Raw genomic sequence first — 72,089 nt, forward strand, 5'->3', positions numbered from 1 at the left:
GGTGTTGATTGGCGCTAAACTTTGTAAGGATAACCACGGTTCGATCCTCCAACACCGCGATTAGGAGGGAGCTAGAATCACTTGATGTCAGAACTGACCGAACCAAATTAGGTGATCAAGTGGAGCGGATAGTGGTGGCAAAAAAAAAAGTGTTTACTTAAAAAGAAATATTTTCGGTTAAAATCCCTTAGAAATGTAACTTTGACACTAAGAGTTAAAATTATCTTCATTTGTTAAAAAATATTGAGAATGCAATTTAGAGATAAAGACACACAAAAATAGATTGTATATCAATTATGTTGTGGCAAGTGTGAGTTGTTAAGTCCCACATTGCTTAGAAAAGTGGAGGTTGAACACTTTATAAGTGAGAGGACCCATAAACCTAACACCTTAAGGTTTTGGGTTAAAGTGTGGTGTCTAACACACTTGTAGAGTTGTTCTTGAACCTAATGTGGATGATCCCCGGCTGCCCCCTTGTGATGACCCAACTGTGGTATCAGAGTCGATGGTTCGACGAAGGGTTGAACTGACTCCTTGTATCGAAAGTCTTCCTGACAAAGGTGGTCAGACGGCGAGTCCCGTGCAGCAGTGTGGCTTACGACGGTACAAGTATATGGATGAAGAAAGTTTCCGTTTGAGGGGGAGCATATCCTAGAGTGGATGAACTCACACTTGAGGGGGAGATTGTTATGGCAAGTGTGAGTGGTTAAGTCTCACACTACTTAGAAAAATGGAAGTTGAACACTTTATAAGTGAGAAGATCCATAAACCTAACACATTAAGGTTTTGGGTTAAAGTGTGGTGTCTAACACACTTGTAGAGTTGTTTTTGAACCCTATGTGGATAATCCCCCGGCTGCCCCCTTGTGATGACCCAACAAATTATTTTTATCATATTTTTGTTTTTTTTTTTTTGTTGAAGAAGCTAAAAAATTGAATTAAAACATCCTAGACCAAGATGTGCTTAGAATGACAAGGATACAAGTTCAAACACAATAGGAAACCAAAAGCTATACAAACAAAACAACTAACAAGTCAAGGTGTAAACCCAATACAAAACATCAGATGAGTCCACCACATATTAACATTATAATTGAACCCCGGTTTCTTAGTTTTGAGCCACCACTAAACCGTAATCTTAACTTTGTCCAACAATTGAGGTTGAGATACCAACTGATTATTGAAGATGCGAACATTTCTTTCTTTCCAAATAATCCAACAGCAAGCCAGCCAAATCAATTGAATACATTGTTTAATCTCTTTTCGATATGAACACCCCCAAACCGAAGAGCATGCTCTTTAGGATTAATCGGTAGAGCACAATAAATACCCAGTCATTTTAACACTTCAACCCAAAGCTGGCCAAAAAACTTACAATCAAAAAACAAATGAGTAGCATTCTCCTCTTTCCCGCAAGCGCCAGAGCACATCAAAGAATTAGGATCTATACTTCCACGTTTAGCCAAATTTTCTTTTGAATAATTCTTTGTATATTTTCTCTTTAAATAAAATCTTCATTCTCTTTCAAAATAAGGATAGGATTCCAACTCTTTTTCTTGTTATAATGATTCAAACTCTTCTTAGTTAATAATTTGAGATGTATTTTAATGAAAATCTTTAAAATCTTGTTGTTAATTAATTTTTAATTATTCAAAGTATTAAGGGTGTGTTTGATCTGCAAAAGGATGATTACTAGACAAAACAGTACTGGACAAGTGTCTAAGTTACAAGACAACTTTTTGTACTGCACTCTGTTTGATGATCACTGCACATGACAAACAATTTTGTACCGTACCTTGTTTGATCTGTTAAGCACCGAACAAAATAATATAAAATTTACCGGAATATCATTTTTATGTGCAATGATTAAACAATTAAATGGATGGATATCCTTTTTCAGAGTTACTTATTCTTTTCCAATCAAAGATTTTTCATAGATAAGTTGATAATCGAATTTCTAACCACTTATTTAAATGCCTTAAAATTCTTACTTTGAACCAATTTCAGAGTATACTTTTATTATGAAACACTTGATGAAGTGATCCATATTAAAATTTACCTACTTTATTAAGTAGATTTTTTGAAAGGATATATTGAGTAGATTTTATTCCTTAAATTTCTAATAATATGCTAATGTTAAGGTTATCTACACGGCGGATTTTAGGGTGGGTAAGCCAAATAGGTCTCCCACCGTGCGAGAGTGGCAGGAACTGTTGGATCGAAGATGTTATGATGCACCGTCAGTATCATATACTCTCTCCGGACACAAATATAAACAAAAAAAAAACACTTCAAATTTTGGTCACTATTATAAGCAAAAGTTAACTACTTTTAAACTAATTAATACTACTATTCCTAATATACCCTTATTTAATTATATATATTTTTTAGACATTTATTTCAATTTTACACTTTTCAAAATGGATAATATATTAAACTTACCTCATATCTTGCATTAAATTAAGAAAATTAACTACACTTAACTAAATTTTTTAAACACCGCGTAAACAGTTTTTTTTTTCTTGTATTTGTGTCATGAGGGAGTAATTGTTTTCTCTCTCTTCCCACTCCCATCATCTCTTTCGCTGCATCACAATCTTCTTTCATCTTTCCATTCAATTTTTTTTTATAACCAAAACTTAATTTTTTTATCATCAAAATTAAATCACACTACATTGCTCTTTTGAACAAAACTTCAACATACTCAGTTTAATCAAAAAGAATGAAAGTTTGAAAATCATATCATCATTAGATTCATCTTTTTCCTCCACCTTCTCCTCTTTCTTTAGCCTCAACAGCTGCAAGAACAGCACCAACCACCACTTGCAGGTGCGGCGGCAACAACACCACCACCACTAGAAGGTACTGATGCCAACTTTTCCTTACGAGATGCAACAACCTCAACTAAATATTTGCCCTTAATTTCAAACAAAAACAACTCAATCCTAGCATCTTTTGCCTCTGCTCCAACTGATCCATGGATGTTCTTGATGGTTTTGGTGGAGGTGGTAGTTTCCTAATTTAAGAAGAAAAAAACTAAGTTTGGTTATAAAAAAAACAATTGACCGGAAAGATGAAAGAAGATTTTGGTGCAGCGATTGAGATGATGGGAGCGGGAAGAGAGAGAAAAAAATTATATGATACTGACGGTGCATCATAACATCTTCGATCCAACGGTTCTTGCCACTCTCCCACGGTGGGAAATCTATTTGGCTTACCCACCCTAGAATCCGCCTATCTACATTTGTTCGTGTGGGAATGGGAATCACAGGTTGCATCGTGTCTTTTTTGCTCTTCCACCAAGTCATAGGAAAATGCTTGATTGCACGACGCGTTTTATCGTCTAAACGCACGACTTGATACTGCAGCGTTATTTTTTTTATCTACTTGCCAACCATTTATCTACTTACCAATCAAAAAGACCATACATCCAACCATTTTTTTTTATATAAAGTTTGTTAAATTTGTGAGACTAAAATCTTGATGATAATGGTACATATAGTAAAATTTATTTAAAATTAGTTAAAATAAATTAATATAAAAAAATATTACTAATCTCAAGATTTCATTATTCAAGATACAACTGATCTCAAGACTTCCTTGCTCAAAATACCACTGATCCCAAAAATAACTAAACATATTGTAATCAAAATGTAATATTTTAAATCTTCATTGACCAACATTATTGTTTTGACACATCTTTAATATTTGTAAATGTGTTTAATATGTGTCTAAAGAAATTATATAAGCAAAGAAAAAAGTGTAGTGTCGGACAACGACCCAAAGAGTGTCGGAGTAAAGAAAAAAAATGATTTTTTACACATGTCTAAACTATCTGACATGTGTCGTACAAGTGTCATAAAAGTGTCGGACACCGCATCACAGCTAATCATAGAGGTGTCCGTGCATCATAGGACTTTTTTTTTTGTTATATTGGATTTAATAAAGATCAAACTTAAGACTTTATGTATACTACTTAAACTCATCACCATTAGACCAAACTTAATGACCTAATTGTAAAATGTTGTTGTAACTTTTTTTTTTATAAAATAGTCTAGTGGCTAAAAAATCTAGTTTAAAGGTGAATAAGTAGAGTGTCCGGATTCAAACCCCGACTCTACATATAAAGTATGATGTTCATGCCAACCGAGCTAAGCTCACCGGACAAACAACAAAGTACAAAAATATAATTTAACCTTATGAATTATTTAGTTTTATTTTATTTTATTATAATTAATTCAAAAGAGGCATGAAGGGCCTTAATTAAGTAAGGAGGCTTGCAAATCAGAAAACTTAAGTGGCGCGCTCGTGCATTTAGACAAACAAACTAGTCGTGCTATATAGCACTGCTGCAGGTCATATCGTGTTGATATGCGAGACTTATTTTGTTGGGCTCAAATAAAATGTGTATTGATTGAAACAATAGCCCATTTAAAGTATAGCATAAATTATCCAGGTCCAATTTTCAATTTAGTCCCAATTAAAACGTTACCAGATGTGTACTCCAAAATTGTTAAATTAAATTAACATTAGAGGATTTGGATTTAAGGCAGTTGTATTTTTTTATTGGAATTAACGATTTTTTGATTTGTAGTAGAAGTGACAAACACATCTAAAGTTCTAACATAGACCTTTGATGTTCGAGTTCAAATAAAAATATTCAATCTAATAATATTAACAGTTTTAGTTGAACTAAACCTCATGGACGGACTTAATAATATTGACATTTGGGATGTTCGGATTCGAATAAATGGGGTTTTACTTCACGCTTTTGTGATAGCCTCCATTTGTCATGTATTATCCATGTAAAAAGTTTGAGGTTTTACTATGACTTTGACTTGTATATAATCACAATTCGTTCATTAAATAATCCAATTCAATAATCAATATATGGATTGGATTTCACCCATCTAATTTTGTTTTTACATCAAATAATTTAGGAAACCGTAACCACATACGCTTGTGGATCCTAGTTCACACGGATTACCCTTTCTTGCCTTATGTTCTGAAATTTTCTCATCCCACCACTCACTTTCTCGTCTACTCCCCTAACGCGCAAAAAAATTCGGAAAATACGTTTCGAACTGTTTTTCTAGTGTAAAATTTACACTATAAAAAAATCGGAAAACGTTTTCCGAATTTCTCCTCTGCTAGATTTCAGCCCACCCTTGTTCAATGTTAGACATATGTCAAGTTGGTACAAACTAGGGTTGAGTCGTGGTTGCATGAAATTGAGTGAGCTAACTATCATTGAAATTATTAATAAATAAATTTATTTTATAACATAATGTAAATTTATTTTAATATAATTTAAGAATGGATATCCATCCATTGAAAATATGATAATGGCAGGATTTGATGGTTTTATGTTTATGTCAATTCTTTTTTATTTTTGGTCAATTCTATTGTTCAAATGTGGTATAAGTCTTGCATATATCATGTATGTTTCTACTAATGGATCAATTAATATCACCGTTTGTAAAATGAGATATGTAGTTTTTTATCCAATGATAAAAAACAGGGCCGGCTCCGAGATTTTGGAGGTCCAGGGCAATAATAAAAATGGACTCTTAATAAAAAATGCAATTTTTTTTTTTATAAAAAGAACATCATTTATTTAAATTGTAAATAATGTTAACAACATAAAAAATAGTTATTTATATGTCATATTCCGCAACATTGAAATTGAAATGATAAATAAAAGATTAAGAGATAATTAATAAATAAAATTATCATTTACACAACAAATAAAATAAATAACAAAATTGATAGTGTTTTGATGATCTAAAAAAAAAAATTGATAGTGTTTTTTCATAAAAATTACAATTTAATTTTATAAATTAATTCTTTATTTTCAAAGAAATAACAAAATTTGGTTTTTTTTTTATATAGTAAAGTTATTTATGAGTTTTAAAGTGATTTTATTTATAGAAAAAATATCATTTAGTAAAAAGAAATAATTTTGAATTAGTTTGATTTATAATTTTTATGGTGTGGTATTGATTGTCATTTGTTGAAACTTGATCTATTTAAATAAAACAACCAAAAACCTGTCACAGCTGGGAATTGAACCCACTCCAAGTGGATACAAAAAATACATGATAGCCACACGCTAACCAACCGAGCCAATGTCAACCCATGTTATAGAACTCTCTGCACAAATACTTAATCAATTAATCTTAACATGATGGGCCAAAAAAAATTGTGGCCCCAGTTTTTTGGAGGCCCTGGGCTCGGGCCCTGCATGCCCTGGCCCAAAACCGGGCCTGATAAAAAAATACACTGGTGCATGTTGAAAGATTATTTTACTTGTGCACATTAGATAAAACATTATGTTTAATGTGTCATGTAAATGGATTAATGATTATTTTTATTTATAAAGCTTGATTAATGAATTATTTATTTCCATTTCCATCCATTACAATCTAAATCCATCTAAATTTTTTAAAAAAAATTAAATCATCTAAATTGATCTAGTTCATCCATTTTTCCATCCCTAATTAGAACGTTGGACGAAAAGTGGTTTACTTTAATTATTACTCAAATTCTCTTCTTATTGTCTGAATTGTTCAAAATTATTTCTTTTGAATATTCACCATCATCAATGTGACTGCTTCTATTCAGCATATGTTGTTGGAGTGGGAGTGCAAGCTAGCTCACACTCTTTGAGATGGAAGCAAAGATTTTCCTTTCTATGCGTATTAATTGTGGCGACAAGTTGCTTGTGTTACAAGAAGCTCCTCTTAGATTCTCAAATTATATTGTTCTAGATCATGATTCCTTGGAAGTGTCTTACCCAAGGCCGTAGTCTTTTCTTTTATTTTGTTTTTCTTTTTCGTTTTTTCTCAACAAACCGAGTAACACACATGAGAATATAACTCCTGTTTTTTTTTTTTGGTTTACAATTAGCTGAGAATCGAACTCATCACCTATAGCGTACTATCCAAATCTCTCACCACTAGAGAATATAACTCCTATTTAAAAACAAAAATATACCGTAAAAATGCAAATAATCCATTTTAGATTGGACGGCACACAATCCACCATTGCGCTATAGGAAACTTTGACTGCGTACGATTGCGATCCATGTGATATGTGAAAGATAATGCATGTCGTTTGAAATTTGAATGGTTAGCATATTCTTTTGGGTCACATTATATGTCATGTTATGTTACTATCTCAAAATGTACATACCCCAAACAAACTTAAAAAACTTTCGGTGTCTTGGCGTTATTCTTTGGATTCCCATAGTGATATAAATCTCAAGGGCCATTGGTGGGGTTGGTTATTTGGAGGGAAAATCATAATGGGTACTCCATGTTGCATTGAAACAGTACAATTAATGGACCCACTATATTGTGAGTAGCAATCGTGCAATAATCAATTATAGTAGTGTTGCTTTCTTTGTGCGCAATGGTGTCTCACACTTATAGGTAGTGCCATTCAATACTATGGTTTCCAATCTCCATCACCAATCCCTCAACACTAGAAGATGATCTAAATTCAATTCACTTGGGTTTTTTCTTATGCATCTCAAGTCGTAGAAAATAATGTATTTGTAATCAAGTGGTTTATTTCAAGTGGTTGATAAACTTTAATTATGGACTAATTGTTTGCGAGAATATGAATTCAAATATTAACGGAACAATACTTAGTCACATATTTTTATTTTCCAGAACTAAAGACTCAATACAAACGGCCCAATTACCACAAGTTTAGTCTCATTTCATGCCACTCCGACGAAAAGGTCCAAGATCACTTATGTAGTACACTGCAAGTCTTGTGATTCTGCCACAACGAATCCATGCTTCCCCACTATCCAAGACCGTTAGATTTGATCTCAACGGCCCTCCACATTCTACCGCGGTTATCACACTGACGGCTATAATGGTTCCCTCTATATAAACATGAAGGCTTTCGCGCCAATGTAAAATTTAATCACTTTTCACTTTCACTCTATCTTGATCATATATTGTCTTGAGGGTTGGAGTGTTAACATGCTTTGCATGTACATTTGCCACCATAACCTCAAACCTTACCGTCAGAATCAACCAATTCTGTTCCGGATGAAAGAATTATTATTATTATTATAAATGAGGGGCCTAGTGGCTCACATGGAGGGAAAAGGATGGAAACCTGCTATCCACCTACATAAAACATCCACGCATCCAACCACTAGGTTGTAGCAATGGGGACAATACTTGATCAGATTTATCTTCCGGTAGATTTCCAAATTATCATACCTACCTAGTTCCTTTGAGAATCAGAAGGTTGAGAAAGAAAAAAAAAATAGAGTACTGGCTATAACCAAAGAAAAGTTTAGATTATCAGAATTTGTAGAAAGGAAATATATCACAACATGCATTTTTATTAGCACAATTTCACGGTTAGGATTCAGGATGCACCAACAATGAAAAATCATATTGCAAAATAACAACAATGAAACCTAAAAGGCCAAAAAACCAATATTTTCCAGCAGTTCTTATCTCCTATAACAATTATAGGAACCATGGAAGTTAAGTATTAACACACAACAATACTTTTTTATTTTCATTCCTAATCATGAAGTTCATATTTATTAGCATATACATGGACAATTAAACAAATGAAAAGAAACCATTCCATAAGATCAAAATATATATGGAATTTGATTGAAATCATCCACCGTTTCATTTTGACCCGATAATTGCGAAGAAGAGCCATGGCAGAAGATATCATTGAGATCACTAGAAGTGTAAAACTCAGGAAATGGAGGCAAACTAACATGAGAATGCAAACTATCAACAAAAGGAGTTGTTGCGACAGTTGTAGCAGCAGCAACAGCACGACAACGAGCAAGACGGTCCTTAGCAATAGCCAAATCATGTTGAAGTTCCATCATTTTCCTTTGCAACAGAGCTATGGAACCAATGCATCCATAAACTGGGTCTCTAAGCCTTGCCTCTGCTTCATAAGCTAAAGAATTCACAGTGTCTTCTCTCTGTTTTTCTGGCACTTCAATGAGTATCTTGCTAACATTGCTTGCCCCAAATACTTTGTGAACCTTGGCAAATTTCTTGCACTCGTTAGAATGAAAGTATGGTGCAAATATGCAATTGGGTATGCATCTTCTTTTGAGTAACTTGCACGCTGCACAAGATGAGCTTGAACGTGGCTCATAACCCTTCATGCCTTTCATTTTACTTTTGTACACTTTTCTATATATGTTTGTTGCTATCCTTTGTGCTCATAAATATAATTATATATATGTTCCTTTATGAGGGGCATCCTTTATGTGTATTTTTGAAATGCAAGTTGTGGAAGATAAAATAAGATAAAGATAAACATATATGGTATAATATATAATGTCTATATTTTAATTTTCAAATAACACAACTCTTTGAAAAATGAACGGACGGATTAATCAGTTAAACCGTGAATGGTGGTGATTGGTGAACAGTCAGTCTCAACATTTTTGGATAAATTGAGCGTTAAACAATTGAATTATGACTTATAGAGGTCTTGCCAATTTGGTATCCGATTTGATTTTTTACATATTGCACTAGTCAGATTAAACCATAACCACATGCTTAAAGACTAAAGTATCTATATTTGTGTCAAACTATGTTATAATATTTTATAAAATTTAAACAAAAACAACATAATTGATTTTTATTTTAAATAATCGGCTTTATTATATAAAAATTGTATATGAATTACATCAAAATCTGATCTCTTTAAACATGCATCTATTCGTAAGCAATTGCGTGTCTAGCTAATTTCACCATCTTGTTAGTAACGCAGAGGTAGCAGAAGGTATGGGAGTATGGGACCTGCATGGGCCAACGCTGTCTTCTAAGCTTTTACGATTTTTTTTTTTTTAACAAGCCAAAATGAGATATATTAACATAAACAGCCTCCTCAGCACAAAACGTACCGAGGTAGACTGTAAAAGTTTACAAAGAGCTGGAGAAAAACAAAACCATAAACAATAGCAAATTTCGGTATTTTAAAGTATGAAGCTTTTACTACAGTTTATTATTAGCTATTTTTTTGTTGAAGAACCTGTGAGGCATAAAATGAATTCTTTCATCTCAATTAGATTTTCTTGACGTAAATGTGAGAGATTCAATTTGTTTAAAGGTCCAAATATTTTACTACTTACTACTACGATTTTAAATATGAGTAGACAACAACTTTCTATATCAGTAGATGATCTTGACTTATTAATTGATTTTTGCTGCTCAAATTTCGTTGGTTTTTACTAGTTGGTTTATACTAGTTGTAGGTGCTATGATTTTTAAGAGCCATAATGAGTTAATATGACGATTTTCTACTATGTAGTATCAGTTCTGCAACTCAATTGGTGACCATCATGGGTGGCTATTACTGTTATTACTGCTTAGCAATATCAGTTATATTGTCATTTAGCAAATCTGGGACTAATAGTATTTGTTCAATTGCTTATCTGCTTGAAGTAATCCATTAATTTTGTAATTGGTGATATTTGTGGCTTCAATCAGTAGAGGATATATTGTATCGCCCCCTAGTCTAGTTGATCGGGATTGGAATTTTACACTCATGAAAACAAATTTGGAGATTAACGGAAAAATAGATAGTGTTAGTGGAGAAGGGAGGTGATTGTCTATTTAATAGGAACTCGGAGGAGGTTAGTGCTAGGTTTAAAACTAGAGATATGTTAGTGTCATTTTTTTTTTTTTTTGGATTAGAAATGTTAGTGTCATGTTAATAAACCTTAGGAGAGGGGAGTGTAACCCCTAAAATAAATTATTTTACCTAGGGGGCGTTTGTTTCAGAGATTATAAATATATTCCTGGGAATCTTAAGATGGAAATAATAATTCCCATGTTTGTTACGATGGAAATAAAAATTGTTCCTGGGAAATAATTATACCCGGGAAATCATTTTTGTCTATGGTTCCTTGCTTTCTAATCCCCCCTAATTGAGGTGGGAAACTTTTATTCCCAAGTAATTTGAGCGGTTAGTGTAAAAATAGTGGGTACCCCCACTAACTTACACATTATATCACCTTTTAAAAAAATATAACTGTCAAAATATATATTAAAAATAAAATATATTAATTATTTTTAAGAATGTAAAATAAAGATTCCTGGTAACTAACAATTCTACCCAAACACCTTTTAAGGAAATTTATTCCTGGGATAGATATTCCTAGGAAACTTATTCCTGGATTTAACTTTTTATACCGTGAAACAAACGCCCTCACCGGTACCGACTAAATTCAAAGGCAACTAAAAATTCACCTTTTTTGCCTTTATCTTTCATTTAAAATGGAGTGTACAGTTAGGTGCAAATAATTGATTCATGTGGAAAATGCGTGGGTCGTGTGTGTGGATAGTTTTCAAGTCAGACATGATAGTTCAGGAATAAATATGGGATATTTTGATTGGTTGAGGAAAGAAATATTCTAAAAAAAATAAAAGCTAATTATCCTTTCGCAGGGATAGGTTATTTATGAGGTATGGCCACAAGAAGTTAACTGATGGGATATATAGATATTTTGGTATTTGAAAAGTGCAATTGGCTTAGGTGCATTCAAATTTTCAGTCCAGTCACTTGATAGCCGTCCGATCGTGAAATATCGTTGTTAAATCATGATCATCCGATTTTGATCGGACGACTATAAAGTGACTGACTGCATGACTGCATGACCGCACGGAAAATTCGACTCACATAGTCTCTTTTATTTTTTAATCAATCACATTAGTCTCTAAAAGTAATAATAATAAAACTGAAAATAAGCTCCTGAATATTTTAGGATAAGTTTTGCACTCCAGAGAAAATTGACATTTAAAAATTGTCTAAAATATCAAAATATTTTATAAATAATAGAAGCTCGGTCATTTTAATTTTCACAACTTGGACAATGATTAAATCCATGTTGGTTTGATAAAAAAAATAAGACAAACAAATGTCTATGCACATGTTTTATCATGATGGGTTTAACAAAATCATGGTGTTCAACATGATTTTGTTAAACTCACATCGAATCCGAACATACATTATATTGTTTGTCCAAATCATGTATAATATTAGAAGAACTATAGCTGAGGCTAGGCTAGGTCTATTCCATATGAATAATTCTTAAATGGATCAGCCAAAGAGAAGGAAAATTCAGTAACTCTCTTACCGGGATTGTGCAAAGATGAAGGTGAAGTTGTGGCAAGGCGTCAATAGCAAACCCTCATTGTATTCCCTTATCTTCAAAGCTTGATTGTTGATGATTCTTTGAGGGCTCAAAGAATGCACTACTTCAGTTGCTCAATAGGTGCTGCTGCTCACAGTCACAGCCTCATCATTCTGTTAAATAGCAAGGTGTGTTTAATGTAATCATAGCATTATAGATGCAGAGCTGCATATTTGTGAATGAAAGGTATACAATACAATACAACTATACTTGCAGTTTTACATCCAATAATTGCTGGTTAGGGTTACTTCGGGAAATGCATATTGGAATTTTCAAGAAACCGAAATTACCAAAGTAGATCATAATCTAAAGCAGTGTCTAGATTTTAAACTCTATTTATCTACTGATACCTCTATCTTTAGGTTGCTTTTACCACTTCTATGGTGTGCATGAAAGTGCAGTTGATACATTGTAGAGCATAATTCCTGAGCCTACAAAAAATTTATATATTCAAATGACATTCGAGGTATCAGTAGATAAATAATAATGATCAAGTGACATAAGCTTGTGGATATTTGATGGACCTCAAAGCAAAGCATCCCTTGTTTGATAAATAATAATGATAAAAGAGGCCTGCAATTAATGAAATGTATTCTTTGCTTACATTCCTCTCAATTTTACAATGATAGTTACACTGAATTAATCCAATATATAATAATTACAGGAAAAGAAAAACTAGAAGATAATAAGATGGAAGAGATTTTACAAACATATTACAACAAAAGTCTAAAACAAGCTAACGTCACAAAGGTTTAACTTCTGTTGAACCTGTCACAATGGTAGTCGCAATTATTATAGATGAGCACCAACATCAACTGTGAACCATGATTCACGCAGTAGACGTCTTCTGTGGTTAATGGTCTATGATTCTGCTAATTCTAGTTTAATGTGAGAACCTTCTATCTTGTAATCCCAGTGCCAGCTTCCACTCTCCATCATTCCCTGTTCAATCGGATCCAACTGGATTGCTAAACCTGAATTAATGCAACAGTTGTACTTAATCAGCAACTTTCCATGACTTGGCAGCAAAAAAACAGAGACCAAGTTAACATAATTAGCTTTCTCATAATAATCATGACAAGAAAACTACCACGCATATTATTTGGGCAATTAAAACAACCAAGTCAAATAAAATTCTAAAGGTTAAGACTTAGACCTGTGCTTCCTGGCATTATTTTCAGTTTGTAACCATCTGGAACTTCAAATACATGGTTTCCCTGTATCGGAAAAATAAAATGAAAATTAGTGTATTAGTTTTTTAGCTTATATTGTATGAAAAATCAAAAAGAATTAACAAGCAAATTTATATTATTTATTTTGAGGTAATCTAATTAAAAGAGTGACGAACGTTGACTGGGTTGGTGGATGGTTAAAAAAATTGTAACCTAGTGAGTTTTGATGAACCCTACTAGGAGGGAATACTTCATGTCAAAATTTAGAAAATAAAGTGGTCCGTGACTAAAAGATAATGTGTTTTAGAGATGATAATATGGTTTGGCCATCTTACCATGCACATATATATCAATTAGCAAATTTGTAGGTCAAATGACAATTCTTTCTGATAACTTGGGCACAAACAGTCAAACCCAATGTGTATGGTTTTGTACATAAGACATGCATCTAAAATTTTAAAAAGAAGATAAATATGAACTAAATTTAACCTGTAAGACAACATCAGTAGCTTCAAATTCAGCATTTCCATGCAGTATGATCTGCAACACCTCAGACCTTTGCACATCATGTTTCCAATACACGTTTCCACCATGCCTCCAATCAATTCCCTCATTCAACACCTTGACATTCTGCAATTTACATCTTCCACACCTAGCAAAGTAACAAGGAGCTCGCAATTAAAATAACTTTTCCCGAATGATTGAATCAGAAGGAAAAATCAAGAGAATACAGGATCAGGGCAGTTATTATTGATATAGGCCAGCACAGTACCTTTGCCCATGATGTAGTATGGGTTCACCACTCTCATCAATCTGCATTGAGCCCATAACATTTTCAGCTATTATGACCAGGCTTCCATTGAGCTGGAATAAAGGGTCAAGACACAAACATCAGCCCACTATCTTAGCAACACCATACCATAAATTAACAAATCTACTTGAGAAATAGAACCTGAACATTCCTCCAAAAGAACTCTGCAACTTCTACTTGTAACTCAGAACCCTCTGATATGGAACCACCATAAAACTGATAACAACAAAGAATAACACAATAATTGGAATCCTTTGTTTCTATAAATGATGATCAACACAACTCACTCACATAATACTGTCAACTGTCGTGTTTTAACTTTTAACCAAATAGCATTAATGAAAGGACTACATCCAAATAGTTGTAGGAAGAGGATTTTATAAAAAAAATGTTTACATTTGTGTCATGTCGTGCGTGTTACAACACTTTACAGATGGGGATCGGAAGCACAACCTATTTAATTAATCATGCCAAATACAATATCATTAACAGGAAAAATATCTCAGATTGCTCGTTTAGTGAACATATCAGGGGTACTTGTTTTGACCAACTTATAAGTAAAGCTTGAAATCAAATGTTTGAAAAAGACACAACACATTTACAAATTAAACTCAATTAAATTTTCATAATTTTATATTTATATGAATAATATGGTTGAAGATCATGAAATTATTGTTAAACAAACAATGAAAAATAACATAATATATAATGTTACTTTTTGTCTGGTGACTTCCCAAAGTGGACCAAGAGCAGGATGAAGAAGGATAAGAAATGGTGGTCCGGAATCGACGTAGTTCCCATCAGCTCCAATCTGTCACAGAGAGAAAACATAACATAAATAACTGACTGTAGCAATAAAGATAATTATCCACCGTTTAAAAACTTGTATGCATTACTGAATGAACTTAAAATATACAAACGTTCAGCAATATCTAAATATCTTACTGTAATATGGAATTATACCCAACCAAATAAACGTGAATTAATTTATAGATAAAATACAATGATATGCAGATCTTTACCTCAGGAAGTTTTATATCACATGGGGAAAGAAGATCATGAGCGTTTCTTAAAATATCCAATAGAGCACCATCGGGTGTCTGCATATGAATGCCAAATAGATATTTACAATAAGAGTAACTGTCACTAAAACATTCAAGAAATAAATTGCAAGTTTTGTCTAGGTAAATATTTGGGGAAAGTAAAAGCAATCCTATCCTAATAATTCAAATAACATCAAGTGTGGTTCTCCAACTTTCAATATGGTGCTAGGACACAGCAGTAGGATTAGGATACTCTTCAATAATAACTGTTAAGTGAGCATTTGTCCAGGTATCCTGGGAAATATCTAGTGCAAACCTCGGGAAAATGTGGTTAAAAAGATGATATAAGAGTACACAAGGACTGTATGGAGCTTAAAATGGAATCAACACGATGTAATATCATATGTATCAGTGCTTAGGCATCCCAGACATAAAAAGATACTCCACACCTATTTAGGAAGTCAAACCTGGCGTAAAGACTTGTATCCATGTCTTCTTTTTTTCTTAGCAGATGATGTAACCCTTCTCCGTTCATTATATACAATAAATGTATCTAGCTTATCTGCTCATAAATATATCAGGGTTTTGTCAAGCTCAATCAAGTTTGAAAGGATGGATAAGTTTTTTCAGATGAAACAAGCACATACCTTCCACACCATTATAGCACCTATTTGAATATGAATTGAAATAATTGTCTGCAATATTTTGCATTGTGCACTCCAGTCTGCCACCAGAGACACTGGAAAATCAAAGTAAAAAAGTGATGAGCAATATATACAGTGTTAACATTTCATTTCATAGGAAAAAGTGATAGAACACTAGGGTCTTATACTTGTGAATTGTGATGACCCAATGGTTGGGCCCAAATCATACACACACTTTCTAGAAGGCTGTAGAAGCTAAGGGAATAAGAGTTGGTTACAATTCTCCTTATTTTTAGGAGGGATATTCTGTTATAAAAGAAAAGGGGAGGGAGAGTAGGAGATATGCAGAAAGTTAAGAGTCAGTTACGAAAGTATTCTCTCTGCTGTAGGAGCAATCTTGCTCTGGTCTAGGAGTTTTCTGCATTGTAGAGCTTGGCTCGTCAATTTTCGATCAAATAATATACAGTTTCCTTTACTGAAATTCCTGAGTTCTATCCAAAAGTCACTTAGAGAATCTGTGAAGTATACGGAAAAGAAATTGTAAATCTACCCTAACCAAACACCACTAAGTAATGAAAAGGATACCAGATAATTATTGAAGAGAATGTAAGGATGGTTTTTATTTTTAAGCCATGAAAGAAACCCATTAGTTTGAACTTGTGGTTGTCATTTATCCAAAATCAGAAATACCTACTCTGTAGTTATTGTTGCTGTATAAAGTAGCTATTGCTGTGATTAAACATGCATCCCTACTTTGAAATTCGGAACAAGTTTTTTCGGATAAAACATATTTTCAGTTAATGCCAATTTAATCAATAAAACCAATAAAACTAACATAATTGCAACGAGGAATTTATAGGGAAAATGCATACCTACACTGTCTTCCAAACTGATCTACATAGACTATTGGCTTTCTTGTATTTAACACCATTCCTGGTATACTATTCACATTCTTACTTGATCCAACTTTTTCCGCAGATGGTAAATCAACATATAAGATGTTTGTATTGGCTGGAAACTCTGCCTGCAAACTTGATTGTAGAAAATAAAGTTGAATCTGGGTTATGTTTCCGAATTAGAAAGCTTAAAAGACAGAAATAATAAAAAGATTTCTGATCTAATAAATTGAAACCTTCATCATCAAACAAACTGGCACTGCCCTTGAGCAAACAAAAACAAGTACCCGTTCTCAACGGATAAGATTAGAAGAAACGCTAACAAAGGCTCCAGCTAGGCAAGTCAATCATCTTTGGAGGTTGGATTTCGATTATTATAGTCCGATTGTTAATTATGCTTATCTAGGAAACTATCTCTAGTTCATGACTACAAATGACTAGCACTCTTCTGTTATGTTAATCTTATAAAGACCTATGATATTCAAATGAAATATATAGTTCTGCTTCTCTTGAGAGACGGTAACCATTACTGAGGAATGAGGATGCTGGTTTGTAAGATGTATACCATTCTCAATATTAAGTTATTAACACAAGTTCCGGGATACTGTATTCTTAACATCAAAGTTATTCATTTATACATGTCTCACTGGAAGAATACTATAGCTTGTATGTTCCATATAATTTGAAGATGTGCAAATATATCAGAGAATTTTGAAACCAAAGATGAATGTTTTTATTCAGCTTAGATGATGAAAGTTGAAATCACGTTTCATGAGATGGATGAAATATTGAAATAAAACAAGTACATGAAAATCATGTACCTTTTTGGAACAAGAGATCCATCAGTAATCCCAAACTTGTCAAATTCAGTGTATTCAATGCAAGTAACACCATATTCCCAGTTTCCATCTGGACTTTTCTTCTCCATAAGCACATTAATTCCTTCTGTTGCACCTGAGATACGCTCACAGGATGCAAACCCCAGTTTCTGTTATACAGGCACAGTTAATTAGTGCAGTCAATCTTATTCAACTTATAATTTCAGACTGTTTTGTTGAATAAATTTTACAGATTGCACATTCATTTTTCTTAGGATAGGTTTGGATATTCCAGGGTGTAATGCACAACGGAATGGGATGGAACAAAATGTAATTAAATAAACATACTACATGTTTTTAGTAATAAATATAATGTTAGTTCAATGCCATTTCCTCCAAATTGGAAAGGGGGAAAAAAGGAATGAAATGCATTCCAATAGGTAAAGGTATTAAACTCAACTTAATCATCAACTTAGTTAAAGTAATGAGTCCGTGTTGAACCGGTTGTGTGTGTCTGCGAGTCCATGTTCTAAACTTTTTAAAATTATAATATCTTTCATATCATATAATACATGTTTTTAGCAGCCAATCTGATTTTTTTTGTAATTAGTTTAAGTGTATATCTTAAAATTAGTGCAACCAAATGAGAAGTTTTGCGTAGTGGTTTAACATGCAGCCCTCATAATTAGGCATGCAGGTTCAGTTTCTGCTGGACTAACTGGATTTTTTTAACAAATATACCAAATTGACCCAGGGCTGTGTTGAACCGATCAGCCTGGTTTGAGATGTTCTAGCTGGTTCGAATAGTACTTAACCCAATTCGACAGATTCAACAGTTCACACACCAGACCGGCCATAAGTCCATCATGTTCAGTGAAACCTAGTATCATAACATTATTTTCATTTTGCCCCACTTCAGTCATTTATTTCCTCTAATCCAAACATAATATTAAAGTTCTTCAAGCATGCAAAATTAATAATTAGGAATAATGCCACATGATGCAAATCATCCATTATATTTATTGCTTTACCCAAATCTCATACAAAAGGAATTTTTTTAACATAGAAGGCAAGGAATTATAATTAAAGATGATAACACATTATTTATTTATTCATTTGTATAATATTTTTCATCCCTGTCAGCTTTGTGACTGAACAGAAAAGAATGAATTATCAATTAAAACAACTCCTACCTTTCCTTGACGCAAACCGATCCCTGCTAATGCCAGGAGGGTTACATCTGTAGCTGCCACAACATTACTGCAAGGCCAACAGTATCACTGATTTTTAAAAACAAAATTCTCTAATAACTAGAAAACTAAAAAAGCAAACACTTGAGATATCAATAATGACAGACCTGACTTGGCGCACAGTTGCACCTTTTCTTCCTTGAGAAGAAAACCATTTGAAGATGCCTTTATCATGAGCAAGTTTCCATATGACACCATGACCACCAGGCTTGCTCAAGGGACTGAATGGTTTAGTGACCAACCACTGCCCATCTTCTGCACCAATAACCGGAACAAGAGGCTGCCAATTCACAAATTAGATATTTAGATATTGTCAAAATAACATTATCCTTTCTGAGAAGCAATTGTATAGATTTATATAAAACCTGCTCAAAAAGTTGGAAAGTTGATCGACCTCTTCCAAACCATGAGAGTCTTTCGCACAGGGAAGTGATATGTTTGTGGTTGTTCTTTGCTGAACTTGTCATTATTGCAACAGGAGTGATACATTGTTCCCCATATAACTTGAAGTACAAGAATTCTCTAGCCTTGAAATGTGAAACAGCGGAATTAGATAATTTACTTCCCATCATAAACTATTATTAATCTTGTCTTGTTTTTATTGTAAAGTATTGAGCATATGAAGTGCCATTATGTGTTTGATAATTGCATATCTAATACCTGAAGATCTCTTATAAGGCCTTCCAACAAAGTCCTCCCACAAAACGGCAGCATTGCAGCAGGCAGGCATTCACCGGTGTTAGGATCAACTAAATCAAGTCTGTCTGCAGAGCCTCCCAAAGGATAAATTTCACCTAGGTCTGGCAAACCCTAGAAGGACAAGATCTTATTATTCCCTATGAAGCATGTGTAATTAAATGCAAATTATGAACCAGGTAATGCAATTATAACAACCTCTATACCCCATAGAGCTGCATGTGATGCATACTCTGTATTTTCAGAAAGGTCAAGCCCAGTTGGTGCATCAATTCCCAAAATTTGGCGTTCTTTCACTTCATGCATGTGCTGAGACCAGTTTGTATTCTTCTGGTCAACCAATTGTTGGACGATAAGTTCTAGAACCGTAATCTGATAACTGCAACGTATTAATTTGAGCAAACAGATGAGCAGATGCATATTGAACACTTATACTTACTGGACCCGATTCATAACATGCAAAGTACAACTTCTCCGTGAAGTAATATATATTGTCTGACTGATAAAAGCTCAGATATTAATAAGAAGACTTCACTTCGTTTTGATGACACATAATAGTGGGAAATGAACAGGAAACTTCCTCTTGTATTTTAAATTCCCTTTGAAACTGACTATTCTATCTCAAATGGTGAATTCACTAACACTTAATGGAGACAAAGCTCTTTATTTATTTTTTCAACTCATTCGAGTTGAACATGAAACTTTATTTAATGCAAAACCATGTCATTTCCCTCTTCCACTATTGGGGGTTGGATTATAAACCAACCCAATTTATGTTCCGGGTTTTAAATAAAAGCCCGAGCCCACATTCAAGGCCGCGATATAATGGCATTTTATGTTGCCGCATCAACCACATTTGACAGCAATTCTCTGTGATATCAAGGATTGCAACATAACTGCAACCATTACTTACCACTATTTAAAACCCTGGTTCCCACATAATTGGAGTGAAACTAACAGAGTTGATATTTAAAATATTTATGTTCTGTACTTTTATAATCCTAAACTACTGTTAATTAGTAATTAATTTTAAAAAAGGAAATCTAATGAAAGAGAAACAAATTTCATTCCCTCCAAAATAAGAAAACAGTAGAAAATGAAGAAACTGACCCAATAACTCCTCCAATGCAATCATAGAAACACTCAATTTGTGCCAACGTCTCTAACAACTTATTCAAGTCGCGAATTTCATGATCCGCCAAAGCCATCCCCATCCCCATCTTCGTCTTCCCAAAACCAGCACCAGAATTTCCGTTATTGGACTCCAATTTCTCAATCATCTTCGCCAGAGCATAAAACGCACTCTTCACAGAACCAGAAGCCGGCGACTCCATCTCCGGTACCGTTTCATCCAAACACAACACATGCTCTTGACCCGCAGCAACCAAACACTTGATCAAAAACAATTTATCGGATTCCAATCGTAACACCGATAAAACCCTAGCTAGTCCAGCATTCCGGTTGCCGGAGGAGGAACCGAAGAAACGTCTAACTCTGTAATCGGCGTCAATTATTCGAAGCTTCTCTTGGAGAGTATCACATCCGGAGAGCTTCTCCCGGAGCGCGGTGAGTCTGGAAATTTCGCGGCGGAAATTGAAACCAGGTGGCGGTGGCGATAACTCCAATGTTTCTGTAGAAATACGCGCCACGCGGCAACATGATGATGATGATGATGATGATGATGATGATGATGATGATGATGATAATGATTTAGAGAAAGAGAGAGATTGTGATTGAGATTGAGATTGTGAATCTAGAAGTGAAGGTTTTGAACGGAAAGAGAAAAGGAAGCGATAGTTATTATGGTGAAGAAGTGAAGTGGAGTGAAGCATGGTTTGATTAAAGACTGTGTTGTGACTTGTGAGTTAGTAAATGAATGAATGAATGAAAATAGTAATGAATGAGAAATTAAGAAGGGGTTTGATGAAGATGAGAATTTGGATATTATTGAGATTGAAGAATCAGGAGAAGATGCTAGGAGGATATACCAAGAAGGAGGAACAGAGAGTGGGTGTTAGCCGTGAATGATTTTCCATGCTGCGTTGTATGTTAGTTGTGGCTCTAATTTCCTCTATTCCCCCTTTTTGGATTGGATAATCTTATTTTGTATTTTTCATTTCATATTCATATTTTTGTGGCATTTGTAATAGAAAAAAAATATTATTTTTTACATTCATAGAATAATTGATATATACTTATAGTCTATGATATAGATTAGTGAGTACATTAATAATTCAATGAATTAAAAAGTAAATTTTGTAAGAATCATACATATTCATATTTCTCCAATGGTATGTCTTGCGTATAAAAATGACAAATTGGCAAAACATTTTCAAAGAGCAAGTTTTTGTTTTTACAAAGAGGGTATAAGCCCAAATTCTAGTAGCAAGTTAAATTAAATAAATAATTAGTGTTTATTGTTAAGATATATTATGTAAAATGAAGTTAAAATATATTGAGGAGTGAGTTATATTATATAGCTTAGTTGATAAAAATATTATACGTAATATGTAGGTATTAAAGTTCGAACTCTGATATTATCACTTATCCACTTTAAAAAGTTAAATTTTAGCCACCAGATAACTTGACAAAATAGAAATAACTTTCACTTAATTAAAAATATGTCATAATATCACGTGAATTTAAGCAAAAAACAGAAAGAAAAAAAAAAGAGACCATAATATCTCTTATATATCATGACACACCAAAAATCACCCGTTGTGTTTATCGTCGTTTGATGCATATTTAAGGAACATGTTTAAATTTACAGAGCGATCCAATCCTTTTATGTGCTTCATCCTTTTGGAATAAATAATTGCCTATTTTCCCCAAGGACAAGAAGAGCCAACTGAATGATACTACCTCGTCTGCACCCTTTTGGAATTGGGTTGAGTTCAGATCCTGCAGAGGCAGCTCAAGTTTGAGATTGAGTATATTTTTTGTAGGAGGCTCGGATCCTGATTATGCTGATACCTCTGGTACGAGGCTCAGATATATTTTTTTTATCAGTATAAGAGTATATTAACAGAGTCAAACTTTAGTCACTAAAAACTTTGCAAAAAGCTTCAGGCACCCATTAAACATACAAGTATAACTAGCATAAAGCCAACTTAGCATTTTATCATTTGGAAGATAATACACAGCAATATATGCAACACGATGAACTCAACCAATGTTACGGGTTATTTGCAATTTAAGCTGAACAAACAAAGTTTGAGAGTTCTCAGTGCCACTAAAGGCCTTCTAAGGTAGCAAGTACATGGGTGCATAAATTTTGAATTTTGCTTGCTTCTTCCATGCAATGAACATCAGCTACATCTTATGACTCTCACTTATGACCCCCACGAGGTAATATCTATTCAAAAAAACCAATCCCTATAAATCCCCAAATCTAAAACAATGCATTTTCTTGATTTTTGGTCTGGATTTTAAATGACAAGGAAATGAAAATAACTAGTCATCCGGTGACAGACAGCAAAAATGTTTAGTGCTTGAGAGCTACAATAGAATGAAAAGAATCTTGGGTTGTGAACCAGCCTCTATGAAGGAGCTGAGAAGCTGAACCTAAATCCAGTTTTGCCACGATCATGTTCATTCTGCCTGAGTATGTAGTAGTAGTTAGCCTGAAACAGTGAGAAGTATATTAGTGAAGAAATCATAGAAAGTCTTGATAGAAAAAATAAATATCAATCGAGGAGGGAGATCAGGAAAGGGAAACATCAGAAAAGAGATCAATACTTTGAGAGACCTTTAAAGCACAACTGGTTGTTTACCTAAATTATTAGTACATAAAATCAAAATGGTATAATACACAAACACCACTAGGGTGCGTGCTTCACAACAAATTCAAACGTTGGATCACATTTTGGTGGAGATTATTTTATGGGCAAACATTAAGAGCTCGGTTGAAACCAAAACTTCAGGAGAATAAAAGGAGAAAAAATGTGCAACTATCCCAATGTCCAAACATAGCAAATAAACATTAAGAGTAAATACCCTGAATTCAACCACCCCATACCTAAAACCAAAGGGTAGCTTGACCACCTGCCTAATTAAATGTAAAGAAATCAAAGTATAAGCTAACCTCTAGGCGGAAAAGTCTAGTAGGAATGACAAATCCACATCCCACTGATGTTCGAACGGATTCTAAGAACCTCCGAGGAGAGAAGTGCTTATATTCATTCTGAGTTAATTTAGCAGTATTCCCAGCACCAGCAAAAACATGGCCATGGATCCCGTGTTCTCTTAACCACCTAATTGGAAGATCAAAAGAGAGGTCTGCAAAAGCAGTAACAGCAAGATCTCCTCCAACGAAGTCCCATGTAGAGGGATCATTACTTTCATCATTGAATACATCTCTGCTTTGTCTTCGTGGTTCAGCTGGACCTAATCCCCTAGTTCTAAATCCCCACAATGTCATTGACCCGCCAAGGGTGCAAACTGGAGAGAAATCACCGCCCAAATAAAACCGTTCAGGAAGGGGAGATGGTCTGTTCATGAAATCTTGTCCCCATGGAAAAACAGCACCAGCAGAAATCCCTAGGTTCAGTGCTGTATTATAAAACCCAAAGGGGACAGCAAACCGAAGATCAAACTCCTGCATAAAAAAGTGTCAGACAAGTTAGTCCAGAAAAAATATAATAAAACCAAAGAGCATAAAAGAAAATACTTAAGAATGCATGAGGGTTACTCCAGTAATAACTTATTATGTCATGAATAACACACACACACACACACACACACTCCATTCCCCCAGTGTTTAGCAATTACCATAATCAAAATCACTTCCAATTTCAAGAGATTTTTTCCATTTAATTTTGATTTGATGAATTTGGGTCACAATTTTAGAAAGGTTATTAATTTCAAGACAGACTGTGACAAAACTACATTATACTATTATAGATAACCAAAGTTTTAAAAATATGAATTCTGCAATTACCCAAGAGATATATAGCCCCAACTAAAGAAGCAGAAGCCTAGAACACCATAAGCAGTCACTCATGCGCTGGCGCCAACATCTTCTGAATATTAGGAATAAACAAAAATACTGTTCGACACATGAGCATCCTGCTCATGAAAAACAAATGTGTCCTCTTATTGCATAGAAAGACCCCACCCGAGTGAAACAAGTACCTCTAGTCCTCTACTCTTTATACAACCAACAAAATTAAAATTTAATGATGTCAAGATAGATAGGAAAAGATGTAAATTACTACATATTTTCTGGGATTTGGATGCTATAAAGTGACTAAAGTGTAAAAGTGACAACTGAAGGGTTGCTATTTTATCAAACTCGTGATTTGTTATGATTTACTTACAATATCGACTTTTGATTTGCTAATTAATGGTTGATATTACTCACTTTAAACTCTAAAGTGATTTGCTAACTTTAGAGGCGCCAGTCCGATTTTATGCTAGGTTTTACAAGTGTCCAAGGAGATGGAATCTGCCCGTGCTCAGCAAATCTAGAGTAATCCTTAACGTAATTAATTTTATTGAGAGAATTGGGTCTGCATCGATTTGAAAATTCCAGCACTCACAAAGCTATTTCAATTATCACTAACTTGACAAAAATATTATTATGTTTTATTCAGGATACATACAATTACATTGCAGAAGATTAGAATTCTTATAAAAAGAAACATTACAGCAGACTAATTGAAGAACAAGAAAAGGATTTAATTGCACCTGACGCAGAAACCGCAAGCTCCGGTTATCTGGTGTAAGGCCACCAAGGTGAGTGGTAGAAACAAAAGCATGTCCTTTTGTAGGCCTAATTGGTGAGTTTCTCCTATCAATTTTAAATGTATACTTCAAAGATGATAGCAAACCATGCCCAAGCTGCCTCCTTACGGACCTGGATGCCATTTGTAATGGATCTGTTAAGGTACGCCATCCAAGAGTGTATGCCAAATCATGGTGCTTTGTTGAGATTAAGCCAAGAGACATGCCCAACAATTGCTCTTTGTATGAAGAAAACTCTTGCCAATCTTGGGAAAGCATGGACAGTCGTGCTACAACGGGATTTGAAGTTCCTTTAAGTCGAGGAGCATATAGCCCTAGACTCACCTCTGTTGCTTGGTTGGCGCCGTAAGCCAAAGAAGCATCCCATAGATCACCATAACCCAACAAGTTTTTGTACTTAAGAGTACCTTCAGCAGTCCAAGAACTAGTCTACAAAAGCATTGCCAAAATTCCAAATTGAGAATAAATTAGAACATTAAGACCAACAAGTACTCAGCAGATAAAATATACGGCTTCCAACAGAAAAGTACTCAGCAGATAAAATATACAGCTTCCAACAGAACAAGGATTGGATCAAAAATGTTCTAATCTATCATGGGAAAAAGATTATATATGTGAACATTCATCCATACAATAAAACACATCTGTTTGTTTTGCTGCAACGGTATAAAAGCTAGCATTAAGAGGCCTTGAAGCAGATACGTCTGATTCCCTTAAACACTTAATTCTCAAAAAGCAAGGCATTATATGTGTAAGTGTATGTAACACCTCCAAATAGAGTTGTAAGCCAATTCATCAAAGCTCATACTAAAATATGACACTAACCCCCCAAACCCCAAGGGCGGGAAGAATGGGTTCTTTTCAACAATTTAACCAAGCCAATAGTTTGTGTAAATAACAAGTGGAGATTAAATTGAAAACTAATAATCATATGCTGGTACTAGCAATCCCAATTACAAGTAAGACTAAAAATCATGATTTCTTATCCACAAAATTAATAGAAAGTGACACTTTAGCTGCAAACTGCAAAGCCAAAAGCTCCCCAAGAATGACTATATAGAACCAACCCCTAGTCTTTGCTGTCCCTTTCTCAAAATTAATGCAAACACTTAACAGAAGCTTAAATTATTAACAGTGTCTTAATAATAACTATCAAGAACATAAACATTATATTACTCCTTAAATTTAAGGGTTGTGATTATAAAGCATGGATACTCCTTGGATTAGGCATGCATGACCTAGTGTCGGACACAATTACATTGAATTGTGTCCTTTTCTCAAATTATTATCGGTGTCAACGTGTGAGTGTCGTGTCATATCTGGTGTAATCAGAAATGAAAATCTACTACCTCCATCATTCTCATATAACTATCATGACTCATTAACAAACAACTACAAAATTCTTTACAATGTCTGAAATAGCATTGACGTGACCCACTTGGAATGAATCTAGAGCAATATCATTATCAAATGGGGAAAAAATTAGAATGAGATTGTACCGCAGGTTTGGTATAAACACCAAATTCACCAGAAATTTTGTTAGCAGCTTCAACAATGTCAATAACAACATTGGCAGTGTTAGGCAATTCGACCGGCCCAGGCTCAAGACTAAGCTTACTAGATTCAAAAACCCCGAGATTCTGAAGCCTAGCGAGTGCGATTTCAGAGGCGCGAATGAGTTCCTGCATAGTGGATACATCTTCGATTCCCTTGATTTCTGCTTCAATCACCCAATCTTTGGTTATCGTGTTTCCGCGAATTATGACGTCGTGGACTCGGATTGGGACTAGCTCCGATGAGAGTCGTCGGGAAAGGGTTTCAAGCTTGAATTTCTGCTCTCGTAAACGGGCCAATGGGGATTGGGGGAGATCGTCTTCTTCTTCTTCTTCCTCTTCGTCTTCTTGTTCGTCGATGTCTTCGTCTTCGATGGGGCGTTGGGTTTTGACATTGTTAGGGTTCGATGAGTTTTCCATGATTTTGATCGGTTTTGGTAGCAGTTTGCTATACTTTGCTTGTTGATGAAAGTGGAGTGAGTATTCACCAAAACAAAGAAAGTGGAGTGAGTAGAAACAACGCACAAAAATGTTTTCCGGAAAAGAAAAAATAAATAAATAATGAAGAAGAGAAAATTAAAAAAAAAAAAGTGATATTTTGCGGTGAGCGTGGATCGAACACGCGACCTTCAGATCTTCAGTCTGACGCTCTCCCAACTGAGCTATCCCCGCATTGATGATATTTTACTGTGTTTGATTGTTTTGACATGTGTTTCAAGTTTCATTATTCCAATATTTTTTGCTAGTTTCGACGTGCGTATTAGTTTCAATGTATCATTATTCCAAATTTCCCATATTTAACAAAAAAACAAAAAAAGAGCTGAATGTTGTGTTAAACATAAATAAAAAAAACTAAGAAATTACTAATATTTTAACCATTTTTTGTTATATATATATATATATATATATATATATATATGGAGTTGCTAATTTACAACCAACTAAAAATATTAAGGTGTAAATTAACAATGCGCATATTTTCACTTTGGACAAAAAATCTTTAACATTTAGTTATTTTACATTAGAAAATTGATAGTTAGTTAGGTAACTTTTATTAAATGTTGTACACCAATTTGCATCACCAACATCACCCCAAGTCAAGCCATCATCGATCTCCAAAGACCAATTCATTCTCCAATGATCCATTTTTATCTTCATTTTGTTCCGGCCATTCATAGCATTCATCAATATTATTGAGGAGAATAAGATCAGTTAATCACTACTTTCAAAGCGTACTTTAAGTGCTGCTTGGTTGTACTTCACAAAAACCAAGTCTTGTAATCTTTGGTGCTCTAGCTTGCTTCTTTTCTTATAATGAATCTATATTATAATCTTTACTTATTTACTTACTATAGCAGTTGCAACCCTAATTGGATGACATCATGCATGATGTCATTGGAAGTCCTAACTCATTTAAGAACCCTAATCCATCATGATCAACTATCTCTCGACACCTTTAAGCATGTGTGGGCCTATCATGTGTAGTCCAATAGTGATATGACAAGTGTGCCATGATCTTTGCACTTAGTGCCTTATGTCATGTGTGATGTAATAAGTACAATGTTCATGTGACAATTGTGTCTTGATGATCACTCAAGAAGCTTTTGGAACCTCCATCTTGCATGCATTGGCCACATATATCTTCTTCATACCAAATGACACCCTAATCAAGTGACAAGTGTAGTGCTTCTACTTCATTTTCTACTATTCATCCATGGTTTTGCATAATACCATTTGCTATGTTTCTCATATCCTCATTGCATTGCAAGTGTAAGAATTTCATTGGTTTTAAAAACTTCACTTAGCATCCATTTATCCTCTTCACTTTCAAACACTCTATATAAATCACTTTCAATCCATCAAATACACACACTAGCTTAACCTTTCATCCACCACCCTCACTCTCACCCACACACACCACACACATCAATTTTCTCGCTCTTTCACAACCTACATCACATTAAATCACAACAATTGTTTTTCTCTTTCACAACTAACATCACCTTAAATCTTCATATTCTTCCCCAAAACCACCACCACCACCACCACTACTTATCTCTTTTTATTCCTCTATCTCTCACAAACAAGATTGAAAAACATAAACAACATAAATTTTTACACAAAAATTTTACAAAAAAAAAAGAAAGAGTAGAGGATTCAATCACTTTGTTTAAGGGCTTGCTCAAGCAATACATCTATTTAAGGTGCATCAAGTTAGAGCAAAAATCATGCAACTATAACGAAAAGTAGATGATTCAAACACTTTGTTTAAGAGATTGATTTTGAAAAAAATGACATTAAAATACTTATGAATGTTGTTTATTTTGTTTAAACTTGAGAGCACTATCAAGAAATGTGATGAACATTTGTAACAATATATGTTTTTCTAAGCATGATTTAGTGAAACTTAATTAACAAAAAAAAAATGAATACAAAAGCTCATTGTTGAAGGTGAAAGAAGAGAGAGGAGAGAGTTTTCGGGTTTTTGGATTACAGAGAGAAGAAGAGAGAGGGAAAATGAATGGAAAATGAGCAAATTTGAGTTTTTTGGGTATTTATAGGGACTAGGTACATACGCCTACGACAGAAGCGTGTACCCGCGCCATCCTGACCTTTTAGCTTTAACAAATGGCCCAACGTGCTTCTCCCCTTATCAGATCAAGGCAGTCTGATTAATCAGACGGCCATCGGCCACAATATCCCCTACCTTTTTTTGCTTTTAGCTAAAACCCTTGCTTTGTTGTCACCAGAATCTTTGATTGGTGTTTGCTTAGCCATTGATTGCGTCTTCTTGAGAGATACTTCTGGATTTTCAAGCAGATGTGCATCCATCAAACCTTTAACGTTACTACTCTTCTTCTTGGCAACTGCAGTTGCAGGTCTTTTTCCTGCCTGGGTATTAAATATTTCATCCATACCACTTTCGTCCACCTCATTCATATTAATCACCTCAGACATAAAGGCATTTACAACAGCTTTCTTTTTATCATAACTCCTCAACCGATGCTTCTTTGCTCTTGTTATTCCTCTAGAGGAAGGATGAAAACAAAAATCACAAATAATTGTTTTCCTGCTGCTGTCTTTATAAGAATTCCACTTCCAACCTATATCAAGGTTGTCACTAGTAGGTTTAATGAAGCACCTGTTCTCAACAATTCCACCTGCAGTTACATTTAGACTTACAGAGCTAAAGGATGACATCATTGCAAATAACACAGGGATGTCTAAACCTAATAGAGAAATAACATGAATAGAAAGAGAGATGAAGAATATAAACATAAAAAAGAATATGAATAGAAACAAAGAGGAAGGAACACATAGCACATATGTTTTGAGAAAGAAAAAAGTTTTTGAGAAAGGGGAGCACCTCAGGTTTGAGAAAGGGAATTTTCTTTTGTTGTGAAAAGAACAAACCTTGTAAGAAGAGGAGAGGAGCAGTCGATTTGGAGAAAGGAAACAAAAACAAAGTAGTTGATTTGGTGAAGGAGAATGCTGAAGGAGAAGAGGCGTTTTGGTGAAGGAGACCGTTGAAGGAGAAAAGGAGAAGAGCTTGAAGTATGTGAGAAGTTTGAAAGAAGAAACACTCAAATAGAAAAGTAATATGTGATGTGATGTGTAGAAAAACCCAAAATGTTCTCATCAATCCCCCCCCCAAAAAATGCAAAAGCGGCCAAACTTTATGACTAATTGACGACGGGTTATGTGTCCGTTTATGTCTAAAATAACAAAAATACAAAAATGCAAGAAATTAGAGAATAAATGAGAGAAGAGAAATGAGAATGATAATAATGAGATAAAAGAAAGGTTTCAATTTATAGAATTTTTGGTTGCATGTGATTGGTCGAAGGCATGCAACAGCCGCTCTGGCGGCCAATCAAAATTGGTGACCGTCCAAGACCATGAATTCTGACCACCGTCCAGGTTCTCATTTTAAAATGCGAACTCAGTTTGTTGGATATCTAGTGAACAATATTTTACATAAAATTATGCTTCTACATACTCGCTAGTTAAATAGTGAGTGATAAAATTGAAAGCGTAGGGGGATATGGACGCGAAAAGAAAAACTCTCAAACTAAAATGTTATTTCTATTGCATTTGGGCCTAAAATGGGCCAATCTGGACGTTAAAAAAAAAAAACTAAAACGTAAAAAAATTATAATCAAAAACTCATTTTAAAGAGAATTGCATTAGGCGCTCACACAAATTCAAATCAGAACCACCGTGTCACTGCGACGGCAACCACCGCCGATTCCATTCCGAAATGGCGAACGTTGAAGAACTCATATCTTCTATATTCTCAGATATCAACACTTACACCGGAAAAGACCCTCTTCTTCCTTGGCTCCGGTAATCCACATCTATCTCTCTCTCTTTTTCTGTAATTCAGGTTTTTCAATACTCACTCATTTTGAACACTGCAGAGGAATCCGAAAGATTAAGGACAATCTTCCCTCAAAAACCCTCAAGGAAAAATTACCCGACTTCTTGCGGAAATGCACCCAAACATTTGAGCTGGATCGACGTTACAAAAACGATATGCGTTATCTTCGTGTTTGGCTCCACTTGGTAATTGAATCAGAATCACCCCCTTTTGAAAAAAAGAATTTTGCAAAAATGGGTTTTGGGAAATTATTAATAAAGTTCAATTTTTTGGTGTTATCATGTTGGATTTAGAACTTTTTGATTAGGTTGAAAATAAAGGGATAATGAAATTTTTAGTGATTTTGTTTATTTTGTTTATTTTTTTTTGCCTTCTAATTTGTAGATGGATTTTGTGGATGATCCAAGTGCATTGCTGAGAACTATGGAGGTTAATCAAATCGGAACAAAACGATGTCAATTCTATCAAGCATATGCTCTTTACTATGAGAAGAGTAAGAATTATGATGAAGCTGAGAAAATGTATCATATGGGAGTTAAGAAGTAAGTTATATGCTCTAGTTCTGCATCCTATTCAATTTATCATTCTGTTTGATGCTTGTTTTCAGAAAATAGGGTTAATAAAACTTGCGCCGAATTTTCATTAGATTATGCTTGAAACTTGGTGCATGCATCGTTTTCAATTTAGGATTTTAGCATAGAAAATGACTATCTAGTTCTTTGATTTGGTATGGGATGCTTTTTTTATTCCAAAATCTACTCAAGTCATGTTTACCTTGCCCCTACTGTTGAATAGCCTTGCAGAACCTGTCGATGAGTTGCAGAAATCTTATGAACAATTTCTTCAACGCATGAAACGCAAGAAAAAAATTCAGGTAGTAACTAGTTTTTTCCTTTGTGTCAATTATATGTTGGTTTTGGCATCTATTTGTTATTATTGTTTGGTACTTGGTGCATTTAGTGTAGCTAATTTGAAAAAATTGTCACACAACATTAGGAAATGAAAGCTGCTGATAGACGCGTAAAGGCTAAGAATGATGACAACAAGAGATTTCGAGGTGATCATACAGTTGTAATCAACAAGTTTGTTGACACTGCCATGGATGGAAAGTCAGAAGCAGAAAATGCATGCCATCATGGACTAGTTGATCCTACGATAAATATGAAGGAGGCCATGAATGCCATTAACAGCATGTTTAGTGAGCCATTAGAGACTGTTCCTTTGGCTAGGAAATCGCATAAAAACAATTCGAAAGAAAGTCTCAGTACACAGAACAACTTTGAAGTTTTTGTTGATGAAAACTTGGACAATGAAATTAAACCAAGTGGTTCCTTATCGCTTCAGCAAAGGACTGAAGCTAGAAAACCTCAACAAGAGTCACTCCAGATATATATTGATGATGAAGGATGTTCCGAAGGTTCTACTTCATCAGCTCCAAAAACAAATGGCTTTGTTTTTCCCCGACCTAAGGATGTTTGTTCTGAGAAATCCAGGGATATGGATGCACAAAGGTGTGGTAATTCAAAGTTCAGAGAGGATACAGTTGTTCGCAGATTTGTTGGTTCTGCCATTTTGGATGAACCAAAGGTGGAGAATGCTTGTCACCACGGCTTAGTAGACCCCACAATCAACATGAAGGAAGCAATGAATGACATAAATAGCATGTTTGGGAAGCCAATAGATTTTGTTAGGAAAAAAAGATCAGTGAAGCAGGAGAAAGCACCGGAGAACAATAGCGGAAAGGACTTTGGTGGTGGGTTTTCAATCCTTGCTGATGATGATGACGACGACCTTCAACAGAAACAACGTCCTCCACTACCAAAACCGCTAGCAAAGTCGAAGGGATCAGATTTATTTGAGCCAACTCTCCACACAAAAGAAGCCATGGATGACATTAACAAGATGTTTAATATGCCTTTGGATTTTTAGGTACAAGTGTTTTTGTTATGCCTTTGGTTTTTTAGGTACAACTGTTTTTGTGGATGAATATCCAAATGTTTCCTCCTTTGAGAAACTAGTCCAAGGTTTGTTGTACCAAATCACCCCCTTTTTATGTGGAAATTGTTTTTCACAGGGTTCGAGCGAGAGACCTCACTTGAGAATAATATCTTGTACACATTTGAGCAATGCATGCCTAGTGTAGTGTCATTAAGCCAACCCATTAGGGTAGGACCAGAGTGTTTGTTGAGTGCCAATTCTAATTTGTAAGCAGAATTGTCTTGATTTTATGTGGTGTAATCAAATGAGAAGTTTCATTTTTTTTTTTTCTTGAAAAGCTCATGGCTTTTACAAACTTTATGTGCTTATGGTACTTGAAACTAGATATAGAACAGTCAAAAACTCATTAAAAACATAAATTAAATTATCAGGGGTAACATTACAATTTGTGAACCAGTATACCAAAAATACATAACATAAGATACAGTTTAAGATTGAAAACTTAATAAAGAGACAAATTATAGCAACAAGGTAATAATAGTATGAATCTCAATGGTTTATGAAGCGTAATTCATAATTGTTTAAGGCATTAGTAATGAGTCTTTGAGCAGTCAGGAGGATGGAAAGCCAAGGGACCAGCAGCATATATAACAGCCTGATACTTACTTCCATGCAATCTCTTGTTCTCATAACGAAGTGGAGAACCATTCAAACCATAATTAACATTCGCGAGAAGACTGCAACCCTCAAGAGGAGACCAAACCGGCTTCACGAAGCAAGCGTGAAGTGGATGATCTAGTATATAATCCTGCATCTTGAACCCTTCTAATGGTGCATAGAGGTAACCATTTTTGTCAGTTTCAAACACTTTGTAGTAACTAACATGGCCTCTATGTGTTTTGCAGGTGATGCTTACTTTGGCTGAAGGAATTGGTTTGGCTCCAATTAGAGACCAAGTTCCTGAATGTTCACAGCTTTGACAGTAGACTGTAGTTTCAACAACCACATCTATTTTCTTTTCTGTTTTGTATGGAATAGCTTCACTAGTTTGTGTATAAGAGAAGGCCACAAGGAGAAGCAAGAGAGAAATGATGGTGAAGTAAGTGTTAGCCATTTTCCTCAAGGGTTTAAGGGAGGAGAAAGAGGTTGAGACAAGGCTTAGTAGTTGAAGAAAAACATTTGATAGATTGGTATATATGGCATATGATATCTCATTGGTATTTTTGGTAGTGAGGAATGAGAATCAACGTGCATTCCATTATGTGGACAATGTATTTCATACTTAATATAATATTTAATAAATATACGTGAAGGCCACATTTCTCCATGTACATATGTATATTTCCTTGCTATACCAAAATACTTCCGTCCGTCTCAAAATATAAGAGTTATTTTGACTAAATGACAAATTCACATATCTTGCTTTGACCATATTTTTTTAATAATATATAGATATAAATATTGACATATAAGATTTTGTTTGATTTGTTTTGATCGATGAGTATTTTCAAAATATCAAGTTTTTATAATTTTTACTAATAGACAATTAAAGATATTAATGATCAAAATTGTGCGTTAACATACGTGCAGTAGTCAAACTCTCGGATGCAAAACAGTTATTGCATGTAACCTAAATCTGAAGGACCCGATACAAATTTGAATTTACTGCAATTGAAAGTCTTGTACCAAAGAAAACGGTAAAGTCAATGCAGTCAATAAATTAGAATGGTTGAATAATATCTTAATAAAATATTACTTTTTATTTATTTATTCATTTTTTGAAACAAAATATTAATTTTTATTTAACTATTGCTAGTTGATATATATTTTTTATTTAATTATTTCCTCAATTTCTTTTTAAGTGTCTTTTGACGTCAAATTGAACGTTCCTATTTAACTGTCCTTTTGATATTTTAAGGGTATGATTTATCAATTATACTCATTGTCAATTACTCTTATCTTTTACAATAAAAATAATTATTGCTATATATTTAAAAAACTAAAGTTTGTTTATTTTTTTATTTTTTTTGGTACATAACATATTAAAATATTGTTTTTTTTTACATAATATATTAAATTTATTGGAAAGATAAAGAGTGTGCATAAAAATAAGAATTTATTGGTGGATTAAAATAAAGGTATAATAGGAAAATAAAGTGTAAAAATACACTTTGTTAATTTGGTCTTGTTATTCTAAAATGACATTTAAAAATGCATCCATAGAATTAAAATTAAATGGTGATTTTGAACAAATAAGGTAAAACCATTAAACTTTAAATAATTCAAAAACATGCATTAATTTTATATTTGACTTGCTAGACTAATTTGTAAATTGTAATAAAGGGTATAATGTTTAAATATATGCTTTTTTAAAATATTACTCCCTCGTGTCCTATATATAAGAAACATTTCACTTTTTGGATTCATTGTAAAATTTATGTATTTAAACTATATTATTGTCTAGATACATCACTTCCATCATGAATCTAAAGACTAGAGGGAGTATAAGATTGAGGCGATTGGCTTTGGTTTTGTAGGGCACATAATTTCGTATCCAACTTGATCATAAATTCCAATTCCACCGAGTTACAGAGTCATCGTTCTCAATTCATTCAATTCCACCACAGCCGTAAACACCAACCATCGATTCACTCACGCAAGCCAACACACACAAACACCGCTCCAACAGTCCAACACGTAGGTAGGTGTAAGGTCGATTGATTAGTGGCATACGCAAACTACCAGTACGTAGCGTGCAATTATGTTTGTCTGTTTGCGTGTTTTTAGCACCGATTCGATGGCAACGTGGCCTTGCATGGTGGCTGCAACATTGGTCAAGCCATCACCGAAGAAGACAACGTAGATGAAATCTTTCACTCGGGTGTTGCATGATTCGTGTGAGGTCTAAGATAGTCAACTCCCTCCCCCATGATCAAGGGAGATTCATTATGTATTAAAATAACTCGAGAGGAGTATGAGAAAGGTATCTCCGAGTGCCGGAGAAATCTTCAATGAAATCACGGCCGTTCGATCGAAATCGGTCTGTTTATATTTAAAGACCAAATTTTATATTTTAAAATATTAAAATTGAATTGAAATCTACATTGTAACCATTTGATGTTAATCAGACTATGATGTACTGACTGCATCATAACAACCGAATAACATCTTCACAATCATTTGAAACTCACTAACTCCTCTCACTAAATGTGTCTCAAATGTAATACATACATTTAGGAAACCTTAGAAATAGTGATTAATCTATGAATTAGAACTGACTTGATTACATTTACAGTGGCGCTTATAAGAACAAGACAACTCAAAATCACTTAAATTATGTTACAATTATCTTATCTTTTATCGATCAACTGAGATTTGGTTACCGTAAATACATCCTATTCATGTTTAATTAAGGGGTTTCCCAAGTACTTAGCTCTAATTATATAGCTATAAATGTAGATACACAACTCTGCAAGTCTTTTAAAGACAAAAAAGTCACTTTTTCACTATCATATTGATACATGCATGCTTTTATCGTCGATAATATATATCAAATTTTTCACAAGAGAAATGTAACGACTCAACTTTAATTATTAGAAGAAATATAGTAATTAGAGTTAACGTTAGTTTAATAAAAGCTAAATAGGGAAAATGTAGTGGTAAGAGGGATCCTAGTCATCAAGGTTTTAAATTGTGGTTACTGTCGCGGATGCGGTAACGGTTGCGGTTGTTGCAAATGCAGTCATTGCGGCGGTGCAACACACAACGTGACTTTTGCAGCGTGAAATCATTGTAAAACTTCACAAGCTATATTTATAAGGCTTAATTAGTCTATTGGTCCCTTAAAGATATTTTAAGTTTTACAATGGTCCCTTTTAAAAAAAAAGTCTGGATTGGTCCTTAAAGATACATCTGTTAGTCATAATGGTCATTTCCGTCAATTTTTTTAACAATGGTTAGTTTTGCACAAGTCCGCTGTTACAAATGATGTACCACCAACGTTCAATTTTGTTTTCCTTCCTTCATCTTCTCCCTTCACTTTTTCTTCATCTTCATCAACATTTTCTTAAACTTGAACAACAAAATTTTCAAATCTTCAAACAAACTCAAAATACACACTTCAAAAATGAATATCATTTAATCAATTGCAATTGCATTGTTATAGTGGCAGATCCTCAAACACTACTACAAAACAAAGAAGAAGCCGAAGAAAAGTTAGCAATAACAGATTACGAACTGCGTTTGGCACAAGAAGACATTACAATGAATCTCAAATCAAATTCTTCTAGATCTTCAAAATCAAATTCACCCGGATCTTCAAAATTCTTCCAGATCTTCAAAATCTCAACGTAACAAATAGTCACTCGGATTCCGGATCCATTCAAACTCATCTTAACAAAATTCTTTTTCAAAACCTAACTACAGGAAATGAATTTTTCCAGATCTTCATAAGCTTGCATTTGTATTGTTCCAGATCTCCAAAATATAATTATAGGAAACGAGTTTCTTTTGGTCAAAGGAAACAAAATTTAATTATTATTTTTTACAAGAAAGAAAATTGAATTTGAATCCTAGATACAAAAATTGATCCCAAATCAAAATATGATTCATCACATATTCTTCTCCTTCTTCGATTAGTAACCCAATTTGAAATTTTTTAGAAGAATTTGATTTGAGACATTTTTACTTTCTTTCTTTTCTTTCTGGGTTTTGATGTTTGAAGATATGAAATTGTTCAATGAAGATTGTGAAGAAGGGGAGCGAAGAAGATGAAGAATAGTTAAATAATATTAAGTGTTACTAGTTCACAATTAGATACAATGCACTTGAAGGATCCAATGGTGTTTTTTTAATACAAAAATCAAATGGTTAAAATTAAAAAATTAATGAGGTCTATGGTGGACCATTTATAATATTGGTTCACCTAAGACATTTAGAGTTAAAGGATAACGGAAATGACCATTATGACTAACGGGCTATGAAGCACGGACTCCGACACGGACACCGCGACATGGACACGGACACCACGACACCGCTAATATAAAAAATATAGGACACCGACACCGCTACATATTTATAAAACATATAAATTGATAATCAAAATATATACATGTAAATCTAATTTGAGCAAGTTATATTTTAAAAAAATTTTAAAACAAGATATGATAGTATTTTACCTTTATTTATCCATCTACGATCGAAAAAACTAAAAATATCGTAATCAAAATGTAATGTCTTCAATCCCACATTGATCAATATTGTTGTTTCTACACATCTTTAACTCTTGTAGATATGTCTAATATGTGCCTAAAGAGAGTATAAGCAAAGAAAAAATAATTATTTTTTGGGACACTTGTCAGACACGTGTCATCCGAGTGTCTTACAGGTGTCGGACACCGATCAAAGGAGTGTCAAACTAAAGAAAAAATTGAATTTTTTCCGACACCGATATGAGCTATCCGACACGTGTCGGACGAGTGTCATACGAGTGTCGGACACCGACACGTGTCGGACACCGCGACACGCCTAATCATAGAGGTGTCGGTGCTTCCTAGCTAACGGGTGTATCTTTAAGGGACCAATTCAGACCTTTTTTTGTTTAAGGGATCAATGTGAAACATAAAATATCTTTAAGGGACCAATATACTAATTGAGCCTATTTATAATTATGCAAGATATAATGTCTTTAAACCCACTTGGGTTGGTGCATTGGTATTGGCTTGGGACCTGAGAGTGTGCTCCTCTTGAGGTATGAGGTTCGATTCTCTTTGGCGCCAATTTGGGTGGGCTAATTTAACTTTTTCAAAAAAAGATATAATGTCTTTATAATAATAATAATAAATATTATAATAGGGTCTAACAACCCGAATTTTTATTTTTTTTATAACTGAAATAGTTATCAAGATATTTGAAATAAAATTTATAGATATCTAATCTGAGTAAAAAATGAGCAACAGTTTAAAAATTTTCAACGGAAGAAAAATATGATCTAATTATTACATAAAATACTTAATTTGCAAAAAAACCCAGATTTAATTTGTTTTTCCCCACGCACGTACAAGCAACAAATCAACTTCATATCCTCTGATACCTACAACCATATATAATATAAGGGTCAATTTACTTATCCATATTGACTCATACTCACCATAAGAAAAATGACATAAAACAATAATAAAACACTTCACCATAAGAAAGATTTTCAAAACAAATATGATTAATTTATTTTCCAAAAACTTTTTGTTTGTCCAATATCATATGCAATGCTATGCAAGACTCATGATCCGGATAAGAGAACTCATTCCAATGGGATAAACTGTAATAATTAATAATTAGAGATCGATATATTATATGAAATTAGAACACACTTACTTGAATCGACAATCATGTTTACTGAAAGCGCACCAATATCGAAAACATCGATATATTAGACAAGGTCTTCCTCTGCTTGATCACATGCTCCAGTCTTTGAGGTCTTTGATGGGGAAGACAACAAATGAGCTTACTGTGTTTGTACGTGACGGCAAAGGGGACCTAGCCAATCTTATATAAGATCACAACCCTGGTACCACCCATCATGGACTCTAGAGTTGGGCCTACACTTTGTTTCTACACAAATCAGAATTAGTGTTCAAGCCCATTATTACTGATCACAATTATCGGGCTTAAGCATCATCAAATGGATCACAACAACATCAACCCGTTTTTATTAAAACTAAAACTCACAATTGATTGCAGCCCACATAATATTGGAAAATATTCTAACATTCTCCCACTTGGGCGAAATCAATTGTATATTTTTAATTTGAGAAAACATTTTGAAAACGACTCTCGGGTTGATAACATATTTTAATGTGGCCACAATGATCCCAAGATGCAACATCTAATTAAGACTCCATCCAACAAAAGTTAAATGATATCGAATCATGGCGGCAATTATATCGTTATTGATACAATACCTTCCATAGTTACAAATACCACCAAACTCCGTCGATTAGTCATTCGTGTAGAGTGTAGCGAGAAAATGATATGTTTGTGATCTCAACCATACTATCATTTTCTTCGTCAGTCCTCAATTTCTCTCAAATGCATTAAAGCCAGAGAAATTATATGGTCCATAAGATACCACAAGTCCAAGCTCCAAAACAATGTTGACTACTGCAGTATAATGATCTAATCAACATCGAGCTCCGATATTTTAGACATAATTTCTCTCAAATGCCTCAAAGCCAGAGAAATTACATGGTTCTTAAGATATCATAATGCCTCAGCTCCAAAATAGTGTTGATCACCGGCTAAGTGATCCCGACAACACTGAGCTTATTTATTTATGTTTTCACATAATGCCTCAGCTCCAAAATAGTGTTGATTACCGGCATAGTGATCCCAACAACACTGAGCTATAATATTTATTTATATAATGCCTCAGCTCCAAAATAGTGTTGATCACCGGCATAGTGATCCCAACAACACTGAGCTCAAATATTTTTATAATTCAAATAATTTCAAATTTATAAAAGGAGTTAATATAAAATTCAAACTCCCACTAATCAAGCATGTCAAAAGAATATAAGTTATCTCCCACCAATCAAGTGGTATATTAAAACTCCCACTTATCCAAATGTTCCTTCACAATTTTTAAAGAAACTCCAAGTCTTGCTTCCATTTCTTATAATTTAAGATATTCAACATTTCAATGGAAACATAATTATGCGTGGAGAAATTCATTTTTGAATCAAAACCAGAATGCATTAGTATTATCATAAGAGGCCAATATAATAGTACAATCACCTTTGGGCAGAATGTACAAACTAAGGTCAAATCCTCAGTCAAAACCTCAGATAAGTTAATCAATGAGTATACATTGAACTTTGAAATTTGTCACCTTTAGGCAGACAAATTCCTCTGATCAATACATCCTCCAATAACTTCATCTCAAATTAATTTTTAATCGTAACATATAATAATCACCTTTGGGCAGAAAATTACATGTTATAATTAAAACCATTCCTCAAACTACAAAGAAAATCTCATCAATCAATATAAGCGGTCCCACTTTGGTGGTAACGGCCTATACCAACACACGAAATCTCTTGCATAGGAATCAATAATTAAAAGTTTTCACATATAACTATATGTCTTTAGTTGGGGAGAGAGATCATTACTGTTAAACAGTCAACTCATAAGAGATCATTACTCTGAAACAGTCAACTCAATATAATAAATACATAATTTATGCAGCGGAAAAATAAGAGACTTCAATTTTAAATCAATTGAGGATATATATAAAACAAATAGTCCCGAACTATTATAAATATCATAAGACAATATTTCCTCAATTTAAGTCTCAACAAACATTTATAAATAGTTAACATGTAAAACTCTCCTACTTGATTGAGAATTATAGTTGAATTATAAATCCAAGATTTTTAAAAATATTTAATCAAATATTCAACTATTTTCTCTATCACACAATGAACATGTCAAGTAATATATCACACGAGGATAAATAATTGCATCACTAACCTCGAATATTGTGACATTTTCATCCTTACAAATAGAATCAATGAGCTTTTATGACTTTACGATTATCATAAGATCTATGACGGTGTCATCTCTATTCCAATATCAAATAATAGGTGAAGTACACAACCTGATCATGTCTACTCTTTCACCGAGAAAACAGAGAACCAATTTGAAAATGCCTCATGACGGTTTTGATTCAAAGTCACAGTATGGCCATCGTTATGCTACAATTTCCTGTAATTATGCTTGAAATACAACGAGAAAATCTCCATACCAATTTAAAGCATTGTCAACTCAGTTAAAATAAATGCTAAGTAGCTAGAAATACACAAATAAGGTCTTTTGAAATAAATTGCAAACAGTACTTTCATGCATCTAGCAAATATTGATCATATATACGATTGATTGATGAATTCAACATTATTCTAGGATTGGCCGGTTTAATTAACAATGTATGGTGCACCTTTACTCAATCGACTAATATCCATAAAAATATATATACGTACCCTGAATTAGCCAAAACCAATATTATAAAATTGGCAGCAAACATAAAACCAATATGATAGCTAAGTCATATATGTATAGAAGATAAAATTAAGCCAAAAGGCTATCAGGAAGAATAAACCCACTAACAGGGCAGTTTGCAAAACTTGGAACAAACACAAATTTGGGGTCTCACTTTATTAATCCCAAGAATGATTCATTATCATTTTATCAGTTTGCAAAACATTGGCAATTTTAAATGTTCCAATTAATTGTTCCAATAATTAATCATGTAAACGATGCACATGTTTCTTGTTGTACAATTGAATTGAACAACAGTATCAGGTAATAAGTAACAGTTGAGGAAATATGCCAAACAAAAGGTAAATAAATAAACTCTTTGAAGAAAACATGTGAATAGCCAAAACCTCAAACAAATACTAGAAAATTAATTATCACACAGATTGGCCAAAACTAAAACAGAAGTCTGCAAAACCATGATTATCAGCTTACAAAACCAAAGCCAAACGGTGTGTATATAAAAGAAGACCGCAAACTATAAAGCACAATGCATGTTATCAATTTAACATGGGTTTTAATAGTTATCAATCCATTGATATAGAATCGAGAATCGGTAATAAAATTAAAATTAACAAAATCATATGTCTTTGATTTTGGTTTTAATATGCATGATTCTTTTTAGTGGGAAAAATATAGAAATTGGGCGACCGATTAAAAAAGAAAACATGAATTTTGATCCACGATTCATTAATACAATAATATGCCAAAATAGATTCAACCAATTCCGATTCGAAAAACAATCGAATTGATGACATAATCAAACATGGATTCTAATCAATTGAAATTAGGGTTCTAATTCATATAATAATAGGCTCTGATACCACATGTAATAATTAATAATTAGAGATCGATATATTATATGAAATTAGAACACACTTACTTGAATCGACAATCATGTTTACTGAAAGCGCACCAATATCGAAAACATCGATATATTAGACAAGGTCTTCCTCTGCTTGATCACATGCTCCAGTCTTTGAGGTCTTTGATGGGGAAGACAACAAATGAGCTTACTGTGTTTGTACGTGACGGCAAAGGGGACCTAGCCAATCTTATATAAGATCACAACCCTGGTACCACCCATCATGGACTCTAGAGTTGGGCCTACACTTTGTTTCTACACAAATCAGAATTAGTGTTCAAGCCCATTATTACTGATCACAATTATCGGGCTTAAGCATCATCAAATGGATCACAACAACATCAACCCGTTTTTATTAAAACTAAAACTCACAATTGATTGCAGCCCACATAATATTGGAAAATATTCTAACATAAACTGCCACAAAGGTCCGAAAAGCGTCAAACTAGCCACAAAGGCTCTTGCCACTAAGGCCCGAAAAGCGTCCATCTAGCCACAAAGGCTCTGCCCGAAAAGCATCTAACTAACCACAAAGACATACCACACAGACTTCACTATACATGTTCTATATGATGCATGTCTCGATTGTGAGAAAATTATTTTCTTTCAACACTAAATACACCACCGACAAACCAACACAAGGAACTTAATTACTCACAAAACTTCTATTTATTTGTTTGTATTTCACTTCTTATTTTCAACGAGTTGTGTAAGAAAGTAGCAACCACAAAATATAGTAATACACATACCGAAACAAACATATCGACATATAGTAAGAAAGTAGCAACCACAAAATATCGACATATATAGCCATTCAAATATCACTAGCATAAATATATAAGCAAACACAAGGCATATATATTTATTCCAATTACAAGAAGCATATACACCAATTCACTGAGCATGAATTTATTTATTTAGATTTATATGGGACAAATGATTGACATTATACAGACCAAACCTTAAGAGTGTATTTGGATGAAGGATTCTAGAAATTTAAGGGATTTTAAATACTAAGCAATTTAATTGATTCAATTGAATTCCCTTGATTTTCAAATTCCAGTGTTTGGATAAAATGTTGAAATTCCATCAATTATAAAATTATTTGTTTGGGTAATGTAATTGAATTTCCTTCATTTAATTTTATTTATTTTAATAAAATCGACCCTAAACCCAAAAATTGGCCGAAAAACCGAAAAAATCGGTCAAAAACCATAAATCGGCTGAAAACCTAAAATCGACTATAAACCATAAAATCGACCGAAAAACCTAAAATCGGCCGAAAACCATAAAATCGGCCGATATTCCGAAAAAATTGGCCGAAAAACCTTAAATCGGCCAAAAATCCTAAAATCGACAGTAAACACAAAATTGGCTGAAAAACCTAAAATCGACCAAAAGCCCTAAAATCAACTATAAACTCTAAAATCGGCTGAAAACCCAAAAAATTAATCGAAAACCCAAAAATCGACCCTAAACCCAAAAAATCGACCGAAAAACCTAAAATCGGCGAAAAATCCAAAAATCGATTAAAACCCTAATATCGGCTGAAAAATGGGTTTATAGTCGATTTTAGGTTTTTCGGCCGATTTTGGGGTTTATAGCCGATTTCAGGATTTTTGATCGATTTTAGGTTTTCCGCCGAGTTTTTTGGGTTTAGGGACGATTTTAGATTCTTCGGCCGATTTTTTGGATGTTGGCCGATTTTGAGTTTTCGGTCGATTTTTGGTTTTTCGGCCGATTTTTTGGGTTTTCGGTCGATTTTAGGATTTATAGTCGATTTTAGGTTTTTTTGCCAATTTTTCGGGTTTCCGCCCGATTTTAGGGTTTATAGTCGATTTTTTGGATTTTTGCCGATTTTAGGTTTTCAGCCGATTTTTTGGGTTTTCGGCCGATTTTTTGGGTTTTCAGCCGATTTTAGGGTTTATAGTCGATTTTTTGAATTTTGGCCGATTTTAGGTTTTTTTGCCGATTTTTCGGGTTTCCGGCCAATTTTAGGATTTATAGTCGATTTTTTTGATTTTGGCCGATTTTAGTTTTTCGGCCGATTTTTTGGGTTTTCGGTCGATTTTTGGTTTTTCGGCCGATTTTTTGGATTTTCAGCCGATTTTAGGGTTTATTGACGATTTTTGAAATTTTGGCCGATTTTAGGTTTTTCTGCCGATTTTTTGAGTTTTCGGCCGTTTTTAGTGTTTATAGTCGATTTTTGGGGCTTTTGGCCGATTTTAGGTTTTTTCTGCCGATTTTTTGGATTTTCGGCCGATTTAGCGTTTATCGTAGATTTTAAGTTTTTCGGCTAATTTTAGGTTTTACGATCAATTAGTAATTTTTAAAAGTTTATGGAGAAGAAGGAATTTCAAATTCTTTGGTTTTAGGTGTTATTTTGAAATTCTCTAAATTAAACTTGAACAAAATACTTCATAAATTTCAATCATTTTGAAAATTCTTCAAATTTTCATCCAAACAATGGAATTCATCTCAAATCATTTGAATTTCCTCAAAACATTACTTTACCTCAAAAAATTCCCTCATCCAAACACACTCTTAGCGTATCACCCCCAACCTAAATATCTCCCCTACCAAAATATTCTTAAACAAAGACAATTAATTCCGATTCTTAATATAAGAGAAAGTTTGTTTTTTTAAATTTATTGAGTTTTTAATGCATTTGATCTATATATATATATATATATATATATATTGAATTACAATAATACTTATCACTTTAGATTATTTTAAGAAAGAAATTGATGAGTATTTTTGTCCAACTAAACAAGGTGTATCATGCTAAAATACTCCTTCTACATTTTGAGTGGGTGTGTTATAGCATAACCCATATATATATATATATATATATATATATATATATATATATATATATATATATATATATATATATATATATATATGGGGAGGGATCAAATTACACCGGTGTAACATTTGAGTAATGTTACACCGCTCAATAACGCTTCAACGAATACAAATTTTACAAAATTCACCGTTGGATTGAAAGCTTATATCGTCTAGATCATCTATGTTAAATTTTATAAAATTCTAAAATCGTTTGATATGTTTTTTAGATAGATCAAAATTAATGGTTTATGCGTTTTTATTGAATACCGTTAATCTTGATCTATCTAAAAAACATATCAAACGATTTTAGATTTTTGTAAAATTTAACATGGATGATCTATACGATATAAGCTTTCAATCCGACGGTCGATTTTGTAAAATTTGTATTCGTTAAAGCGTTATTGAGTGGTGTAACATTACTCAAATGTTACACCGGTGTAATTTGATCCCTCCCCTATATATATATATATATATATATATATATATATTGAAAGCTCAATAAATCTAAAATATAAATATTATCCTATAAGTAGTATATTTTACACAAAGAGGCTCTCCTACCAACCACTTGTCTTTCCAAAAGAAAATATTTTTACAATTATACACTTTTCTACTAATATTATCTTCAAACTATTGTCCCACACTTTAAACCAAACACCCTCTCAAATACTAATCATATATTTCCACCACACCGACGCCTTTCTACCACCCCCTTAATTCTACTGTCCTCCGTATCAGAGTTTACTATCAACACCTTAAACTACAACCCCTCTTAATTCACAATTTGACAGTGCATTAAAATTTTATTTACAACTCTCGTGTTTTTTAGTACATTATTTACAACTCTATTATTTATTTTGCAGTTGTTTGCCAAAGTAATATTTTTATACGAAGTCTATTTACAAGTAGACAGAGCAGTAGCATCATGCTAGCAAATTGGTGGAATAAAATAATAGTGTTATTTTCAAATTGATGTCTAACGAACCAAACATGAGTTATATTTTCCTCAAAAAGGATTTAACCAAACATGAGTTAGTTTTATCATTTGATTTAATTAAAATAAATATATTTTTTTTTTTTTTAGTTTTTCACCACCAGTTGAATCTGGTTTGGAGGTCAGTTCTTGACTCAAGTGATTTCAGCCTCCTCCCGATCGCAGTTGCGGGGGATCGAACCACGGTCCTCCCTACCAAGTTCAGCATCAATCACCACCAAACCAACTAACGATTTGTTAATTAAAATAAATATTTTACATAGTAGAAAGTAGAACCAGTCAACTCAACTTATAACATAATTACAGCGTAAAAGTTATTTTCATGTTTTTGTTCTATTCATTGGCTTTTAGTTTGTCCGGTACTTGAAACAATTTAGGATCAAACATAGTACAGCTGAAATTGTCATGTCCAGTCTCTTATTTTTTTTTAAGAGATAACCGCACTATTAGTGTTAGTTAATTAAGATAAAAATATATAACTGCTTTGAACTTTAATCTTTTCAAAAAAACTGACGAACTTTGATTTTAACATTGTGAATTTTAAAGTTTTCTTTATAATCCTTTGAATATGATTGTTCTGTTAATCAGTCATTATAGTATCATATTACGGTTAAGTAAAGTCAGCAATGGACTTATAATAATGTGGCATATAATATAACGCATACATTTCATCTGCAGAATATCATTTTTAACAAAATTTGTATAATATCTTAAAATCGTTGTTTTTTTGGTACAATTTTTTTTACAAGGCTAAATTGTACTTTTGATCCCTAACTTTTAAAAATTTATGATTTTGGCCCCATAAATTTAACAACAGTACATTTAGCCTCTCATAACTTTCACAAACTTACGATTTTAGCCCCCCAACTTTAATAGCATGTCTTGCTACATATGCTGACGTGACATGTGTGTCATTGTCCATGTGACAAGACATGTTGGCGTGTCATGTGAGTCACTTGTCACATGTGTGTTGACTTGGTCAGGGGTCAAAATAGCAAGTTTGTGAAAGTTATTATAAACCAAAATTGTTATTTTGAAAGTTAAAGAGCCAAAATGGCAAGTTTGTAAAAAATTAGGGGGTCAAAAATACAATTTAGTTTTTTTAATAATATAGACCAAATATATTTTATACAAGATCAATCACATATTCGCATTTAACCATTTTGCTATATCATAATATTGTTTCTTCAACGTTTTCTTTTAAGAATCTAGAGGTAAAATGAGGAGTTTTGGTGATAAAAGAATTAGTAAAAGGAAAAAGAACGGTGAATAGTCTCCTCACCTTGCATGAGTTTTTTTTTTTCACCACCGGTTGAATCTGCTTCGGGGGTTAGTTCTGACATCAAGTGGTTCCAGCCCCCTCCTGATTGCAGTTGCGGGGGATCGAACCGCGGTCCTCCCTACCAAATTCAACGACAATCACCACTGAACCAACTAACGATTGGTACCTTGCATGAGATTTAATTTTCACTATATTCAATGTCCGGGGGAGGGATTTAAAGTATTTTGAATTAAATATTGAAAAAAAGAAGGATGTTGAATAAAATAGATCAATTTCTATGCACGGATAATATAAATTTATTTTATACATACATGTCAATGATGTGTTGTCACGTTATGTGTTTTTAAACACAACACTGTCAATACATAATGTGTTAATATATTATTAGACGCATGTATAAAATAACTTTATATTGACGGTATATATAAATTAAATAAAAAAAAAATTCCTCTAACATTTTCATCTCACTCCCTCATGAAAATTCTCCCCTTCCCTCCTTAATACTCCTCTCTCTTTTCCTCCCAACAACCAAACAGACAAAGCCTAAGAGGGAGATCAATAGGTATAGTAAAATAAAATAGACAATTGTGTAAAATTTATACTCCCCCGGTCACAATATAAGCAAAACTGCATTTTTTAGATTAATTGAATAATTGATGATGTTATGATAGGAGAGTATATTATAAAACTTTATCTAGAAATGCAAGCAATCCAAATCATAATAATGACAACATATAATTTTAAATAAAAAACTTAGAATATATCAAACATTTTGACTCGGTCTTCCTTGAGCTGGTTGATTTTTCCTTTCTAGAGTAATAATAATGGGAAGAATTTTGCAAGATGTTGGGTCAAGTAACTGTCGTATTGTAAAAGCAACTGGCGTTTATAACAAAGAGCCTCCATCATAACAATAAAATAATTAATAGAAAAAATAAAAATAAAAGAGCCAATATATTAATGGACAAAACAAAACCATAATATTCAACTATGATCTTGTCATGTAAATTTCCTGCCGTCCATTGAATCTAACATCTTACAGCTTGGCATTTTGTAGATGCCATTTTCTACAAAGCCCTGCAGAAGACTTTGACTTTATCCCTTAGTAACATTATTAAACATTCAAATTTCCCACCTTGCAACCTTGTCACATGAGACACATCAGCAGGACTATGATTGTTGAATTATTTGTTGCTAAGAACACATTGTAGTATAGTGAAAGATAGGGACTTCAATTGTCTGCAATCAGCAATTTCACGCATTCACGCAGTTAAGCAATTTCACGCATTCACGCAGTTAACATCAATAGTCGTTGGATCGTGATGAGATGGTCTAAATTTGAACCATCTAAACTCGATTCAATGGTTACTAACTGCGTGAATTTCTAACTGCAGTCAATCCAAATTCGAAAGATAACACATTTGCAAAGTGGTGAAAGAAATAGATGGAAGTATTACTAGTAGTAAGAAATATAATAAAAATATATGTTTAACCAACCGAAATAACTGATAACACATTTGAAATTAACTAATATTTGACACCCTTTTGTTGGTGCAATTCCATAAACCATAATCAAACGAAGCACACGAAAAAATAGTTTTTTTATCTCCCTTTATATGTACATGTGAGTTTTTCACTCCCCTATAATAGATACAAGATGTATCAACTTACAGGTGAGTACCTTTTCAGCGCCATCACCGACGAAAAAAAAGGATGAGAATGATACAAACTCCGTACTTACAATCTCATTTCGCGATTTCAGCTGGCATCAAAAGAAGCAATCTCGAGTTCTGCCCACCAAAGTGGTGAAAGTTTAGGAACAGCTGCTTCGGGACTTATTTTTGTTATCTCTCTTAATCTCTCACAAACTTGTTTTATTGTTGGTCTTTGTTCTTGATCAGCATTGGTACAAGATTTAATCAATGCACCGATTTGTACTAATTGTTCTTCTTGGAAGGATGCTAGTGTTGGATCTACTATTTCCTTGAGAGGCTGGTTCCCTTGTAGATAGCGTGAAGCCCACTCTTCAAGTGTGCCATCTTTATCCATCGAATAAGGAACACGGCCTGTTACAATTTCTAGTAATATAATGCCGAAGCTGTAAAGGTTACTTGCTAATGTCGGCTCGTTGTGTTTCTTAGCAGCAGCTTTTGTATCATCTGAAGTTATTTCGCTCAAGAAACTCAAGTCCGAGATTTTGGCAGCGTAGTCGTCAGTGAGTTGGACAGATGAAGAATTTAGGTCGCTGTGGGCGAAAGGAGGATCCAACTGGTGCATATGTTGCAGGCAGTAAGCCGTGCCAATTGCAACTCTAAGTCTTGTTCCCCAATCCAAATGCTCAGCTTCTTTTACTGCAATTTCCATCAAGATCAAACACATTAGCCGGTTTCCAAATTAAACATCGAAAGGAGTAAGAAAAAAGAGCATAAACACAACTAAATAATAGTAACAATAAAATGATAGGTACTCACTGTGTAAATGCTCAAAGAGTGTTCCATTTGGGGCATATTCAAAAACCACCATTCTGGTGAAAGGCTCGTCTTCTTCGCAATATCCAATAAGATTTACGAAATTCTTGTGGTTCATCTTTGATAATGTATCTATCTGAATCAATAATTGCTTAAAATATTAATTTCAATACCATTGATGAATTGAAAATCTACAAATAATTCGGTTAATTTTTCATGATAATAATACCTTCTTACGAAATTGGACTTCTGAAGTCTTTGACCAATCTTTCAATGATGTCGTGGTAACAGAGGCCACAGCTATTTCGACACCGCTGGATAGAGTCCCTTTGAACACTTGACCAATGGGTGAAGTACCAATTACATTACTAAAATCTTCGCATGCCGCTACAAGTTCTGATCTTTTTAGCTTCGGCACACCTGAAAACATAAAACTCCGTTATACATGTACAACGGCAGGAATCTTATATTTAGAATAATAAATAAATGCTTAGATTTACCTGTCACAAATGCCTTCTGAAGCTGTCCACTTAATCCTGTAGCCCATGGTTTAACGGTCGCTACCTTGTTGGTTTTGAAGAGATATACGACAATGATTGAAATGAGAATAAATACAGCACCACCCACAATTCCAGCCACAATAGGAATGTGATTCTTTGATGAGGTCTTTTTCAATTGTGGTGCAGGCAAGGCAGAAGGAGAATCAGAATCATTTCGACTGGGGGAAGCCGGCTTCGGCACTATTGGTGGTGTTTTTGAGGCAGACGGGGAAGGTGAAGGAGATGGGGATGGGGATGGAGATGGAGATGGAGATGGAGATGGAGATGGAGATGGAGAAGGAGAAGGAGAAGGAGGAGGAAGATCAGCTACCCGGTTAGGAGGAGGAAGAGAACCGGATTGCAGTAGCCTTCGAAGACCTTTTTTACTTTTGCGATTGTGCCTTAAAAAAAGAATGACATAAGAGTTCAGATTATGGTATATAATGGAATACAATGGACAAAACTTAGAATATCGAGACCAAGCGAACACTCAATTGAAATGCTTAACGGCGTACCATTTGGTAGATCTTCCTGTACAACCTGGCAATTTTCCGCCACTAATTAGCTGGTTTTCATCTACTTGAGATTCAGAAATCATCACCAATTCACTAACTTCATGCGAGAAACCACAAAGAAGATCATTGTTGTCCAGCAAACTGCAATAAAAAGAAATTTGAATTGTTCAAAGAAGTTCAAAGATGAAAATTGAATTGTTCAAAGAAATTTGCAACTATGGACTCAGCTTCGTAGTAGCAAACAAAAGTAAAAACAATGAAAATTGAACTGTTCAAAGAGTATTATCCTACAGGATTGATAATGAGATATTACTCCCAATATCTTTAGGTAATGGTCCGCTGAAGTTGTTGTATCCCAAATCCAAAACCTCCAATTCCTTCAAGCGTACAATTCCTTCGGGAATGATTCCGTGAAAAGAATTATTCCGCAAAACTCTGCACGAAATATTTGTCACAATGCTATTAGACAATTGAACATTAATGAGAAATTGAAATTATTAAGTAGCCACCATAAACAATCATACAATTACTTACATCGACTTTATGTGAACAAGGCTCCCAAGCTCATGCGCCAGATTTCCTTCAAGACAAAGGTCTTTCAACGTCCTGAGCAACAAAATATTTTCTCATGATTAAACATTCCAACACTGGTTTAAGATTTAATAACAATAAAAGTAGGAAGCATGCTACTAATACTATCAAGATTTGATGTAACACAAGATCGGTCTTCAAAATTTGTACTATTAGAATCTAGATTTGGACCTAGGTGGTTAGCCTTAAAAGGGGTGTCCCGCTTATAACCATTTCGGCACCATATTACTATCCGAAACCATACATTTGAAGGTGGGCTAGTGCGAGGAGAAACGATTTAGGTCCTGTTTGTCTAAACAACTTCATTAAACGCTTTTAGCATAAGTTCTTATCATATAAGTGTTTATATACAAGTCAAACAACTTTTCATATAAGCTGTTTTTATAACCTATCCTGGAGAACTTATAAAAATAAGCTGAAAACTGATTATGGACATGTCATAAGCTGTTCCCATAAGCTCTACCAAACAACCTCAAAAGTGGTTATGCTAGTAGATAAGCTCAAATAAGTCAATCCAAACAAGCCCCTTATTCATTTCTTCCTTTCTATGATTCTATCCCCAAATTAAACAGATCAGGAAATCACAATAATTCATTCAATCTTACAAAAACAAATCACAAAATCAGCACTTACAATACCACAACTCTTCCATCTGAACATTCAACTCCAAACCAATTACAAGGGTCAACACCAAATTCATCATCAACCCAATTTGACAAAGCATCAAAAGGATCACTCAAAATTCCTTGCTTGAACTTCAAAAGTGCTTTACCTGCAAAAAAACAGAACACACTTTTCAGCTTTTGTTTCATTCCACCGACAAATTAACCAAAACTCCACAAAAACTATAAAATCCCTTACCTTCATCATTCAAAGAACAGCACAAACCAAAACTCTGTAACAAAAAACAAAACATCACAAGCCACATAACTCTTCTATGATCCTTAAAGCAGCTGAATTTCCTCTTTCTCATTTTTCTTTTGTTGTTGTTGTTGTTGTTGTTGCGTATAGAAGCTAACTCAGATGAAAAAAACACGACACAGATTTTAAAAGAAAGTGAATCGGTTGTGAAAAGTATCGAAAAGGTAAATTGTGAGAAAACAATGTTGAAAATAAGCGGTGACGAAACTATGTTCTTTGTTAGACACCAACCAAAGAACGAGGTAGGACTCAAAAGACATGTAATATTTGAAAACGCGTGCACCACAAATGAATATTTTTTTATTATTAAAAATATTAATAATAATAATAATAATAGTATTTATTTAAATACTTACCAAATCTAAGTGTGATCAATTTTCTTCTATAGAAAAAAATGGCAAGCAATTCACAAACTTTCTATTTAAAAAAAAAAGAGTGTAACCAAATTCCCCCCAAAAGAAAATTTTATAATTACTAGATCTAAATGGAAAAATTACTAAATCTAAGTTTCCTTTCCCTTTTTTGTTTTTTTCCCCTCTTTTTATTTAGCTTTGTAACTAGACAAATTACTAAATCTAAATCAAAATGATAGTCCCTCCTTATAAAAAAAATAGGTTCTTTTTGTGTCATGATGTTTAGTTGGATATTGGTACCTCGTAGGCAAAATACATTTAAAAAGATATTTATTTTAATATAAATTAATATAAAAAATTACAAGACATTCAATTTTGTTTATTGGGCACCATACCTCACTAAATTCCGAAAATAAGAGGTTAAAAAAACGATAATGCATCCAATTCGTGCATTCAAACTTTTCAAGGAATATAATTAACTAAATTCTAAAAAATTATTATTGACCAATTATATTCAAGAAAAACATAAAAAGCAATATTATTAACTAAATTCTAAAAAATTATTTTTATTTTTTGGTGAATATTAAAAATATATTTAACTATCTCATTGTAAGTAAAAAATAAACTATCTTATTAATGATGTCTCTGCTTTTGAACACTATGATCCTGCTATCTACTTTATGGTAAATTCTAATATGAATCACTTCATCAAGTGGTCCATGGTGAACCAGTTATGAATACTATTATAACGAATATAAATTTTACAAAATCTACCGTTGGATTGAAAGTTTATATCATATAGATCATCCATAGAAAAATTTAGAAAAATTTAAAATCATTTGATATGTTATTGAGACACATCAAGATTAACGGTTTATTAAATAACGTAAATCTTGATGGGTCTCAATAACATATCAAATGATTTTCAAAAAATTTAAAAAAATTTATGGATGATTTATACGATATAAACTTTCAATCCAACAGTGAATTTCGTAAAATTCATATTCAGTATATCACTTGTCCACGGTGGACCATTTGTAAAAGTGGTCGAGCGTGGCATTAGCCGCATTAGCCCTACTTTTATAGCTCTTTTTCCTAAAGTTTACTCTCCTGCAACCTTTTAGAAATTGAGATTTATTAGCCTTTGCAACGTTGTCTAGATGCTTATTACAAACATGTTGATTAATCGTCTCAGGCCACTCTTTTGGATAGTCTCATTGGTCCCTACTGTCCAATAAGAAAATCAAAAAGGAAAAATGGGGATGTTGTCTCATTTGTAATAGTTAAGTTCTTTAAGCTTTTTAGGTAATAGATATGTCCTTTAAATTTTTAATTTGTTGCATTTTTATCCTTTAAGTCTTCTGTTACAAAAACTTGTTGCGCACCGTTACTGTTCCCGTTAATCTCCTATAACATATGTGTCTTTTTCATCAAAATATTCACCATTGTGGAAGTCAACGTTAATGGCCATATGCATAGTGCAACAAGGTAAGAAGGTTAATTGGAAGGATAACAATGCAACAAGTTAGAAATGTAATGAACCTATTTGTCATCTAAAAAATTGAAAGGATTCGGTTGTTACCTAAAAAATTAGCTCAAGGGACATAACTGTAAAAAATGCGAAACTTAATGGATCTTTGGGTACATTCGGCCTATTATATATTTTGTGAGTTTGAATTTGTGTTAATAATAGTGGAAACTCCATTGTTAGAGAGAAATATTTTTATTGATAGTGAAAAAAATATAAACGTTTTGAGAATATAAAGCATCGTAAAAAACAACTTATGCAATATAAACGACGATTAAAAAATGAAAAGTTATTTTTATATTTAATATGAAAAATTTATATATAGTGGGGAATATATAGTGCCCCCACCGCTCAAAAGTTCTGGCTCCGTCACTGTATACATCGTGGCGGTTTGAATTTGTGGTAGAGATGTGGCGGCGAGGGGTTTGGGATAGGTTAGTGAAAAAAAGGTCTGAATAGGTCCTTAAAGAAAAAAGGTTCGAATAGGTCCCTTAAAGGCATATCCGTTAATTAGTTTGGTCCTATTTGGACTTTCTTTTAGGGACCAAACTGATTAACGGAAATGTCTTTAAGGGACCTATTCAGACCTTTTTTTCTTTAAGGACCTATTCAGACATTTGTTTCTTTAAGGGACCAATGTGAAACCAAAAATATCTTTAAGGGACCATTTTACTAATTAAGTCTTTTTACTAATAGACAATTAAAAATATTTATTTTGTTCATGTTTCATTGTTATCTTTCTTGTCGACCCTAACAACAGTCCTACAAAATTATAAGTAAATTATATAAGTACTCAAATCTAAATCATATTGTACTGCTGTCCAGGGATGGACATAAGGGGGGCAAGTAGGGGCTGAGACCCCCCTCTCTTGTCGTATTTTTTTTCCATATATTTGTTATTGATACATATGTACACATAAATTGGTATTTAAGATATGTGCTTAAAGATTAGTAACTACTCTGTTTGGTGCAAAACATGTACCCATAGCATAGTAATTGTAACAATTTACTTTAAAATATTTTGATAATATATATTATACACTACTAAAGTCCAAATTCAATTAAGTTAGTTCTGATTGTTTGCTACAAGAGAGAGATTATTTTCTGCTATGAAGATAACAAGATAGAAAATGAATTTCAAACTAATTATGTGATTACTTACGCCGAGAGAAGAATTGCTAAAAAATTTAATACAAATTCAATTGTTGACAAATTTTATGATATAGAACAATGTTGTGTACAATTTAGATAAACAATGTGATGTATTTTTTATTTTTTATTGAGTATATTTAAATACTATTATAATTATAATTATTATTTATTTAATATTTATTATTTAGTTATTCCAACCCCATTTTATAGATTTTTAGATCCGGTCCCGCTGTCTGCATGTTTACGTGTTAGGTTCAACACATGAAGGGTCTCTTTGCTCAATCAAGCTGCCTCCAAACTATAAGCTAAAAACACGGTTGTACAATAATAGAAAATACGCGTGCATTCACCATTAGCCATATCAAAGAATTACCCGAATGAATTGCTTTGAAAATTCCATGTTTTTTAGTGAAAACAATCCGTTATTATTTTGAATTGTTTATACACGTCACTGAATAATATTATTGAAAATGATATCTCAATTATTTTGAATGTAATATTAAATTATATTTTTGTTCTGGGCCGAGCTTAGAGCTCGAGCATCAGAGGGTGTCGGACACATACATCATCCGAGCACGTCCTAACGGTCAGATACCCTTGCGTATTGTAACGGCCGTAAACCGGAATGATGAGCATTTACTGCACATCAAGGCCTCCAAGCCGTTTTCCGGCAGCCACTTGATGACCATTAATGCCATCAAGGGCCTTAGCCCAGCGCTGGGGGCTATATATATGCATCTCCACTTCATTTGCAAGGTACGCATTTTTATAGCTAAGAAAACCTTACACACATACTGACTTGAGCGTCGGAGTGCCTGCAGGTACACAACCCCCCTCCGCTCCAACAGGGGTCTCAAACGCTCTCAACCACCGCAAAACGCCGGCGAAGTCGCATCATTCTGGTCTACACGATCAGTGGCGCCGTCTGTGGGGAAATAGTTTCCCTGTTTATTCAAACCAAAAACTAAAAAACTTCCTCAAAACACCTTCTTCACGACCAATGGCTGGCGTTAACAACCACCAAATCCCGGAGCACGTGGCGGAGAACCATGGATCACCGATGGACTACGCAGCGTACCACCCAGGGGACGGCCAATTCGCCTCCGTAACGGAAGATGGCCAGGGAGAGCAAAACGCGCATTACGAGCCCTACAACCCAGAAGAACCGCAGATCCCTGTGGCTACCCCGCCACAGGCGACTCCGGCAGCGGCTATCCCTCCGGGCGTTCCCATGCAAGAAATGATGGCTGCGCTGGTCAATGCAATCAACCGCCAGTCGGACTTACTGCTGCAACAGAACCAGCGATTCGAGCAGCAGAATCAAAGGCTCGAGCAACAAAGCCGTCGCATCGACGCAATTGCCGAGTCGAGGATCACGGCGCCAGCTCGCCCAGCTCGCCGTTCACCCACACCAGTGAGGAGCAGAACCTACTCCAGGTCTCGCTCACCACCTCGCCACAGAAGCGAAAGGAGAAACGAGGCTATATCTCGAAACTCCACCCCGCCGAGGAGACATTCCCCTAGAAGGGACAACCCTCCTCGTCGCCAAAGGAACCGATCCCCGGAAGAGAGAGACAATCACCAAGGCCCCCTCTCCCGAAGGATCCGAGAACTCCCCCTACCGGTCGGACTCGAAAAACCACCGGCAATGGATACCTACGATGGCTCGACAGACCCGGACGAGCACATCGAAAATCTTGAAGCTCTCCTCGAGTACAGAAATGTACGAGGCTCTATCAAGTGTAAGCTCTTTCCCACAACTCTGAGGAAAGGCGCTATGGCTTGGTACAAGAGCTTGGCGCCAGGATCCATAGATTCTTGGTCGGACCTGTGCGCCCGTTTCCGGGCTCACTTCACTTCCTCGAGGCGTCACCCAAAAACTGAAGCAACCCTCGAGGCCATCATCCAAGGCGAGAACGAGCCTCTAAGGGCCTACCTCGAACGGTTCAACAAGGCAGCCGTTGAAGTGAAGGTCGATGAGAGCATGAAGCTGTACCTCCTCGACAGGGGATTACATCCAGACAGCGACTTTGCTAAAGCTGTCGGTATCGAAGAGCCGAAAACGCTGGATGCATTTTTCGAAAAAGCGAAGAAGTACATTACCTACGAGGAGAAACAAAGGGCCAAAGATATAAGAAGGCCGAAAAGTCAAGAAAAAACCAGGAACCATGAAAAGGACGAAGCTGGAACCTCGCGAAGAGGTAACGAAAAGCAAAGGGAGGAAAGGATAAAAGATTCCAAACCTCCTCGAGGAAAATTCACAACATATACTCCACTGAATGCGTCAAGAGATCGCATTTTCGCCGAAGTCTCCGCTGCGGACTTCAAAAAGGCTGGGATCCACTTCCCGAGACAGCAGCCCATGAAGGCAAATACTGATAGGACGAAATTTTGTCGCTATCATAAAAGCCATGGACACGTCACTGAGGACTGTGTCCACTTAAAAGATGCCATCGAGATTCTGATACAAAAGGGTTATGCCCGAAGATATGTTCAGAACGATGAACAAGCACAACAACAACAACAACAAAGGCGGGAGCCTCAAGAGGTCGCAATGGCCATTGATGTTCCCGAGCAGGAAAACAGAGGCATCGTCCCTCAGGCGCTTGCCATCTCAGCTCCTGAAATTCCACTTCCATCCCCGGGGTCAGACGAGGGAGCGCTCCTGAGGCATTTCAACGCCCACCTGAATGGCTCATGGGAAAATTTCCCAAAAGCACTGGTGATAACAGGTGGAGGGCTAAACAAAATCACCCTCGGATCGGTAAAAAGAAAGTTCGAGGAGCTGGAAAACGTTTGCTCGGTGACTCCCATCACCGTCACCAAACCTGAGGGAGACTCCGACCCGCTGGCCTTCTACAAATCAGAAGTTCCTGGGGGCTCACCAAACTATCAGATACCACTGTTGGTGAGGGCTCGCATGGCAAACTTCGACGTCCACCGCATCCTCGTAGATCAGGGGAGCTCGTGCGACGTAATGTACTCGGGGCTATTCAAAACTCTACAGCTGTCGGAGAAGAACTTGGTTCCATACGTAGGACCCGACCTTCAGGGGTTCAATGGGTCGACTACCAAACCTTGGGGATACGTGGACCTCATTGTCACCTTCGGCGAGGAAAAGGCTATGAAATCCGTGAGGACGCAATTCATGGTCGTCGACTGTCCCTCGCTATACAACTGCATCATCGGCAGAACTACTTTAGCGGAGCTATTTGCTGTGTCGTCCACTGTTCACTTGAAGCTGAAATACTACACACTGGACGGCCAGGTCGCCACCATCAACGGCGACATAGCCGCTGCGAGGAGATGCTTCGAGGCTGCAGCGAAGAATCTGAGCACCGTGGCAACCCCCAAGAAAACTGAAAAGAAAAATCCGGGGGTAAACACTGTTGGAGGTTCCGTCGACATCGATGCTCGACTCACAAAAAAGGAGCATCAAGAAGAAAAACAGAAGGACCTCGCCGATGCTGAAAAGAAAATCTACCGCCCCATCCCGGACGGAGATTTCGAACTGGTGCCCTTGGGCGAAGACCCCCTCAAAGGGATCAAGATTGGAACTGGACTCCCCGACTTGGTCAAAAAGCAGCTGATCGCCTGCCTTAAGGACAATGCTGAACTGTTCGCCTGGAGCGCTGCAGAGATGCCTGGTATCGACCCTGAGGTCGCCTGTCACCAGCTGACTTTAGATCCTAGGGCTAGTGCCGTTGTTCAGCGGCGTAGGAAGCAGTCTCCCGAAAAAGCGGAGGCTGCCGAAAAAGCTGTAAAAGACCTCCTCGAGGCAAATTTCATTTCGGAAGCTAGGTACACCACCTGGCTATCCAATGTTGTACTTGTTAAGAAATCGAATGGAAAATGGCGCATGTGTGTTGACTATACCGATCTTAATAGGGCTTGCCCTAAAGACGCTTACCCTTTACCTAACATAGACAAATTAGTAGATAATTCATCAGGATTTAAATTACTATCGTTTATGGATGCGTACTCGGGTTATAATCAAATAAAAATGGCTGAAATCGATAAAAAGAAAACAGCGTTTATGACCGAATCCGGTAATTATTATTACAACGTAATGCCTTTCGGGCTTAAAAACGCAGGCGCCACATACCAAAGGATGATGAACAAAGTCTTCAATAATGAAATCGGTGACATGCTCGAAGTCTACATGGATGATATGATCGTCAAATCCGAAGAAGAAGTCGATCATACAGCCCATCTAAAAAGAGTGTTCGACCAAGCGAGAAAGTATAACATGAGATTCAATCCTGAAAAATGCACGTTCGGCGTAAAAGCTGGGAAATTCCTCGGGTTTTACTTAACCGAAAGAGGAATCGAAGCTAACCCCGATAAATGCAGAGCATTCTTTGAATTCCCTACGCCGGACTCAAAGAAATCAATCCAATCATTAAACGGGATGCTCACAGCCTTATCTCGTTTTGTCGCAAAATCCGCTCAACACGCGCTACCTTTATTCAAATTACTTAGAAAAGAATCCGCATTCGAATGGACAAAGGAATGCGAGGATGCGCTACAACACTTAAAACGAGCATTATCCGAACCCCCAGTCCTAACGCGACCCAACGAAGGGGAAACCTTATATCTTTATCTCGCCGTAGCATCGGAGGCCATCAGCGCCGTTCTCATAAGAGAAACCGAGCAAGGGCAAAAACCTGTCTATTTCGTGAGCAAGGCTCTGCAGGGACCAGAACTCCGATACTTACAGATTGAAAAAACGGCCTTAGCAGTAGTCATGGCCGCGAGGAAGCTAAGACACTATTTCTTAGCTCACTCCATCGTGGTTCGAACTGATCAACCGATCAAGCAACTCCTTGCGAGGCCGGATATGACAGGACGAATGCTAAAATGGTCGCTCGAGTTGTCCGAATTCGAAATCTTTTTCGAAAGCAGAAAGGCTTTAAAAGCCCAAGTGCTAGCAGACTTCATAGCCGAGATGACCACACCATCTACCCCGAACAAAAACAAATGGACCATCTTCGTAGATGGATCCTCGAATCCACAAGGGAGTGGTGCGGGTATCATACTCGAAAGCGGTGAAGGAGCGCTCATAGAAGTTTCACTCGAGCTCGCCTTTCCAACCACAAACAACCAAGCCGAATACGAAGCTTTCTTGGCAGGATTAAGGTTGGCTCAGGATATGGAAGCTGAGGAAATTAAAATATTCACGGACTCACAGCTCGTCGCATCACAAATAACCGGGGAATACCAAACAAAAGACGAGCGACTCACGGAATATTTAAACTTGATCAAAGAAAAATTAACCAAATTCAGACAAACCGAAATCAAGCACGTTCCTCGCGAACACAATGCAAGAGCAGATATTTTATCAAAGCTCGCAAGCACTAAGAAAAAGAAGGGCGGAAATCAATCACTTATTCAGGAAACGCTATCCAAACCAAGCATAGTAAAACCCACCGAGGTATTCCTGATATGCGAGATCGACGCCAACAGCTGGATGACACCCGTGTTCGAATTTCTGAACACTGGAAACCTCCCACTTGATAAGAAGGAGGCGGCTAAGGTAAAAAGGAGAGCCTGCGCATATGTAATCCTAAATGGAAAAATGTACCGCCGAGGATTTTCCATCCCTCTGCTAAGGTGTGTCGAGGAAAGCGAGGTAGCCTCGATCCTCGGCGAGATCCACGAAGGAATAAACGGTCAACACATCGGTGGACGCTCCTTGGCCAGAAAGGCCTTGCGAGCAGGATTCTATTGGCCTACCATGCAAGCAGACGCAAAAGAGCATGTCAAAAAATGTGACAAGTGCCAACGTCACGGGGATATGCACTTGGCCCCTCCAAACGAGCTAAGAACGCTATCGTCCCCGTGGCCGTTTTCTTGGTGGGGGATGGACCTCTTAGGACCGTTTCCAACGGCAGCAGGACAAAATAAATACCTAATAGTAGCTGTCGACTACTTCACGAAGTGGATCGAAGCCGAACCTCTCGCCCACATCACAACATTCAACGTGTTGCGATTCTTCAAACGCAATATACTTGCGAGATTTGGGATCCCTCAAGTTGTCATTACAGATAACGGGACTCAATTCACGGACAAGAAAGTGCGAGAATTTATGGCAAAAATAGGTACAACCCAACATTTCACCTCTGTCGAACACCCTCAAACGAACGGACAAGCCGAAGCTGCGAACAGGGTTATACTACGAGGACTCAAAAGAAGGTTGGATGAAGCAAAAGGAAAATGGACAGAGGAACTACACAGCGTACTCTGGTCTTACCGAACCACTCCACATTCTACAACGGGAGAAACGCCTTTCCGACTGACGTACGGAACAGAGGCCGTAATTCCAGTAGAAACCGGAGCATCCTCCTTCCGAACAGAAGTACCCCTCGAAGGGGAAAACAACCATGAAATGCTCAGAGAGGAGCTCGACCTCTTGGAAGAACTCCGAGACGGCGCAGCCCTCCGAGAAGCTACTTTGAAACAAAAAATAGCAAAACGGCATGACAGAAAGGTCATCAAACGAGAATTTGACGTTGGGACACTAGTACTCCGACGCAACCAAAAAGATTCTCGTGAAGGTAAACTCGCGGCAAATTGGGAGGGACCTTATCGTGTTCGAGCCAAAACCGAAAACGGTGCCTATTATTTGGAAGATCTTTACGGAAAAGAAGTTCCCCGACCTTGGAATGCCGAAAAACTCAAACAATACTACAGTTGAGAGAAGTTCAAAACCGTCTCTCAACGAAGGCTGTGTCTTCGCCCATGAGAAGCGCGCCTATACAACGGAGGAGTGCTTAGGTACGGGCATGAATCTTAAAATCTAAAACAAAGTCGAGACGTTTTGAGCTCGATGATGTTGGCGAGGAAAGCTCTAGACCACGGAGCACCATCGTCATAGTACACGCCCGGTAGAACCCCAGCTCGCGATGGGATGTTCACACCCCGAGGAGGAAAGCTTAACAACAGCCCCTCTCCTCGTTGTTAGTTTGGATTAACATCTCCAAACACTTAGAATGGTTCCCCGCACCTTCTAAGCCCGGCATCTAATGGTACCAGCTACCACAACGATGACCACCATCCAAACACACACTAGCGCGAAGAAACAAATAGTTCGGCGTATAGAATGTTTGGAAAATTACCAAGTTAAAAACCTCAAAATTGGTCGAGCGCAAACAAAAAGACAATCAAAGCATAAGCTTAAAAGCGTCGAGCGTATAAACGATCGATTCGAACATTCAGAGGAAATTAAAAACGTCGCCATACAAACCCTAAATCTAGACGAGATAAAGGTAAAAGAGCAGGTGGATAAATTACAGTACTGATAGTTAAAGACCCCGAGGGGCCATAATTGTCGATTACATCAGAAGGGCAAACGCCCGGACGAAATAAAAGAAGAAAAACAAATTTACACTTCATCATCATCAGGAGGGGTGACAATGGCTCCATCTCTCACCTCCTTCTCCTCATCTAAACCCTCCTCGTTCAAACCGGGGTTGAGAATCCTAAGCTGAGCTACTGCGTTGTTAAAGCTAAAAGCTGCAGCAGCCACCATGTTCGACTCAAGCTCCTGGATCTTGGCGAGCATATCAGCACGAGAGGAGGAAGCATACTCCCCTTGAGGATCGAGCTCCTTCTCCCGATCTTCAACGACCCCGGTGACTTGAAGCCTCTCCAACTTCCCTGTCAACTCGCCAATCATAGCCTTCTGTTCCTCAACCTTCTGCACAGCGCTGTCCCTCTCCTCCGAAACTGTCTTGAGCCTATCCTCCGCTTCCTTAAGGTTGGCCGAGAGGGTCTTACGCTCCTCCCTGAACACCTCGCAGGAGGCCTCGGATTCTGCCAACCTCCGCTGCAACAACGGCAACTCCTTGCGAGCTTCGTCCCTTTCCTCCAGATACTTGCATTCCCGGCCATTCAAAAAAGTCGCCACCCCGACTAATTTGAGCAGAGCCATCGATTGAGCGGCAATTTCAGTCCGGAGACCCTCGGGACCCATATCCGAGAGGATGGCCTCATCTGCCGGATCAACCTTCACTTTGGTCTCTCCGGACAGCAGTCTCTCATGAGCGTAAAGTGGAGGAAGGACGAAATTTTCAGCAGGGACACCAGCAGTCAACCTGTGAGGTCCGGGGAGAGGAGGATCATCCTGACCAGAAAGATCAACAACCACATGATCCTGACGAGAAGAGGTTTCCTCCTCCAGTCGAGTCCTCTTCGAGCGATCCACGTTGGAAGCCGTGGGAGACTGAGGGGCAGAAGAAGTTGTAGCAGCACTGCTCGCCTCCCTCTTGTTCTTGGCAGCACGAGCTTTGCGGAGAGCAGCAGATCCACTAGTCATTGTACCTACACAAATCAGAGCATCAGTTAGCAAAACAGAAGGCGAGCAAATAGAGAAAGCAATAACAGTTGGTAGAAAATAAATAAAGAAAGCTACGAGCATACTCCAAAAAACGGTCAATTCCTCCGAGGTGTCGCAAGCGAGCAGCTCTTTCGTAGCGATCACCTTCGGGCAGGTCAATCTTCGACCATCTTCCCCAAGCAAAGGCTCGCCATTCGAGTCACTCAGAAGGAACGGAGGCAAGCCCTCCACAAACTCTAATAATTTTTTATAATCAGCTCTCTCCTCAGCTGACAACGCTCCCAGCGTAAAAACAAATTCTTTGGTCGACATGGAATAATGATCCCTGCGCCAATAGAACGGAAATCTAGCGAAATCCTCCTCTATAGGGAGACCCTGCTTGTAACGACCCATTTTTCGTATTCGTATATTTTATTAAATGTATTTTATTTATTAATTGGCTTTTATTATTTTAGTAAGCGGCGCATAATTATTTAGCCGAACGTAAGTTTTTAGACGCGAAAACCTTGTTTTGGGCTTGAAGGGGGGCGTGAGAGGCCATATGGGCCTAAGCCAAATGGGCTTGGTCCATGACTTTAGAGAAGTAGTATAAGTAGCAAGTCCAACTTATGAATAGTTTCATAACTTCATTTTCTTAGAACTTTGAGTGAGATAGAGCAAGAGCTAGGGTTTGGATCAAGAGAGAAAGCTTGAGCAAGAGAAGGCTTGAATCATCACCAAACTTAAGGTAAGAGATTAGAATTCATGATTCTTGAGTGACAAGGAGGGGGGAGATTGTCTATGTCTCCATTCCCGAACTCTCCCACTCAATTTCTTTTAGACTTTCGATTAAGCTTTTGTATGTGAGTATGATGTTTTTCATCATCACTTTGTATGTGTTAATCACTAGCTTGATTCCATGATGAATATGTATGTGTTTGGATCATTTTTGGAAAGTTTGAGAAAGTTACTTAAAACTCAAGTAATTGCCATGATTTTGATTGTTAGAGGTATTTGGATGTTTGGAAGGGATGATTAATGTTCCTTGATACCATATATGTTTGGAATGGCTGTTTATATGAATTTATAACATGTTTGGATGAATTTTTGAGTTGATTTAGTGTTAAACCGCCTTAGACAACTCAAGAACAGATTTTCTTTCTGGTGTAGTTCGCTTAGCGAACAGGAGTTCGCTGCAGCGAATAAGTTCGCTACGAGTTCGCTACCTGTTCGCCATGTACCTGTAATCCTCTGACGTAGTTCGCTACAGCGAACTGAGTTTCGCTTAGCGAAGGAGTTCGCTACCTGTTCGCTATGGGTTCGCTCAGCGAACAGTGCTGAACCTGCAACTTTTTGATAATTGTTTTAAGTGCAATTAGGCACTTGTAACATGGTTTAAGGGTATCCTTACATGTTTGTTGATACATGTTGATACTGTTAATGCTTATTGTTAATCGTTATATGATTGATAAACGTGTATGCAATAAGTTGTAGCTTAAAGTGAGCAATGTGATGTTTTGGCATTAATTGTAATGTTAAGTGAATGTGTTTGAATTGTGTTTCCGCATTCATAATGAGTAGCTTCGAGCTAGAAATATCATATTGATGATATGTGCAAACATACATGCATACATGTATATATATGTTGAAATTGGAAACTTGGGTTCCAATAGATTTAAATGGATTTCTGAGTCCATAAGGAAGCCGAGGATCGGATTTGATGAATCCATAAGATCTAGAGCTGCTATCCAGCAGGATATAAAACTGTTTAACTTATCCATGAGGGATATGAAGGTTTGGTAAGTTCCGAACAATCCGGCAAGATGTAAAACTGTTTAACTTATCCATAAGGGGTAAAAGGCAATTGGTACCACATGCATTAGTCGTGTCTAGGGATGGCATGACATAGAATGATTGGCATTAGATACATTAGGGTAAATGCGCATATATTTGATAAATGGTATGTGACATTATCTGGTTGAACTGTGTTAAACTTTATTAATTGATAACTGTTTAATACGACGTTTTGGTGTGAGTTAGAATATGTATGGTGTAGTTCGAAAGTGTGAGACCTTTCTTATACTCGTATGATATGCGATTATGTTTTCTAACTCTCTGCTTTGTGTTAATTGCTGGACCTTTGGGGGTTCAGATATTCAGGCTGAGGATCGTGCCGACGTTTAGACTGCTGTTCTAGCGTGGTGTTGAAGTACTTTTTGGTGAGGAGACTTAGAATAGATTACTCCTCTTAGTACTAGCTTTTGACTAGAGTTTGTAATTAGTGAATGCTCTGGTAATGTAACATCGAGTCGGGGTTTTCGCTTGGCTTTCATCGTATATCGGTGTTACCTTTTGTTATGCTAGTTCTTGTATAAGTGGCATCCTTAGGGATGAATTTGGCTTATGTATATATATATGTATATATATATGCATGCTTGGTTTGATTGAATCCGCTGTTGCTTTTCATGTTAAATTTCATGATGCTCTGTGTGTATGCTTGTGTTTTAATTACCGCGTGGCACTCTGCCTTTACACTTGTTGAAAAGTTTTTAAAATTACGTTTTTAAGGGTAGTATGGGTTAGGGTGTTACAATAGTGGTATCAGAGCCTGGTTGGTTCGTGTGAACCAATTAGGACTTTTCTTTTCCCCGTATGAGCATGTGTAGGGAACACTGTTAGTACTTTCTAACGTCTAGTTGTGATTCGTTCAGGAATCATGGCTGCTGCGAGGACGAATGCTCAGATTGCGGAGGCTTTGGCCGCACTCACCAACATTGTGGTTAGAGATCATCAACCTGGAAGAGAGGTAGAGATGAGGTTGGAAAGGTTCATGAAGCAGAAACCGCCAACATTTACCGGAGGTTACAACCCGGATGGAGCTCACAAGTGGCTGGAGGAACTTGAGATAATTTTTGAAGCAATGGATTGTTCCGAGGAAGGGAAGACAACCCTTGGGACATATGTGTTGCGTGAGGAAGCGAATGTGTGGTGGAAGAATGCTAAGTTGAGGCTAGGACCCGGTGGTATGGCTATACCATGGGCAATGTTTAAAAGAGAATTTTTGGTTAAGTATTTTCCTGTGGATGTGAAGAACAAGAAAGTTGTGGAATTCATGGAACTGAAGCAGGGAAATATGACGGTAGCTGACTATGCCGTCAAGTTTGAGACCTTGTGTGCGTTTAGTCCGCATTACAACACTATGGAAGCGGAGAACGACAAGTGTGTGAAGTTTGAAAGTGGTCTACGTCCAGATATTAAGCATATGATTGGATTTTCGCAGATAAGGGATTTTGCGACCCTTGTGAACAAGAGTAGGATCTGTGATGAAGATGGTATGGCTAAGGTGAACTACTATAAGGCTGTGAATGACCGAAAAGGGAAAGGACAAGAGCGCGGAAAACCTTATGATAACCGCAGTAGGGGTAATACCAGTGGTGGTAAGAGGCCGGTGAATGGGAATTGTTACAAATGTGGAGAGAGGGGTCATATGTCGTATGATTGCCAGAAGAAATTAGACAAGTGTTTGAATTGTGGGAAGTTAGGCCACAAAACTGAAGCGTGTAGAACAAGAGTGTTTTGTTTCAACTGTGGCGAGGAGGGCCACAAGAGTATAATCTGCAAGAAGCCCAAGAAGGTGATGGGCAAGGTGTTTGCTTTAAGTGGAGAGGATGCTAGCCTTGAGGACAATCTCATTAGAGGTACGTGTTTCATCTATGACACTCCTTTAATTGCGATTATAGATACGGGAGCGACGCATTCTTTTATTTCTTTGGATTGTGCGAAGCGTCTTAGTATTCCTTTAACGGATATGATGGGTAGGATGGAAATAGAAACTCCTGCTAATGGTTCAGTGATTACCCGACAAGTATGTCGTAACTGCCCCGTAACCATTTTTGGTAGGCATTTTGGTATGGATTTAGTGTGTATTCCACTTAGTGGTATGGATGTGATTTTTGGTATGAATTGGTTAATCTTTAATCAGATTCATATCAACTGTCGTGAGAAGGCCGTTGTTTTTCCGAAGCCGGAGAAGAACTTGCATTTGATGAACGGGAAGGAAGTATCGGAAGCATTGAAAGAACATGCCGAGATGTTCATGATGTTTGCATCATTGAAACTCGAAGGAGGAGTTAAGATAGAAGAGTTACCGATCGTTTGTGAATTCCCAGATGTGTTTCCGGATGATATATCTGACGTGCCTCCGAAGCGAGAGGTAGAGTTTTCTATCGACCTAGTACCTGGAACTAGCCCGATATCGATGGCGCCGTATCGAATGTCAGCGTCAGAGTTGAATGAGTTGAAGAAGCAACTTGAAGAGCTGCTTGAGAAGAGGTTTGTTCGACCGAGTGTTTCGCCATGGGGAGCGCCGGTATTGCTTGTGAAGAAGAAAGATGGAAGCATGAGATTATGTATAGACTATCGTCAGTTGAACAAAGTGACGATCAAGAATAAATATCCACTTCCAAGGATAGATGATTTGATGGATCAACTAGTTGGAGCTTGTGTGTTTAGTAAGATCGATTTGAGATCTGGATACCATCAGATTAGAGTGAAGACGGAAGACATACCTAAGACTGCATTTAGGACGAGGTATGGGCACTACGAGTATTCAGTTATGCCGTTTGGTGTGACCAATGCACCTGGAGTTTTCATGGAGTATATGAACCGAATTTTCCATTCATTTTTGGATAGATTCGTGGTGGTGTTCATCGACGACATTTTGATTTACTCAAAATCCGAGTTAGAGCACGAAAAGCACTTGAGGATTGTTTTACAAGTCTTGAAGGAGAAGAAGTTGTATGCCAAGTTGTCAAAGTGTGAATTTTGGATGAAAGAGGTGAGTTTCCTAGGGCATATAATTTCAAGTGGAGGAATCGCGGTAGATCCTGCGAAGGTTGACGCTGTGTCACAGTGGGGAACGCCGGAATCTGTTTCAGAGATTAGAAGTTTCCTTGGTTTGGCCGGTTATTATAGAAGATTCATCGAAGGTTTTTCGAAGTTGGCTTTGCCGTTAACCAAGTTGACGAGGAAAGATCAAGCGTTTGTTTGGGATGGTATTTGTGAGAAGAGTTTCCAAGAGCTCAAGAGAAGATTGACTACTGCACCCGTGTTGATTTTACCCGATGCCAAAGAGTCGTTCGTCGTATATTGCGATGCTTCGAAGTTAGGACTTGGTGGAGTGCTTATGCAAGGGGGTAATGTGGTAGCATATGCTTCAAGGCAACTGAAGGTTCACGAGAGGAACTATCCAACGCATGATTTGGAGTTAGCCGCAGTGGTGTTTGCTTTGAAAGTGTGGAGACACTACTTGTATGGATCGAGGTTTGAAGTGTTTAGTGATCACAAGAGTCTGAGATACTTATTCGACCAGAAGGAGTTGAATATGAGGCAACGAAGATGGCTCGAATTCTTAAAGGACTGCGATTTTGAATTGAGTTATCACCCCGGAAAAGCCAATGTAGTGGCCGATGCATTAAGTAGGAAAACTTTGCATATGTCATCATTGATGGTGAAAGAGTTAGAGTTGATTGAAGAATTCCGAGACTTGAGTCTTGTGTGTGAGGTTACTTCTACAAGTGTGAAGCTTGGAATGTTAAGACTGACGAATCCTTTTCTTGAAGATATTAAAGAACGTCAGAAATCGGATAAGAAATTGATGGAGAAGATGGTACTCATCAATGAAGGTAAGGAGACCAATATCAAGATGGACGAAAGTGGAGTCATGAGATTTCAAGGAAGAGTTTGTGTACCGGATGTACCCGAATTAAAGAGAATGATCATGGAAGAAGGTCACAGAAGTGGGTTGAGTATACATCCTGGAGTAACCAAGATGTATCAGGATTTAAGGAAGTTGTTTTGGTGGCCGGGAATGAAGAGGCAAATTTCTGAATTTGTTTATTCATGCTTAACTTGTCAGAAATCGAAGATTGAGCATCAGAAGCCGTTTGGTTTGTTGCAACCAATGTTTATACCCGAATGGAAATGGGATAGCATTGCAATGGATTTTGTGGGAGGTTTACCGAAGACCAAGAAAGGTAACGAGGTGATTTGGATAGTGGTAGATCGTTTGACGAAGTGTGCTCACTTCATTGCTATCAGGAAAGGTACTTTGGTGCCTAAGTTGGCCGAGATTTATGTGGAGCAGATTGTGAAGCTACATGGTATTCCAACAAGTATTATTTCGGATAGAGATCCGAGATTTACTTCTAGATTTTGGGAAAGCTTGCAAGAAGCTTTAGGAACGAAGTTGAGGTTGAGTTCAGCGTATCATCCTCAGACAGATGGTCAGTCGGAGAGAACGATACAATCCTTAGAGGATTTGTTGAGAGCTTGTGTTTTGGAGCAAAACGTGAATTGGGATTCTTGTTTGCCGTTGGTAGAGTTTACATACAACAACAGTTACCATTCTAGTATCGGAATGGCACCGTTTGAGGCTTTGTATGGGAGAAGGTGTAGGACACCTCTGTGTTGGTATGAAACAGGAGAAGGTGCAATTCTTGGACCAGAGATTGTACAAGAAACAACAGAGAAGATTCGGATGATTCGTGAGAAGATGAAAGCGTCTCAGGATCGACAGAAGAGTTATCATGATAAGAGGAGGAAGGACATTGAATTCCAAGAAGGGGATCATGTATTCCTACGAGTTAAATCGACTACTGGAGTAGGACGTGCATTGAAGTCAAGGAAGTTGACATCGAGGTTTATTGGACCGTTTGAGATTTTGAAGCGAGTTGGGAAAGTTGCGTATAGGATTGCATTACCGCCATCATTGGCGAATTTGCACGATGTTTTCCATGTATCACAGTTGCGCAAGTATGTGTCTGATCCGACACACGTGATTGAATCGGACGATGTTCAAGTGAGGGATGACTTGACCATCGAGACTGTGCCTTTGAGAATCGAAGGAAGAGAAGTGAAGAGGTTGAGAAACAAAGAGATTGCATCCGTGAAAGTCGTGTGGGGAGGACCGGCTGGTGAGAATGCGACGTGGGAGTTGGAAAGTAAGATGAGAGATTCTTATCCCGATCTGTTTCTAGGTAATTTCGAGGGCGAAATTCTTTTAAGGGGGGTAGGATTGTAACGACCCATTTTTCGTATTCGTATATTTTATTAAATGTATTTTATTTATTAATTGGCTTTTATTATTTTAGTAAGCGGCGCATAATTATTTAGCCGAACGTAAGTTTTTAGACGCGAAAACCTTGTTTTGGGCTTGAAGGGGGGCGTGAGAGGCCATATGGGCCTAAGCCAAATGGGCTTGGTCCATGACTTTAGAGAAGTAGTATAAGTAGCAAGTCCAACTTATGAATAGTTTCATAACTTCATTTTCTTAGAACTTTGAGTGAGATAGAGCAAGAGCTAGGGTTTGGATCAAGAGAGAAAGCTTGAGCAAGAGAAGGCTTGAATCATCACCAAACTTAAGGTAAGAGATTAGAATTCATGATTCTTGAGTGACAAGGAGGGGGGAGA

At 36.0% G+C, this 72,089-nt stretch overlaps 6 protein-coding genes and 1 non-coding gene across 9 annotated transcripts; 1 reads left to right on the forward strand and 6 right to left on the reverse strand.

Annotated features, from left to right (window-relative positions):
* Positions 1-8,347: 8,347 nt before the first annotated feature.
* On the reverse strand, positions 8,348-9,602 carry LOC123894802 (LOB domain-containing protein 21-like). The gene has a single exon (XM_045944877.1). The coding sequence runs from the start codon at positions 9,175-9,177 to the stop codon at positions 8,629-8,631; it is 549 nt and encodes a 182-aa protein (XP_045800833.1). The 5' UTR covers positions 9,178-9,602; the 3' UTR covers positions 8,348-8,628.
* Positions 9,603-12,752: 3,150 nt separating this feature from the next.
* LOC123894801 (UTP--glucose-1-phosphate uridylyltransferase 3, chloroplastic) lies at positions 12,753-21,659 on the reverse strand. Of its 2 annotated transcripts, XM_045944876.1 has the most exons (18): positions 21,242-21,608; positions 20,648-21,211; positions 19,736-19,916; positions 19,502-19,651; positions 19,207-19,368; positions 18,949-19,121; positions 18,785-18,851; positions 17,595-17,761; positions 16,750-16,908; positions 15,881-15,972; positions 15,701-15,795; positions 15,213-15,290; positions 14,906-15,001; positions 14,332-14,406; positions 14,152-14,243; positions 13,869-14,031; positions 13,364-13,424; positions 12,753-13,181 (listed from the first exon to the last, which is right to left on the reverse strand). In XM_045944876.1, the coding sequence occupies exons 1-18, from the start codon at positions 21,367-21,369 to the stop codon at positions 13,069-13,071; spliced, it is 2,616 nt and encodes an 871-aa protein (XP_045800832.1). In that variant the 5' UTR covers positions 21,370-21,608; the 3' UTR covers positions 12,753-13,068. The 2 variants fall into 2 exon arrangements, with proteins under 2 accessions (XP_045800832.1, XP_045800831.1); XM_045944875.1 differs by having other exon boundaries at positions 20,648-21,659.
* Positions 21,660-22,697: 1,038 nt separating this feature from the next.
* Positions 22,698-27,368, reverse strand: LOC123894803 (sorting and assembly machinery component 50 homolog). Its single transcript, XM_045944878.1, has 4 exons — positions 26,782-27,368; positions 25,226-25,711; positions 23,622-24,134; positions 22,698-23,160 (listed from the first exon to the last, which is right to left on the reverse strand). The coding sequence occupies exons 1-4, from the start codon at positions 27,253-27,255 to the stop codon at positions 23,077-23,079; spliced, it is 1,557 nt and encodes a 518-aa protein (XP_045800834.1). The 5' UTR covers positions 27,256-27,368; the 3' UTR covers positions 22,698-23,076.
* A 66-nt stretch (positions 27,369-27,434) lies between these two features.
* Positions 27,435-27,507, reverse strand: TRNAF-GAA. The gene has a single exon. It is a non-coding gene; the product is annotated as a tRNA-Phe (tRNA).
* Positions 27,508-30,966: 3,459 nt separating this feature from the next.
* On the forward strand, positions 30,967-33,868 carry LOC123894805. Its single transcript, XM_045944879.1, has 5 exons — positions 30,967-31,182; positions 31,257-31,401; positions 31,601-31,758; positions 32,012-32,090; positions 32,213-33,868. The coding sequence occupies exons 1-5, from the start codon at positions 31,097-31,099 to the stop codon at positions 33,143-33,145; spliced, it is 1,401 nt and encodes a 466-aa protein (XP_045800835.1). The 5' UTR covers positions 30,967-31,096; the 3' UTR covers positions 33,146-33,868.
* On the reverse strand, positions 33,732-34,268 carry LOC123895799 (non-classical arabinogalactan protein 30). The gene has a single exon (XM_045946284.1). It carries the CDS (start codon positions 34,266-34,268, stop codon positions 33,744-33,746), a length of 525 nt encoding a protein of 174 aa, XP_045802240.1. The 3' UTR covers positions 33,732-33,743.
* A 15,490-nt stretch (positions 34,269-49,758) lies between these two features.
* Positions 49,759-53,583, reverse strand: LOC123894806 (probable inactive receptor-like protein kinase At3g56050). 2 transcript variants are annotated; one of them, XM_045944881.1, is made up of 10 exons: positions 53,210-53,533; positions 52,982-53,120; positions 52,292-52,363; positions 52,049-52,192; positions 51,758-51,898; positions 51,547-51,643; positions 51,204-51,510; positions 50,933-51,123; positions 50,707-50,839; positions 49,759-50,586 (listed from the first exon to the last, which is right to left on the reverse strand). In XM_045944881.1, exons 1-10 carry the CDS (start codon positions 53,319-53,321, stop codon positions 49,994-49,996), a joined length of 1,929 nt encoding a protein of 642 aa, XP_045800837.1. In that variant the 5' UTR covers positions 53,322-53,533; the 3' UTR covers positions 49,759-49,993. The 2 variants fall into 2 exon arrangements, with proteins under 2 accessions (XP_045800837.1, XP_045800836.1); XM_045944880.1 differs by having other exon boundaries at positions 51,204-51,643; positions 53,210-53,583.
* Positions 53,584-72,089: the final 18,506 nt, after the last annotated feature.

Source organism: Trifolium pratense, linkage group LG7, assembly GCF_020283565.1.
Source record: "Trifolium pratense cultivar HEN17-A07 linkage group LG7, ARS_RC_1.1, whole genome shotgun sequence".
Lineage (NCBI taxonomy): Eukaryota > Viridiplantae > Streptophyta > Magnoliopsida > Fabales > Fabaceae > Trifolium > Trifolium pratense.

Coding starts and splice junctions, on each gene's coding strand:
- LOC123894802 (XM_045944877.1), bottom strand. CDS start 9,177: ATGAAAGGCATGAAGGGTTATGAGCCACGTTCAAGCTCATCTTGTGCA.
- LOC123894801 (XM_045944875.1), bottom strand. CDS start 21,369: ATGCTTCACTCCACTTCACTTCTTCACCATAATAACTATCGCTTCCTT. Junction 19,122..19,206: donor CTTTCCAACTTTTTGAGCAG/GTTTTATATAAA, acceptor GTGAATTGGCAG/CCTCTTGTTCCGGTTATTGG. Junction 15,796..15,880: donor GTGCTATAATGGTGTGGAAG/GTATGTGCTTGT, acceptor ATTTATGAGCAG/ATAAGCTAGATACATTTATT.
- LOC123894803 (XM_045944878.1), bottom strand. CDS start 27,255: ATGGAAAACTCATCGAACCCTAACAATGTCAAAACCCAACGCCCCATC. Junction 25,712..26,781: donor GTGTTTATACCAAACCTGCG/GTACAATCTCAT, acceptor ATGCTTTTGTAG/ACTAGTTCTTGGACTGCTGA. Junction 23,161..23,621: donor CTAGACTTTTCCGCCTAGAG/GTTAGCTTATAC, acceptor TCACTGTTTCAG/GCTAACTACTACTACATACT.
- LOC123894805 (XM_045944879.1), top strand. CDS start 31,097: ATGGCGAACGTTGAAGAACTCATATCTTCTATATTCTCAGATATCAAC. Junction 31,183..31,256: donor CCTCTTCTTCCTTGGCTCCG/GTAATCCACATC, acceptor TGAACACTGCAG/AGGAATCCGAAAGATTAAGG. Junction 31,759..32,011: donor TATCATATGGGAGTTAAGAA/GTAAGTTATATG, acceptor ACTGTTGAATAG/CCTTGCAGAACCTGTCGATG.
- LOC123895799 (XM_045946284.1), bottom strand. CDS start 34,268: ATGGCTAACACTTACTTCACCATCATTTCTCTCTTGCTTCTCCTTGTG.
- LOC123894806 (XM_045944880.1), bottom strand. CDS start 53,321: ATGAGAAAGAGGAAATTCAGCTGCTTTAAGGATCATAGAAGAGTTATG. Junction 52,193..52,291: donor CTTGTTCACATAAAGTCGAT/GTAAGTAATTGT, acceptor TATTTCGTGCAG/AGTTTTGCGGAATAATTCTT. Junction 51,899..52,048: donor AATATCTCATTATCAATCCT/GTAGGATAATAC, acceptor TTTTTATTGCAG/TTTGCTGGACAACAATGATC.